General features: G+C 39.7%; 3 protein-coding genes across 3 annotated transcripts in view; 2 read left to right on the top strand and 1 right to left on the bottom strand.

The window, feature by feature from the left end:
* Window positions 1-10193: 10193 nt before the first annotated feature.
* Window positions 10194-18695, top strand: LOC306738324 (choline transporter-like protein 1; the record flags this gene model as incomplete). The annotated part of the gene is made up of 16 exons (XM_079220161.1): window positions 10194-10217; window positions 10486-10572; window positions 11462-11604; window positions 12577-12713; window positions 12880-12973; window positions 13318-13487; window positions 14041-14130; window positions 14283-14425; window positions 14650-14836; window positions 15840-16008; window positions 16147-16303; window positions 16437-16520; window positions 16637-16774; window positions 16894-17130; window positions 17927-18001; window positions 18205-18695. The coding sequence occupies 16 exons, from the start codon at window positions 10194-10196 to the stop codon at window positions 18226-18228; spliced, it is 1959 nt and encodes a 652-aa protein (XP_079076287.1). The 3' UTR covers window positions 18229-18695.
* Window positions 18696-23073: 4378 nt separating this feature from the next.
* Window positions 23074-39181, bottom strand: spock3 (SPARC (osteonectin), cwcv and kazal like domains proteoglycan 3). The gene is made up of 11 exons (XM_079220162.1): window positions 38931-39181; window positions 38647-38769; window positions 30628-30667; window positions 28830-28938; window positions 27932-28040; window positions 27686-27794; window positions 27310-27423; window positions 26971-27192; window positions 26161-26223; window positions 25893-26030; window positions 23074-25295 (listed from the first exon to the last, which is right to left on the bottom strand). Exons 2-11 carry the CDS (start codon window positions 38767-38769, stop codon window positions 25138-25140), a joined length of 1185 nt encoding a protein of 394 aa, XP_079076288.1. The 5' UTR covers window positions 38931-39181; the 3' UTR covers window positions 23074-25137.
* A 17901-nt stretch (window positions 39182-57082) lies between these two features.
* The window catches only part of ugt8 (UDP glycosyltransferase 8), a gene marked incomplete at both ends in the record, with an annotated part of 9950 nt that continues 558 nt past the window's right edge, over window positions 57083-66474 (top strand). The window contains 4 exons of the mRNA XM_079220029.1: window positions 57083-57913; window positions 61109-61251; window positions 65115-65191; window positions 66158-66377. Coding sequence (XP_079076155.1) covers window positions 57083-57913; window positions 61109-61251; window positions 65115-65191; window positions 66158-66377 — 1271 coding nt within the window. The remainder of the gene's footprint in view (window positions 57914-61108; window positions 61252-65114; window positions 65192-66157; window positions 66378-66474) is intronic.

Raw genomic sequence — 66474 nt, 5'->3', positions numbered from 1 at the left:
AGTTATGATAATCTAACATGGGATTATCTTTTCAAGCAAGGCTGTTCCAAACTTCACATCACAGCACGCCAACTACATTGAATGTTCTTGATCTGGAACCGTTTATTTTGCCTGAAGTGTCAAGAAGCTTCCAGGAATAAAGCCAAAAAAGCTGCCTGAAACATTATGATAATTACAAAGAATAATGTAGACGTCCCTGGTTAACTTTTTAACATATTGACAATGTGAACAGTAACTGAACCAGTTTGTCATATTTACACTGCAAATCTTCAATCCACCTTCATTATAATTGTGCAATAATGGTCTGAATAATTACTGGTGTTGGTTAACGGTCACTCTGTACACACTAAAATGAGAATGATGTAACTAAAGGGAGTTAACGTGCAAAGACAGTCAGTGTCCCTGAACAGCTGGGTGTCCACAAGCCAACATTATTATAGTGCATATTGTGGGTTCTATTACAAGAATCAAGCCCAGCTCTGTACTGTAATGCTCTGTTTGGTTCCCCTGTTATAGGTCACAATGTACAAAAGTAAAGGAACACAGAGATTCAACAAGCAGGATGTACTCAATTCAAGCTTATCATGATAGAAGAATAAAGAGATTGTACAGCAAGTGACTGAAAGCAAGATACTTCAAATCTACATTCAATACAATTTATCTCTCATTATTCACATTAAAGAGTCAATTTTTCCAACATATCTATCAGTTTCTTAAGCAGTAAAAGTATTATCAAAATTTGCAACAGGCACTTTTTTTCCGCCACTTTTTCACCTTTTGTTTCCTCAGGAGAAGAACCGGATGGTACCTACTGCCATCTTCACCTTCTGGCGTGAACCTGCTGCTGATTATTGGTTAAGTAAGATAGGGGTTACAAAAAGTGTCCCAAAGCAGTTGTTCCTTCAAACCAACAGCAGAGCTGACACCTCAATGCAATAAAGATTCCTTAATGCTTGATTAACAACATTTAGTTCTTGTAAATTCTCCAGTGATGACACAGAGGTTTACAATATAATCCGGTAGCTGTATATTCAGTGATTAAACACTGTGATAATCCCAAAAAATTTGTATAGATCCAGAAATTGCTTCGAGTGCAGTTATCCAGAAATGCAGTGTAAGTTGCCTTTTCATTCATCCACGGAAAGAAATGCGTAGTTGTTTGGGAAATATGAATCCATCTCTTTTCAAGTGACTTGACATCCGTTTAATTTTGTAAGCAGTCCTTAGTCTTAGCTTCTGCAAGCCATTTTCTGGACTCCAGTCAGGATCTCCGCTGTAAAACTGTCGGAAAAGCACCGAAGCCCCCAAAGGCAGGCAGAATGCCGGGGAGCAGTGAAAAGTCCAAAGACAACTTCCATCTTGATCACATTAGGGTTTTTGCTGACGCTGAATGCCAAAGAGCCGGGGTGGTGTGAGAGGGGCTGGGTTTTCTTTCCCCCACTCCACCCCTGCTCTCCTCCGTTCTATCCCTTTTCTCATCAGGTTCCCTCCCCGCTGGTTTTGACAGAGAGTCTGAGTCACATCCTTGGAGCCCCATCCCCCGTCTGACGACTCACCCAGCACACTGTACGCATTTATTCTCTCCACCCTCCTCCAATGTACTTTTACTCCTCACTATTTTAGAAACTTCCTCTCCCCTTCTTCTTTTGTCTCTTTCCTCTTCCCAGTGGACTTTCCTTGTTCTGCCTTAGCTTGCAATTCCACTAAATTGGCAAGTTTCCCACCAGTTGGTTTAGATTAGTAACAGGACAGGCTGCCTCGTAAGACGTTTGGCTGCGGGCCAAGAGCGATTGCTCTAATGTTTTGGCAGTTATTTCTGAGGCTGTTTTTTTGTCATCTCGTAACTCTACAAGTATTCTTAACCAAACACATTGGCCCTAATACAAATATATATATATATATATATATATATATATATATATATATATATATATATATATATTTATTATATGCTTTGAGAATGCCTTTTTCCAAATAATCTGTAAGAATATATATATATATATATATATATATATATATTCTTACAGATTATTTGGAAAAAGGCATTCTCAAAGCATATAATAATATATATATATATATATATATATATATATATATATATATATATATATATATATATATATATATATATATATATATATATATATAATAATGTAAAAAAAAACTTTTAAAAGTTGTGTGACACTGTTGTGGACACTGTTAAAGGTGCTGTCCACCTTATATCTTTGTGTTATAGTAAATCTTAGGGAAAAAAAAACACTTAAGGACCCAAATGCCAGTAGTTCATTTCCTAATATAGTCATTTGTCAGAGGCACTAAGCAGAGTGAAAAAAGACAAAGACAAGGATATTTACACTTGATGTCACTGAGAAAATTTAAGAAAAATGTTAATCGGCTAATTTTATCTCTAAATTGAGACAAGGGTTGTAAAAAAATAAAAATACTCCGGACTTCCATTTGCACATCTCCAGTCCAAAAATCCTCGGGCCCCAAACCCTCCTGATTTACATTAAATGTGTGCTTTATAAATACACCCTAACAACAGCATCTCTATCTAAGTTATGTCATCTAATTTTACAAATGCAAACTATGACAAAAGTTGTCAAGACTATTTGTTTTTAAATTGCATTTTGTTGCACAAAAGAAGCAATACGTCAAAGCAACAAGGGCAATGCGAGAACATGAATGAAGCCCTGTCCAACTATCTGCAACCCCGGCCTCTGGCCTCTGGGTCGTCCAGATGTGAGGTGAGGCTCTGGTCTGGATAAGTCTTTTCTTAGGGGCCTCGCTGGGAAATTGTACACTGCCGTCAATGTTGGCTCTCCAGGGACACAGATGGTCGTACTCAAGGGGAAGCATCCAAGTTCAGCAAGACTCCTCTGCAGCACGTCACATGATGCGCTCTGTGGTTACGCAGTGTAACGAAATGCAGATCTTTTCGGTCACAGTAGCTTCCATGTGGATATGGCTGGTGATTGAAGTGCAGAGGCCGACACAGAACATGACTCAGGCTATCCACTCATTACCTCCTGTGAATATCCAACACAGGCCTATAATTTAAAAAGCAAGGCCTCCGCCTGACAATCCTACCATCATGCACCACCACAGGGCAACTGGTCTACGTCACAACCTGATCCATCAGTGACACTGTGCAAGCACATGTTCAATCAACAGCATGTGTGAGACTAGATGCCCATCAGCAATGTCTGACAGGCACATCGGAGCTTTGAGAGAAATGCAACCATGCTAGCATGCTAATGTTTGGAGGATGAAATGCTGGCCATGTTCACTAGCTAAGTTTGTGGTAAGTGTGGTAAATATGCTAACATTTGACTAGGATTTCACAAAACAGTCTCAGATGATATAAACTGAAACATTGACATATTTTTTGTGAGTTCATCTGTGTGCAGTCTTGAGACTATACCCTCTATGCAAGGGTGATTTCAGAATAGTCATTGTTCCTACAAGCCAGACTGAGTCTCTCATCCCACATCACAGAGGACGAGCATGAGCATTCACACAGGCATGCGCCATCATTGCTCACATGGTTAAGAAAGACCTATTCATGATTCACCCTATAATACCCCTCTGTTCGACCCCTGGGCTTCTTAAATGGAGCAGTGAGGGTCCAAAGGAAACAGCCTCACATTCCTCACTGATATAGTTTATTATTGGAAAACTAAGCTAGTCTAAATCATGGGCATTGAAGAGCACCGAGTGTTTGCCCATTTAGGAAAATGTAGGTGACGCTTGTAGAAAAGAAATTCTCGCCCCCTTCAATAACTGAGTCATTCTGAGCACTTTACAAAGACTGCTTTGAGGAGATTTTATTTCACCCATTTAAAGGCTTCTTTAAATAACCATTTTCTACTATACTTGCCTGGTAGTTATGTAAAGTTGTAAAAACGGATCTTGGGATCATTTACACTAAAAAGAAAATTGAACAAAATGCCAGAATCTCATCTGAAGATCTAGAAACAACATCAACAAACCACACCAAGATCCTTGCAATGCCTTCCTCTCACTTGCTATGCCCTGTGGTTAACAAGTCCCTCTCAAACCCGACCGCCGTGCTGCTTTAAAGGACAGCATTTCAGGCCTCTGGCTTTGGCAATCGCAATATTATTGGATGAAACATTCCAAAACAGATTACATGCACTTTCTAAGGCAGTTGAGGGCTCCATTGCGGTCTAAATTAAAAAATGGCTTTTAATCATCTGGGTCTAAATGTAACAAGTCGTCGTGGGAGAAACTGAGGGGGCCTTGGCCCCTGATCGCGGGTTTTAGTGTGACTGTTACCGTGGGAACAGGAAGTCCAAGTTATTGAGGATACAAACCATAAAAAAAGGGCTAATATAATCTATCTAATCTTCTTGTGAGAGGAGTCTCTCTGTGTGTGTGACTGTTGTAAAATACTGTAATATGTTGTTTGGTTTGTCAAATAAAATGATAAAATTGTGTGTCATGGTGACACAGTCTCACACTGATAATCTCCCATCAATGTCCTGTGACTGTATAGTTCACAGCAGGTAAAACCACCAGCATCTTTCACTGGGGAGGAACATCATTGTCTGCCAATTATTTTGCACAAATTATGTACAAATCACACAATACCACACGCACAATTTCCTCTCTCTCTCTCTGACAACAGACCCGCCCCTCTTCTCCATGACGGGGACACTCTGAATCAAAACACGATCATGCGTCAGGACCGCTGGAGGCTTTTCCCTGCAGAGAAGACAACTGGCCGGATTCCTGAATAGATTTAATCCAGAGTTGCACAAATCTGTCCAAAATAGTCCAATTGTCCAAAAATGATAATACTTGCAGCTGTATTTTATGGTATGTTAATGATAAAATTATTTAAGAACATAACGCTCCTCAGCTGCCAACACAAATATAATCTAATTCTGTGGGGAACGCTGAATACGATACGAATACACCGTTATTCCAAACAAGACCTTGGCGATGCCACGACATGGGGACTTGAATATTCCACCCAAAAAATCCCCCTTCTGAAATAGTGACTCTATAAATGTGACCTCATCCTGAACAAGCAGGCAAAAACAAACAGTCCAACCTAGAAAGCTATCACAATGTTTTGTGTAATATGTGATGCGTAGATTGTGTAGTCTGTCCTCTATCAAGCGTATAATGGTGGAGAGGCGGTTGTGTGGCCCAGCTCATATGTTAACAATCTATCCACTTAATGTAGTTGTTCTGTTTCCTCCACACTGTCGTTTAACTCGTGAGTTCTGTCCGGTTTGTACACAAAGCATCTATTGCAAGAGAAATCCCGCCTGCGTTGCTCTTCCTGAGGTTTCTTCCATTTTGTTTCCACATTAAAAGGAATTTTTGGGGGGAGTTTTTCTTTATCTGAACCAAAGGTCGAAGGATAGAGGGAACCATGTGCTGTGCAGATTGCAAAGGCCTTTGAAACAAATTTGCGAGTTGTAATTTTTGGCGATATAAAGCAAAACATACTTGACTCTAGTTCAAAATTAAACTTTTCTCCCGAAAAAACGTCCTACTGGCTACATTTACATTCCGTTTCTTAAAAGGGTATATGTGAGTGAAGGATACACATTGTGTTGGTAAAGCAGTTGGCATTACTCAAACAATCTACCTGCATCTCAAACAGACAGCTCCATATGGATCAAGGCAGGGCTATTTGGCGACAACAGCTGGATTTCATCTGCGTACGTCTCAAACGAATGCCCAATAACCGTATCAGCACCTGCACCTGGGCACATTCTCACACGTCTGCAGCATTAAAATGTGTGCAGGAATGCACACAGCCAAGTGTTTCACAAGCTAATATTTTACATACATCTAATATACTTACATTGGTTTACCCAGCAGATGTTAAACTTTGCTTTTCTACTTTAATTTTTTTAAATGACTCACTTTGGATGATGCACTGTTATAAACAAATGTCAAGTGATTCACAAAGACTCTATTGTGAAACAGAAAATGGAGTTTATCACCACACTTTCTATCCCTCTTTGCAAAAACTAAAAGTGACCTTTTGAAATGCATCACATCCTCCAAAGGTTCACATTTTCTCACAGCTTGAATCTTGAAAGCACCTGGGGACAGAAAAACATAATATTTATCTTCTTGTCTTGTTCGTTATGAGGAATGACTCGTGAGCTCGGAAGACTTTGTGAGGGCCAGTATAGTGACGTACTACATTCCCCACCCAGTATTCTGTTGAACATATGCTGTGCTGGCATCAACTCTTCCAGTAGATCCAGGAAAATGTGTTGTCCTTGGACACCGTTGCTACAGCAGCATCAGCAGGAAATACTTGAGATGAAGAGTCAGGAGACGAGGGGCCTGTTTCATGAGGGGAGAGACCTCTGAACATTGATGAAATGTAACCGCCCAACATCTGCCCTTGTTCACCCACATGTTTACATAGTGTAGCGTTCATCATATGTTCTGGTACACAAAGTTCTCGTACTTATTTTTTCTTTTAATCCGTACTGATACAATAACAGCTGTTATCAGGTATGAGGAGAACATGCCTTTGTATCAGTCTTGCATTCAGTTTTGAGAAAAAGGGATTATTTGTAGTGGTAGGCTGCAGGATTGTTGCACTTGTCAGGGACACAACTGTACCTGCTTAGAGTGAAAAGTGGATCAGATTGCCACAGTTAAATATTTACCTTCCCTTCTGGTCTTCTACGCAATGCGGTGGAAACGTTTATAGTGCAATAAGGACAATAATACGCAAGGCACTTCTTCTTTAGCACACTGTTTGACATTCCAGCCCACTCAGAAAGTGCATAGGTCAGGGAACTTGCACTATGAGGAGAAGAAACCTCTTGAAAAGCAGCAGGCCGGGGGCACGCCTTCTTGAAATCGATGCTACAAAAAAACGACAGACTCAGGAGCCCCTAATGGCTGAAAAAAATGAAAGAGCATGTCAAACCAACTTCAAGTACAGTGCAAAGAATAAATCAAGTGTATCAAAGCCAAAAAGCTGCTGTTCCTGAGCCAGAAATAGTGATGCACAAGGTGTGTTTAGAAATATAAAGAGATGCTGAAAGAGACTGTTGATTCAACTCAGTGCCCGGATCTCTAACCTTTGCCTTTTGCATTGACTTGTGAATACGTGTGGCTCTGGAAAGCTTCTACCGCATACAGCGAGATTACGCAGCAAGTGAGGAGACCGTCCTTCAGCTTGAGTGCCTGCAGTCTCTCTGTGAGCCGGCATCCCCACCACAGACCGTAGAGCCCCACTGAAGGGGGCCTGAGCAAAGATGCAGTCCTGTAGTCCCCCAGCAGCAGGGCTTCCTGGTAGTGTCTCCAATGAATCAAACAATTAGCATGTGGTGGTAGAAAATGGTTGTAATAGCACACACTGCTGACAAAATGTCATATGTATCAACATGGGGGCACGTGAGATAAACTATTTGGCATTATGCATATTGTAAGTTTAGAATTGTATATGGGCCGAGCTTATTTTCGGCACAGCTATCTAACGTTAATGTAAGTGGCTTTTTGGTTCACGTTATTGCCCCTCTAACTGCCCAGGCTCCCTTCCACGTGTGAAACTGATTTAACAGCGAGCGTAAATGCGGCATCATGTAACGTCAGCAGGATAGGAAACTTAACACCTTTCAAAGTAAAAGTGTAGTTTTTCTAAAAGGAGAAGCAGACGTATCGCACAAGATGAGATAAGAATGAATTACGCCGACCAACTGTTATAGAAAGTCTCTCGACTTGAGCAAAGGCTGCACCTGAAGCTCGTTATGTTCCTTAATTAACGTCACTCACCTTTGCGGGTGAAATGGCAGCCGTAGGGTTGCACTCTGACTTTGGCAAAGTTCCTTGGATCCGGTTAATTTTTTGTCAATTCAGTTTTACTCGTCTTAATCATTTCATTTTGTCTGCCATTACGAGAGACAAGCGTGACCACACTATGAATTATCTTCGTCCTCAAATCTTCGCTGTACGCCTGCAGTACTTAATTAGTCCAGCAAGCGGCGCCAGATTTAAAACGTGTCACATAGAGGCGACATCTGAGCCGTTTAATGAGAGTCACGTCATCTCAATTCACTCCAATGGACCTTCTTTTTTTTTAATCATTTATAAACTTAACTCAGGTATGTTATTCATTTATTTATTTATTTATTGACATTTTAGATTTGTTTCCAGTGAGATGTTAATAAATGTACATAGTAACATTGTTGTCAACATTATTGCCGTTGATCTAGAAACAATATTTAGTTATATATCAACTATAAATAACTTATAATGCTGTTCTGAATGTATTAGTATTTGTTTATTCTGTGTGACTATTTAAAAGCAATTGTTTAGTGATGAAAAAGAACAGATCAATTAATTGATAATAGTAGCTCCTTGTCGTAATACAATCACAAAGATTTATCCCTACCAGATAGCCACCATAGGTCTTCCACACACTTCAAATGGGAGGGATGAACAGAGGGGTATCTTAGATAGATAGATAGATAGATAGATAGATAGATAGATAGATAGATAGATAGATACTTTATTCATTCATTGTTTGTCGTAGTAGCAGCTTACAGACACAAAAATAAAAATAACAGGGATGAGAGATGCTCAATATATACAGTAAAGCTCAATATGTACAACGCAACTGCAGAGTGTATTAATTTAGGAATTTAACTGTAAACAAAAGAGAAAGTGCAAAAATGGAAAATATGTGTAGTGTAGTGTATATGAAGTGTATATAAACATAAACATACACAGTGAGTAATAAACAACAAAAGCGTTGCAAGGGCTATTGATGTTGATTAATTCATTTACAGAGGATCTGGCCATTGGTGACTTTCTGTAAAGTCTTATTGGGCAAGAATGTTTAGCTGTAACAGTCCTTAACAGCAGAGCTGGATGAGTCTTTTGGAGAAAGTGCTCCGCTGTCCCTGCACTAGGTGGTGGAGAGGGTGGTCCGGGTTGTCCATTATGGACAATCATGTCTTCAGTGTCCTCCTCTCCACCAATTTTGCCACTAGATGCCACCAAATGTCACTCTGCTCCTTTTAACAATGGAACTTTAGCCTAACATATGTCAACAAGGTGGATAACTCTAGTTAACCTACTAGTCCTCAAATATTAGAATATTTGACTTTTTAATAAACAAAAAATGTATGTTGCTAAATACATATGTTTCTTTTCTATATGATTATTCTAAATCAATTAATTTATTAACTACTAATTAGAAGAAAAAAATGGAAATTCCGTCTCCGTATTTGTACCCATTTCCACCATTTTCTACGCAAACAAATTGTTCGCCAAGTACTTCCTCGAACTATCTCAAGTCTTTGTGAATCACGTGATAATCAAGCGTTTTGAATTTTCGTTGACGCGACTCTCCCTTTATACGGCTCTGGGCTACATAGCTCCAGACTCCAGACATCTATGCTGCTTTCACTGCACCTTGTAACCTTCTAAATCCTGCAGGGACTTGACTTTTGATGGGACAACAGTAATGATAATAATAATGACTAAGATAATAACCATAATAATAATAATAACATTAACAGTGTTTGCAATGCAATATTAGAGCTACGTATTCTAATAGAATAATACAACTATTAAAGCAGTTGGTGCAACCCAACACTTTGCATAATGATGCATACGGTGTCATAATATGTTTTTATTAATAGTATCCTGAGTTGTTATTTTGTGTTTTATTATACACCATCATTACACATCATCCTACCAGGTATTTAAGAGGAAACTGAGGAGATCTACAGGTTTCCACTGATCCAATTCACAATTACTGAGATGTTCTTTCAACAAAGCTCATATTTATTTGTGGTGTAGTTGTCAATGTTTCACACAGCTACGCAAGAGGCAAACACACACACACAACCACAAATGAAAGCACTGATGACAACAACAGCTGCTACTTGTTTTATCTCGACTACTGTGGTCGTTCTTAAATTATGATAGGATATTTCCGATAGCCCATGAAGGCATCATACTACATTTTACTTCTTCCGCGTTTACCTGCAGCGGGAGTCTCCCAAATGGGCGTTTGTTGCAGAATTGAACAGGTCACAAACAGAGCTGCATATTTGTGTAGGTAGGAAGAAAGAGACGTGAAAAGGAAAAGGGAAATGAGCTGAAAAAAGTTCAACCGAATAAAAAGGCACTTCAAGTTTTGTTTTCGTGAAAGTGAGCTGAAGTTGTTCACAATGGGATGTTGTAACAGCACCGAGGTAAGTCAGCTCCAATCTGATGGAAGTTATGTTACTGCTGTAAAACTTTAAAACTGTCGCGCTATTCGCAGAAGACTTTTGGGTCAACGTGGGGGGCGATAGCGTCACTTCTTCAGCAGCGGCGGCAGCTCGTTTTACAGCAACAACTCAGTGATTTGTCTGCTGCTGTAGGACGAGCAGAGAAGCTACTGCACCGCCACAGTCACAACAAAACAGAACTACGGACATCTCTAATCTTTCACTGTCCTTGTCATTTATGCCTTTGCAGAGCAAACGTGACTGGAAACCGCTGGAAGAGCGCAGCTGCACGGACATCCCATGGCTCATCATATTCCTGTTGTTTTGTATTGGGATGGTAAGTTTTTAGTTGAATGTGCCTTTACACGAGATCCAATTTAATACAACAGAAGTGCAATAAGTATTTTATTCATGAGGGTAAAAATATAGATATTCTTTTTTTGTTGAAACTTTTTAGGATCGGTGTTTATTCAATTGCTTGGTCATTTTGGAGACTGTTGTTTGTGCAGCTGTTGTATTGCATTGTAGAAGTATTTTTTTTTAGAATTTCTCAACCCCATTTATTTCAGTTAGGGTGATATTGTATTGCAATACAGTTCAACATCTCCAACAACTATGGACATCTTCCAAAAAAAGATCATGAAGTTGAATCAACACCTCTTTAAAACAGTCAGAACCAGAACAGAACCTTCACGAAGGTCAGATTTATTGCAGATCTGATTGAAGCACATAATAAAATGATTTATGCATGTCTGTCTATTACTTGCTTACATATACTGACTAATTGATGCTCGAAATAAATTTGGAGATCAGTACTAACCTTTGCATAGCAGCCATGAGCCATGTAATAAACTCAGGTTGGGCTGAAGCCAAGTGTTGATTCAACTTCACATGCTGTCGTCTGTGGTGTTGTTGAATTGCACGGTGTTACACTGAGAGGTGTTTATCCTATTCAATCCACCCCTAATATAAGACAATAAGTAATTCCTGTTATTATAACACAAATCAGTTCAACAGCACTACAATCTGCAATGACATCAAAACTGAATCAACACCTCTTCAAACTGTTTCAACAAAAACGGAATAATTTTAGCCTTTATGAAGGTACCAATGGCAGGAATGTTGCAGTGCTTTAGTTTTAGTTACTGTAGGTTTACGATAAAACTGGAACCAAAGTGCAGGTGACAAATTGGCAAATCAAATTCCTGTTTCTGTGTCGTCTGCAGGTGTGCATTTGTGCCTTTCCCATCGCCACAGGAGCCACCTCCAGGCTTCTCTCTGGATACGACAGTTATGGCAACACCTGTGGCAAGAATAACACCAAGATCGAGGGAGTGCCCCTCAGTGGCCGGGACATGAGGGGAAACAAGTTAGTCCGATTTGTTACAGATGACTCGACATGTAACGTCAATGTTTATTTACATCAAATGTATATTTGTCTTTTATTGAAGATGCATCGAATCCCGTCTGTGCTGAAAACATATTTTCCATTGCTCTGTTTTCGCCGACAGTGACAGAACATTTAGTTATAGATGCAATACTTAAAATGTGAGACCTCTTTTGCCCTCTGTGAGTGTTGGTGGCACAGAAGAAGGCGTTCAGCATTGCTTGTTTGCATGCAAGGATTGCATCATGTAATCCTAATCTAATTTGCTTCAAACAAGCGGTTACTGCATTTGTAAACACTTCTCTTTACTTCCCACTCTGGCTTATATAGTTGATACCGTTGAGCTGTCTGGACCAAGACAAACTTACATTCTCCTGAAAATGACATATTCTCTGTCCAGGAAAGTCACATGTTTGGTCTGTGTGAGACTGAATTTGCGTAAATTGAAGAGAATTGGATGTCATCTGTCAAAAGGTTAATGTATATTAAAACCAGGAACACAAAGTTACACTGACTCATGGTTGTATAGCATAGTTTAAGAACATATTTCCTTTTTTTATTTTTTTAAATAATTGGTCAATAAGAATGATTGGTACAATGTGTATTTTTATCACACAAATAGCATTGTTGCAAATAAATTCTCCTCTCCGTCTTTCATTGTATTCCTACTTCTGGGCTGTATCGTTCCATCAGCATGCAGCCTGTAGGCCCTGTTTTACTGGAACAATGGGTCATGCTTTATTGATGGGCTGATTGCTCATGGAGGCTTTGAATAAAAGGCGTTTCGGCTACAAAGACGGATCTGTGCAAGAGGGTAGCAAATGTCACCATCTTTTATTTTCTGCCCCGACAGAACCGTCCCCACTGGCATAGTGAGACAAATATACTGATATGGTGTTCAAGGGAAAATTGAACCACTTAATAATTATTATTTTTCTTTCTTCTTCCCATCAGGTATGTTTTCTTTTTAGACCCATGCAACCTTGACTTAATTAAAAGGAAGATCAAGTCCGTTGCCCTGTGTGTCTCCAAATGTCCCGCTTCCGAACTGAAGACTCACAATGATTTAAAGCAGTTTGCTCTGAATAACGGTGAGAAGAGTGACTGGTTTTTAGTTCACTTAATAATTACATGTGTTTATTAGACATGTTGGACTAATATGGGATATATATTGCATCCCAATATAATTACTTGCAGACATGTTTTGAATATTTTTAACAGCTAATCTCATTTTTTTTTTTTTTTTTCTGTTAACAGGATCTGATCTCTGCTCCTATGATATTTCTCCGACAAGATACACGAGCCATTCAGAGAGATCCACAAAATGTCCCAAACTCCCTGTTCCTCCAAGGTAATTAAGCACATATTTCTGGGGTTTAGTTTAGATAGTTGAAGAGGGGTAAGGATATGGGAAGAGGGATAACATCACTAGTGAGTTAAATCCTACATCATGAATACAGGAAGTCTACCATTCATTAAATCATTTTCTATTTGTTTTATTGTGTATTTCAGTGGTTAATTCCAACATGTCACACCACTGTGCACTGTAGCCTAACCTACATGAACACCTTCCAGGACCAAAAAGGAACAAAGAAATAGATGGATATAGTCTGCCATAGTCTGTATTCCACTGCTTCTAGGTTTATTCATACCAAATGGTTTAACACGTGTTCTTCTTTCTTTTCTTGTTCGCAGTAAGTCTCTCCCACTGCTCCGCCGCTGTGTTCCTGTGGATATCGGCTGCTATGCTGAATTTGCGCAGGCCTTCATTACATTTGTCAGTGACAACAGTGTACTGCGCCGGGTCATCGCTGGGGTGATGGCCAGCAAGGAGATCATAATGGGCCTTTGTGTGCTGGCTTTAGGTATAACACATCTGGAATTATTTAAGATATATAATTAATTGTTTTCATTCAATGATAAACTACTGTTTTCTTTTCTTCTGCTGCTCCCACTGCACAACCGTAATTACTCCATGAGGATTCAGTAGGAAGGGAACTTTCGGAAGCAAAAGCTATTTTTGTCATTAAAATAACAGGAAATGTCTGAGTGGTTACAGACATTGTATCCGCTGAAGTTTAGCCCACGGGCAGCATTAATTTGAGGTCTGCTCTAACTGCTCCCTGTGCTATAACAACAAGACAGAAGTGATCCCAAGTTTATCTCAATTATTTGATCTGTCTGGTGGTTCTATTAAATGTCGAGGCTGCACCATTCATAACAGCACAGAGTTTCCAGAGGGCCTTTCTCATTTCATTTTATTGCATAGTTAACCCTGTATTATTTATGTCTAAGATAAGCCAGTATTTTATCAAACCTTTCAATGAACAGATACCATCAAATCAGCACTTTTCTGTAGCTTGCTGTACCATTTCCCATGTTTGTAGTGTTTGATGTACTGTTCTTTTTTTTTCTCAGTTCTGTCCCTGATCATGATGGTCGTCATTCGTTACATCTCTAAAGTACTGGTGTGGATTCTGACGGTTCTGGTAATCATCGGCTCTATCGGTAACTTTCAGAAGCAGCATCCTTGCTGTCGCACCAACACACTTAATTCATTTTGTGTCTCTTAATTACATCATGTTGACACAAGACAACGCCACAGGATGTTTCCGTATTCAGGTGATACTTGAACTCTTTTCTGCTCTGATCTGTTGCAGGTGGGACAGGCGTCCTCTGGTGGCTCTATGCTGACCACAGGAAAGCCCTTGATAATAATATCTTATCAGTGTTTGGAAAAGAAGTGGCCTCCGACAATGTTAAGGCACTGCTTGTGTATGCAATTGTTGCTACAATTTTCACGGTATGTCTGAGTGTACAGGTGATACATTAATTTAGTGATACAGTATCCCATATGGCTAGTAACACAGGCTGTGGGATACAGACAGGGTTGAATACAGTTACATACATGCTTTTGTGCAACTATTTCCCAATAGGAAAGGTATATGTGTTTTAAATTTAATTTCTAAACTCTACAGCTCCGTTCATTGGCTTCACTCGATCACTAGTCTTTGTGTCACCCTCCAGCTGGTTCTCCTGCTTGTGATGTTCTTCATGAGGAAGCGCGTGGCTCTCACCATCTCCCTGTTCCACGTGGCCGGTAAGGTGTTCATCCACCTTCCTCTGCTGGCCCTGCAGCCTTTCTGGACCTTCATCTGCCTCATGCTCTTCTGGGCCTACTGGGTCACTGTGCTTCTCTCTCTCGGGATTTCAGGTGAGGACTTATTATCAATGCAGCACGCAGACACGTTTCTAGCATCAGATGTGTCAGTGGTAGCATTTCCCAAACAAGAAGACTATTAGGTTTGGTACTTGTGACATTTTGTCTTGTTTTTGTGGCATGAACAAACTCCCACATTTGGAATCTTGTGCTAGTCCCGTGATGTGGGAGGATGGAGCAAAAGAACAACTTCTCTCTTCATCTCCCACTTCTCTTTTCTACTGCAGATTTTTAATTCAGCAAAGTTTTATTCAAAACGGAAAGCCAGCACAAATACAGTCAAAACATCACATGTTCTGACTTGCATTTACTATGTTTCTCTGTTTTGGTAAGTATTCAAATGTAGGAAATTATATTATTGATTTAATTTCAATAGCAGTGAAATCTCTTAACAATGCATTAATGTATTTAAATGCGTGTTTTATTCTTTATGTATATATAATACTGCTATTGTAGATTCTGTACTGTTTTGCTGTTTTACTGTTTATTTAAATTGTTTTATTTTATTTTACAATGTTTTTCTTGCTGCTGTAATCCTGCAATTTCCCCACTGCGGGACTAATAAAGGATTATCTTATTTTATTAGCACTGAAATATATTGTATAGTGAAGCTTCCCAAAGCCATGTCTTTTGGTTACATTAGATACATTTCTTAACTTGTTTGACCTTCTTCCCCGCAGACGTGTGGCACATATTAGTAGCCGTGCAATGAGGAGATGTTGCTCAATGTAATTGTTAAAACAATCCGTGGAATACAAATACTATTTTGGGGTTTTAAATGGTATGTTTATTTGGATAATTTGGAAACTGTGTTCATAGTTTTGAGTTTATGAAGAACAGGTACAATGTATTGCACTTGTTTCTGGCAATGATGCTCAAAAATATCATGGATATATTGAGGCATGAACAGTACATTCAAACATTTTAGCCCTTGTGAAAATTATTCAATGACTCAAATGAACATGCAACCCAAACTCACGCTCGTATTCCTTCACAGGGACACCAGTAAAAAACAACCTGACTGGTGTTGTTGAATATGAAATGCAAGGGCCTCTTCAGTACTTGGTGTGGTATCACGCTGTGGGTCTCATCTGGATCAATGAGTTTATACTTGCCTTCCAGCAGATGACCATCGCCGGAGCTGTGGTCACCTACTACTTCACAAGGTATGAAGGAAGTAACAGAATGTCATTTGTATTTGACCACATGGAAGACTTTATTTGATCATGCTTTTTTTTTTTTAGGCTGTATAATTAAAAGCATGGCTTATTTCGCTCTCTCTATCTCTATCTGATTAACTTCAGGAATAAGTCCCAGTTGCCAGCAACTCCCATCCTCTCCTCCATGGCACGTACCATCCGCTACCATCTTGGGACTCTGGCCAAAGGCTCCTTCATCATCACACTTGTTAAGATCCCTCGTCTCATCCTAATGTATGTCCACAGCCAGCTCAAAGGAAAGGTGAGGCGTGAAATTAAGCAAAATGTTAAAAACTCAAAACCTCCATGATGGCTTCATGTTTGGCCTGTAAGTGAAAGTTGTCAATACTGTTAATACATACATTTTAATTCACTTTGTTCTTAATCTTTCATAGGAAAACGCTTGTGCTCGTTGCATGCTGAAAACTTGTGTCTGCTGTCTGTGGTGTCTAGAGAAGTGCCTCGCATACTTAAATCAAGTAAGTAATTTCAGATTCATGGAGGAAGGAAATCGAGTATACTGTATCGTGGAAATAAGGTTCCAAGTATTGACGGAAGTATTGACGGTGTACATGTCCGTGTCGCGTCATTGCAGAACGCTTACACTGCGACAGCCATCAACAGCACCAGCTTCTGCACCTCTGCTCGTGACGCGTTCCTGATCCTGGTGGAGAATGCCCTCCGAGTGGCCGCCATCAACACTGTGGGCGACTTTGTCCTCTTCTTGGGAAAGGTACCGCACAGAGACACATTCTGCTGCACTGTCCACTAGCAGGAATGTATTACGTGAGATACTCCTTCAAACCAAATTGCGCTTAATGTTTTTAACGAGTCTCATATCTACTCTCTCAGGTGCTTGTAGTTTCCTGTACAGCTTTCGCCGGCGTCCTGGCCCTGAACTACCAGAGGGACTACACTGTGTGGGTCCTGCCTCTCCTCATTGTCTGTCTGTTTGCCTTCTTGGTGGCTCACACTTTTCTTTCGGTCTTTGAGAATGTGGTCGACGTTCTCTTCCTTTGCTTCGCTGTGGACACAAAGTACAACGATGGCAGCCCTGGACACGAGTACTACATGGACAAGGCCTTAATGGTGAGAGAATAGTGTGGAAATGGTAACAACTAATGAAATAACACATATTTATTATATTTATTCACAGGGCATGTTTCTTCCCCAGTGAGTTTAAGAAGCAGAGACTATAGTCCATAATATTCTCCGATCTAATAACTCTGTTAATTGTCACAGAGGGACTGCATCACATATTCGTCATGGATTGCTTTGTTTCAGAAAGGAGTTTTTAAGCATCAAACTTAATGTAAAACCATTCACTCTAATGTCTGTCACAGTACTATTCATATGTTCTAGTTATTTTGCCGTCCTAATACCACCACTGACATTTGAAATCAGACTTGGAACATGGAGCCTTATGTCATTTTTAGGTGTTGACTATTCTCGAGGAGTTGACAAATCTGAAAAAGTTCTTGCATGAGTTCTTGCATTGTTTTGAGAGTTGGATGTTTTATATTGGTTTATTTTGACCCAGTGGTTTGTTTGAGGCTGGCATTTTCTTCTACTTTCTTCTACAGGCAGCATGACCATTTATTTACGATGAGAAACTGTCAATATTTCTAATCCAGAACTCCCAGTGTATCATTTACAGTGACCATGGGGAAAATGTTTAGCAAATTCATATAGGAATATTTGGACACTGACATTCTTAATGTTTTTGACAAATTAACTTGAAGATCCATTTTTGCCTCAAGCCCCAAAGCTTTTAAATTCTTGACCATAACATTTTAATTCTTACAACAATGAACAAGAAGCACATTCTTTGATTATAAAATGTAAGTAAAATAACTGTTCTATAACTCTGCATTTTCCTCCCCAGGAATTTGTTGAGAACAGTAAGAAAGTGGGTTTGTACAAGCCTGGTGATGGAGATGGACGGGAGATGAAGCCCATGGTGAGTGTTGTCTTCTCAACAGTACTAATGTATGGATGCTAGAAAGCAAATACAAAATATTCTTGAAAATGTGAAATGTTAAAAGAAATACAACTTGGTTAATGTCCCATTTAGCACAAGTAAATAAGATAAGGTTGTGTGTGATTCAAATGCTATGTGTTGTGTGGTTATGAAAGTGAGTAAATATATATTTTTTCTTGCAGGCACGTGGAGGGACTTCTGCTTGACCGAGTGCTAGAAAGACGCCAAAACCACTAAAAAGAATCCCTCAGAGCTTTGTAGCATTTCACTCCAGGGACATCCTAAATGCTCAATGCTCTTTATACTGACGCTACAGAGAGTTTCAACAAGAGCTGCATTGGGTGGTATTTATTTTTTTATTTTTGAGTAACAGTAATTGTAAATTTAAAGTTTGACACTAATAGCTGTAATATGGCAAACGCTTATTTGAGTGTGTTTTGTTACTAATAAGATGGGTTTGCTTCATTTTCTCTTCATTCCAGTTTTAAATAATATGAACGATTTTACATGGTTTAACATGTTTGGTTATCTTTGTTACATAATTATTGTTGGCTATAGTTTGAATGGTTTTGTGTACATTTTGAAATGAATGTCTAACTGTGTTTTGTCAAAAGCTGTTCAAGTTGTTTTATTACTTTTCAAATTTTATACTCAAATAAATTAAAACACAAAGTTGTGTGTTTTATCTTTTCTCCAAATCTATAAAACCCTCCATATGCCAGTGTCTCCTTTAGCCACCGGCCTATTGTAACCCACACGTCATGAATTGGAACATACAAATATTCTGTTTTAGATTTGCAGTTTTTTTTTCAATTGTGAAAACAAAATTATGAAAATAAGAATGTCTGTTAACAACCTACACATAAAAAACAAAATACAAAACATAAAAACTGTATAAAACCTCTAAACTATTTACATCACAACCAAATAAATAGCTCCCCCATACTGCACTGCTACACTGATAAATATATAACGTGAATACTGCACTGCTACACTGATAAATATATAACGTGAATATAGAATAATTTGTAGCATGCTGTAAATATAGAATATGAACTCAAAAGCACTCGGAAAACACAAAATTGTATTCTCAATATTCATACCATAACAGTATATAATTATACACAATGACTTCAACAAAAGGTGGTCTGAACATAGTTACTATATTGTACTGTAAACAAAATACAGCATATTACGATTACAGTCCTCTCTCTCTCTCTCTCTCTCATTCATATTCATATATATATATATATGTATATATAGATATATATATATATATATATATATATCTATATCTATATCTATATCTATATATATATATATATATATATATATATATATATATATATATATATATATATATATATATATAGGTATAGATATAGATATATAGATATAGTTGGGCACACCAAAAAGCAAAGCTGAATCCTATTTCTGGTGATCAAGCTCTGCTCTAAGTGATCTAATTGGTTGCAGTTGTTTGCACAGGTGCGTTCTTGGTGCAGGTGAGAACTGAGTGATATTTCACTATCAGTGGTTAAAAAAACACTCAACGGCTTTTAGTTTTAAATGTCAAATGTAGATAACAGCATGTAGTTATTTGCAAAAAGTGTTTCTAAAATATTGCACTGTCACTGTCCAGTCCCTAAATCTCAGGGTCTGCTGACACAAAGTATAAAAGGTGATGTGCAAGAGACAAATAATTCATTTGATAAATATACAGATGGAAAGCAGCACTTGTGCTGCATCAAAATAGTCAAAATTCATGGAAAGGATTTTCCAATTGTTGTGGGAAAAAGTACAATTAACCCAAACTGCAGCCCAAGTTCCTGAGGAGATTTCAGATTGTGTTAACAAACCCAAACCCAAAATTGAAAGTTTTCATTGACAGTATTCCTCTAATGCATCAAAGGTAACAAACATTACTTGAGAAAGACTGTTATACAAGGGAGCTGTGGGGTCTGACATTAACCACCTGAGGGCAGCAAATCCTGTTAAATAAATGGCATCTCCATTGCAAATCCATTTAAATGTCATGCCCTTCAAATATAATGAGAACAAAATGACATTTCAGCCTCATACCAGAAATAACAAGTTTAGAATTCTCTGAATCCACTTAAGGAGAATACATTATGTTGCCATTTTGATTCCATGTCCCTTTTTTGGAAGTTATTCGACATCTCATGACCTAATTCAGATTTTGATTCAGAAAAGATGAAATCTAAATAAAGTAGTTGGTACGCTGGATGAACATTTATAAACTGAGTTTATAAATGTAGATGAAATATGTCTTATCTTTACAACCAAATAGCCTCCAAATATACTCTGCATTTAATATCTGTATTTTTGCAGGTATCTCAAACATAGATTTTCCAACATATTTTGAATGTTAGCTCAATGCAATTTGAGAATTTTAGAAGTATTCTAATTCTAAAGTTAGAATTAGAACACAACCAGAATGTTTCCCCTTGACTGTTTAATAATAATTTGACCTATTATCAAAAAGCATAATTGTTTCGTAAATCATTAAAGTGACACTAGCATGTGTATGATCTCCATGGAGGGAGAGAGACCTGGCACAAAGTTGATTCCCCATGAGTGTATCCACAATCTACAAGATGTAGAGATTACTGCCTCATCCCCTCCCGGTTCTTTCCAATCCAACATTGACCAGGCAAGAATCAAGCCACTAAGCAGTTAAAGGTTATTGATGTGAAAGCTCTCGCTGCACACCGCTGTCGGCCTTCATAAAATGCAGGAATCCAGAGGAAAACAGCTCGATGGCTGGTAGTGAGTCACACCTAAGTGATTTCTGCAGTAATTACCGAAGTAACCATTCCTGGAAGCCCTTTGTCATTGGATGGAAAGACAGGAAAACACGTTGTGCTGGAGGCCGCCTCAGCTGGAAGCCTGAATGGGATTGTTTTTGTTTTTATTTTACTGTAATTGTAATTGTATCATGAACAAAGCAGGCAGCCTTGGACATGAGTGTGAGTTAATGGCTGGAGTTTATCGACCCAACTCAACCCCTGTTCGCTTCTTCAAGCCACGTCTTCAAAAGCTTATTTTTCATATATTTTGAAATATAACTACATCAGTTTCTTGCACTTTATTGTAAAATTGTAGCTTCTCAGAATACATATTAAATAAATCTCAAATACATGCTTTTTCTTAGCTCTTTTTAATATTTGAAACTCTTTATTTCAGCATATTCTAAAGTATATGTGCATTTTATTTATTTACTTTGCATGTCAGATACTGTATGTCATCTTATAGTCTTCTCAGCAAAGGCAGTGTATGAAATAATCATTTTCTTCTTGAAAGCAGCATTTATGCTCGGATTCAGCTGTTAAATAGTTTACAACCGTTAAACCCGTTCTGCCTCATCCTGTATGGATGTGTATTGTATGCTGACTCAGGCGTTGTAACACGAGCCTGCTAAGTGTCTGTGTGTGTCTGTGTCAGAGAGTGTATTGACCAAACAGTGACTTCACCATTAAGGTGAGCCACACTGCCTCTTCAGCTGCTCAGCTCAGACCTTTTCAGTGGTGCTTACATACACAAACCAGACTTCCACGATGAAAAGAGCTCACAATGCTGCTGTAGACAGACAAACAGAGAGTAAACCTCTTACAGAGGATCGAATGACGCACCATAGTAAGAGTAAAAAGAACAAGGCCAAACACATCATGTTTAATTTAATTTTTCATTTCTCAAGTTGGGACGAGTGATATGGTCGAAATAGGGTAACGATTGTATTTTATTATTATTTTTGAAATATTGAATACCAGTATATGATTTGGCAAATGTATACAAAAGCAAAACTCAATTATTTAAACTCAAACTAAGGTTCAGAGACTATTCTTGAGCAAAAAACTCTATAAGTGCTCAGGAAATTGAAAAACTGAATCTGCTGATGAAGATCATGTGATCACTTCAAAAGCTCAAAACTAGCCACTATGAACCTTGTCGTTAAATCGTTTCACACTGAACTGACATGTTTCTATGCCTATCAATATGATCATATCAATATATGAGGCCTAATAACACAAACACAGTGGGTGATCACACCTCATACAGCAACAATACCTCATCACGCAGCAGAGTGTGGAAGTGATAAAAGAACCTGCGTCACAGGTTATTGCTTATCCAAGAAACCCGATTTCCAAACATCATAAGTGCTTCCTGCAATTTGAAGCTTTTCCCATCAGCGCTCAGTCATACCGTCTCCTCATAAACTGGCAAATTACTTTTTATTGTTGGACGGCCTCCAACAACAGGCTCCGCTGTGTGGAAATTAGCCACAGAGATGGTATCTCTCCACTTTCTATGGTCAGCACATAAAGACAGAGGAAATGTGTGTGAAATGAACATTGGATATTTACCCAGTGACTTCCTGCGTCCTGCGTACACTGGGCTGTGTAAAAGCAATTATAATGCTTACAGCAAAAAAAAGAAGAAAAAAAGAAAATAAACTTTTCTAGGCCAATGAATGTGCCTTTTTCCTGTATTGATTCCCTAAGTGTTTGTGTTTTGCTCTACATGTGCTATGTGTGCTTGTATGTGCTCTGTGCATGCATACATGTATGCTGTGGGTGTGACAGGGGCTTATAAAATATTCACCTGTTCTTCACATACATAATGCAGTAATGTTCCTGCAGACATAACTCAAACAAACAGAGTTGGTCACTCCTGACTGTCAGCTTGCTCTGTTTTAAAATTAGTAATGTAAATATATTTTCAGCTTCCCTTTATTGCAGGTGTTGTGTTATTTCATGACCCCTCTAAACAACAGTTCTGCACCTTTAAATTGTTGGTTAACTTGTGATGCTTGTGTTTTCTCAGTTCCCGTATTCTCATATATTTAAGCATACTCAACCTTTATAGCACAAACCTCAGACAGCTTGCATGTCTTTTCCTGAATATAAGCAGATAAATGCAGAAACGAAACAATTCACATAGAACAGAAACTTTGGAAACAAATAAACAAGAATTTGCTGTATATATTCATGTCCGTCCTCCAAGTAGCACTCAGTCAAGCAAACATTGGTCAATATAGCTTTTATTTCAGCAAATTATACATACACTGTAAAAAAATGCATCTGTATCATAACCTTGAAACATATCAGAGCTGTGATGATAATGTGTGATTGGTTGAGAGTGGCTACAGTGTCTGAGGTCATTAAAATGATTTGCATGTCATCACACTCATGAAACAGCACACTTTAAGACTGAAACATTTTCCTAAAGTGGATTGAAATTCCAAGTTAAAAGGAATGAAGGGAGCAAAAAACCAAACTATTGGACAGTTAGATGGCACTTTTCAGGTCTTAACATGGAATTTCAACAGATGATGCCCGAAGGCAGATTAATAATTGAAAATGAACATAGGAGCTAATCTAATCCCAGGTCTGCATAAACAGTCACAGGACTTGTCAAGAATACACACATCTGGGATCAGTTTCAGTTCTCAACCCTGACGGATATACACTATAAGTAGTTAGAACAAATCAGGTACAAATCAAGCTTTTAAAACAAAGTAAAAGCAAAACACTGTAAGATAATCATCTGTCTTTCATATAAAGCTCTCTAAACCAAAGCTTCCTATGGCCAGTGTACTAATATATAAAACATTTTCAAATCCAGCAGAATCTAAGTGTTCTTTATGCCTTAACTGCTAACTTCATCTGTGCTTCTTTACATTCTAGCGATCCTATGGAACAAATCAAAAGATCTGAAATATGACCTATGTTACATCATCGCGAGAGAGACCCAAAACACAAGCCATATCAAAACCCAAATAGTATCAGGGCTGGACAGTGAAGCCCAGCGAGCTTCTGCCAGTCCATTAAGCATGCTTCTTACACTATCCCCACCATCTGTCCTTATCGGTGAAAGGCACACCTCACCCTTTATCCCCTGCCAGACATTTCTAACAGGTTTTCGTGGCTCTGTGGTTTTATTACCTTGCAAGAGAGTTATTCTGTTAAACAGTGTGCTCAACTAACGTAAAATGTAAAACATCAACTCCACTTCTGAGCTGTGGTGAGGTTTCGTTTTAGCTCACTGACGTATTAAAGGACAGTAAACTTTGTTATTTCTTTTTTTTATCCCACAGACTTGTGTCTCAAGCAGTTTATAACTAAGTGCAGTTTCATCTGTACACGCTTGAGGGACCATTTTCCCCTCAAGCTCCATTATGTTTTGAGTTCCACAAAGGTTTAGCCTCTGGTTCTACAGACTGAAACAACATCACGCAGTATTAGACATGCTACGACAAATCTGTTTCATCATCTGTATTCATCCAACAATGGATTAGAAAAATAGATAACAATAACATTTCCCCCCCTACCACCACCGGCCAAGCAGTAATTTGTCTTTTCTTTGTTGCTGAGTCTTTGAGATGATTTGACTTGATTTGTGTCTCTGTGAAAACAGATAGCATGTCGGTTCTGATTGTTATCCAACTCACGCTGTGTTTTTTGTTTTTTTGCCTTAATTCTCCTAATGAAGCATGTCTAACTGTTATCTTGTTTTTCCACACAGTTACAGTCACGATTACAAATCAAGATCAAAAGAAACCTAAAGAGTGCAATATTCTCTTATCTACATCATCAACATCCCACCTATACACAGGAACATTTGATAAGGAGTAAAAGGGGAGGTGGGGTTGGGAGGAAGAGGATGATGGAACGAAGAAGGGGAAATCTCTTTAACATTGCGCCTCAGGCATCAACAGACTTAGGCATCAGAGTGCTGCACAAGGACAGGAACACTATAAGACATGGACTGTCCAAAGAAGGGAGAGGTCTTTGCACATGTGACCAAATCCAGAACATTGGATTGGTTGTGGATTAGTCCTGGTCATATTCTCTGGTTGGCTGACACACAAGTGTCATTAACCAATCATATTTTATACTGAGAGAGGACGAGAAATCATAAACGCTTGCCAGGAAATGTTTTTTTTTTTTTTTTTAACTTATGAACAAACAATACACAGAGAGTAGTCCATAGGCTGTTAGTACGATTAAGTATCTGCCTGGGGAGTCACCTAGAAACGTGCAGTTTGACCAAACAAACAGTTTTCACTTTTTTTTCTTTTCTTTAAAAAAAAATTACGACAGATACTCGTCGTTGTCGTCGTCATCATCCTCATCTTCGTCGTCATCATCGTCCATCCCAGCCTGGTCGTTGAGATCAAAGGAATCTTCATCATCATCGGTGAACAGCGAGTCTCCGCTGCCAAGGTCTCCAGAGGACTCCAGAATCACGCCTGAAAATGTATCAAATCTTACAATTAAAGGAGTTGTTTTTTTGGGAAATAAGTAGTAGATAGTTATCACAGAAGATTGATCTGCACAGTCTATATAAGCTTAACATAAAGCAACCTAGCCTGGCAATGTCATGGACAAGGACAATGCTGCAGGAAGTTACCCACCCAAGAAGTGCATGAACCCAGTTAAAGCAGAACTTGTGATTTTTACAACATTTTCTGTCAGTCAAGAAATTTGTCAGTTAGAGGTGTTGGTCGGTGGATTTTGTTCCCTTTACAAAAAAAACATGCTTCCTGTTTCCAGTCATTTTGCCAAGATAAACTAACTTGCTGCTGGCGGCAGCTGCAAATTGAATGGACAGATATGAGAGTGGTAATCTTGTCATCTAACTCTTGGCAAGCAAGCGAATATGAACCTGTCAATCAGTTTTATGTTACAAATACATTGTGGTTACTGACAGATTTCATGCAATACAAAAAAGGGAAATCAAGTGTTTACACACATCTATTAATTATTCCCTCCATAATGTCTCAACTGCAAATAACACTGGATCTCTTTGTTTTCTTACACTGAAACATGACCAACTATTTGCCTACCGCAGTTTGCAGGGCCATGAGTGCGAGAGCTGGCCACCTCGTTGCCATAGCGATCTGCACACCAGCACTGGCCGCTGCTGCTGTGACACTGGTGGGACCTGTAGTAACCTTCCTCATCACAGGACGGCAGGTATTGACCTACCAGCCAAAACACACAGACACACACAATGAATTTGGGTAACACACTGTTTGTGAGTGTGAGTGTGTGAGTGTGAGTGTGTGCGTGTGTGCTTGTGTGTGTGTGTGTGTGCTTGTGTGTGTGTCTCACCAAGCAGTTTCTTCCCCGCTTGCTTCTTGTTGATACTGGACAGCTCTGCTTTACAAGGGGAATCTGAAAGGCAGAGACACAGAAGGCTGGTAACAAACTGCAGAAGTCTGCTTTTCTCAGGGTGCATCTGTTTGAGTGAACTTTGCTTCCTTTGTGTACTTTTTGCTTTCGTCGTGATTTTTTTTATCCTTGTCTTTGCTTTTACAAGTGCAGCTCCGTTGACTCGACCATACAGTTTCGTTATCACCAAAAACTAAAACTATATTCGTCCTTGGTCTAATCCAATAGTATTCTAATGCAGTGTTTTGTCCTATATTGGGTTCAATACATTATTGGATAATAATGTATTTTGTACATCAAAGAAGACTATGCCAATCTGTTAGTTAAGACATTTGAGAAAACTTCCGGTTCATAACAACTTGGATCTAGATTTTAGAGGTTTGAGCATCATGTCTATGAGTTACCAGAACAATGTGCAATGAACCAAAGTCACTGCTGAGCTTGGGAAGGAACAACAAAGTATGAAGGGTAATGGAACAGGTTGAAAACAAGGCACCAGTTAAAAACTGAAACCACTATGCTGAGAGATCAAAGTGAAAGTGCATGTTGATACCACTCCCTTATTGCTGTGTATGAGCACAGCTACACTAAGAAGAAGTAAGAACACTATACAAATAAGACCTAATTGTTGTATGAAATCAGAGCTTCACTTCTAATGTCTTATATCATAAGATGCAGAGAGAGAGGAATAACATATCCAGGTGTGAATGCATTTCAGGTGTTGCATGTCAGTGCATGAAGATACCGTACCTGTGTACCTCTGGAAGCACGTGCACCACTCAGAGCTGGTTATAACTTTGTCTGCATGTGTATCGCATGATTTGAAGAATGCGTTAGAGCACGGCTCGTTCCTGTCCAGATAGAGGCTCTTGATCTCTGATTGGTCCAGCTGGACATCAAAGTTTGTGTCCAGTCGGGAGAACATCCAGCCCAGAGGGTCCTTACAAATAGGTGACACCCCAACCTCGAACTCTGCGAGGAAAAAGGTAAAAAATGAGAGAGATGCAGCCAGGTATCCAGTGTACAAATGAATTATGCATTGTTGCGTATGTTATTGTTTCTCTGCTTTGTTTATGCCACATCACTCACTGTCTTTCTCTGGCTTCTGGATCTTGACTCTCTTGTTGTTGCCATTCTCATGCAGCACCCTGAACCAGTCTCTCAGCCGATTCACCACCTCCTTCAGGTCCGACTCACTGCAAACTAAGGAACAACAACACTAATGATTAATGGTGATAAAGTGACGCTTTATTGTCCCCCTAGTCCCTTCTGGAAGTGAGAAGGCAGGGTCAGCTACAGCACAGCTTGTTGGGATTCAGTGTCACTTCATCAGGGCAGACGGTTAAGCTTGTCAAGAAAGGGTTATAAAAGGGCTTGGAAGACTTTTTAATTGAAGATAATTTACTGTTTCTCCTGCAAAGTATCCTAGCTTACAGTGTGCAGTCATGTGTGCAGAACTGTGTACCTTTCTTCTCTGCAGAGCTCTGCTCGGGCTGGGAGGGGCAAGGACACATGCCAGAACACTTCACAGCAATCTTCTTTCCTGTGATGCATGCCTGGTAGTCTAACTTACACTGAGCGGGAGCGACAGAGACAGATGGGACAAGACAGAAGAGGAAGTGAGATCAGGATGTGTGTCTCATCAAGAGTAAATGAAGAAAAAAAAGTCCTCATATGTCTCTTTCGGGAGAGAGATTGTGTGTGCGGTTACCTTGGTGGAGTAGGAGTGGCCGTCAGTTCCACAAACAGGAGAGGGGTGGACCACAGGGCAGGGTTTGCACTTTGACCCTGGACTCTGGTACAAACTGGCATCTTTAAAACTAGAGAGGAGATACAAAATACTTATCTTACACATATAAGCACGCAAAATCTGACCGTATGTATATGAACATAGAATTCAAACGATGTATCATTGTGCAGTTCATATTTCCCGCTTTATCCAAAACTAATATTGTCTAAGCATTTCACATCCATGGTGTATGTTGTTTTTCTTACATCAATTTCAGAAAGGAGACATGGATTTGGATTTAGATGTGATTATTTTCTCATTTGCTGACACTGTGCAGCGGTAATTGTGTTCCTGCTAAGAATGGGAAATGAGGTCAGTATGGCGTTACTGTCCTCTGTCCAGTCTGTAGTGTCCCAGACAGACAGACACACACACACACACACACACACACACACACACACACACACACACACACACACACACACACACACACACACACACACACGTACAAAGCCCATTCATATCACTTGGCAGAACTTTGTGTTCGTTGTAAGGCAGTGCCATTGCTGGGGTAATTGGACTAAACAGTAATGTCGCACAACAGTCACAAGAGAGCCGGGCAACCAGTGGACAAGCTGGAAAAATAGAAAGCCAGCCACTCTTCTGGTGTTGTTGCTTATCATGCTGCATAAATAAGTGAGCAGAGAAGTAGTACAGAGATTTGAATTGCTCTTAATCCCCTGTCATTTGTGTTTCATCTATGGCACATCTGAATGCAAATTTAAAGGACAGCTCTGAGACTTAGGCCTGTTTAAAAGAGCAAGTGTGTGTGTGTGTGTGTGTGTGAGAGTGTGTGTTGTGAGAGTGTGTGTGTTCTTACCTAACTCTCCTCTGGCTGACACAAGTGGCAGTCTTGTAATCCTCAGCCACACACACCTTGTGGCGACTGCACTTGATCTTAAGACAGGGGTCTTTGTCTGGATCAAGGCCTAGGAAACACAAAACAGAGATATGGAACTCTTTTCAGTGTGAGATGTGTCTGCAACCCAAACACAGCCTCTCTATTGAAAGTGAGACTAAAGACTAAGCTCATGAACAGAGTTACATTTTCCTTTTGTTGTCTAAAATCTTAGATCAATGATTCCTAGTCAATGATTCCTAATTTGTATTTGTACAGAGCCAAGCTGTGAGGATAAATGTGTGTGTGTGTGTGTGTGTGTGTGTGTGTGTGTGTGTGTGTGTGTGTGTGTGTGAGATATCATTCTAGCCTCTTCACTTACTGGCAATGTCTCTCACGCTGAACTGAAAGCCATAATACCATTAAGTATCCTTACGACTAAAAACAGATGGAACTGGTAATAGGCTACTTCTGACCTCACAACAGCCTGCACCTAGCGCTAGCGTCAGTCTTAGTGTGCTCTTGCTGAGATCCTAAAACTGATCTGGTATCAGATCTCACAGCTGAGTGCCATATCTGGCTTTGAGAGCTGATTTTAGATCTGAGTCTGTGGCTGAGGGTGCGATCTTTGCTGGTAAAGAGTAAGACAGGCTTGCTGTTTCTGACTGCTTGTCAGCCTTCAGCGTAACAACTATGGCGCAAGATCTAAGGCCCACTGCTGATCTCAGAACAGTTTGAGAATGACCTCTGCTCTAAAGAACCTTACTGTAATCCCTGGGAAGCTTTAGCAGATTATCCTGCCTCCATCCTCCAACGCAGCATCTAATGCTTTTGTTTCCTTGACATGTCTGTATGTGTGTGTGTGTGTGTCTGTATGTTTAGGGATACAGTGATAAGTGAGAGTGAAAATGTTCATGTAATGCCTGGGTGTATGAGTTTATGGCCATCATTAACTCAATGAGAAATGAGATAATCATATACAAATACATAAATGTACAGGATAGTTTAGAAATAACACACACATATAACAATACCAATAGGTAAATTAGTGTGAATGTAAAGGTCTAATAAATGTTTTCACAAAAAAGTACATGAGATATTCACCGTCCTTTCCTTACTGCTACTAATTCTTATTACACACACAGTAACAGTAATTAGTCGCAGCATATTTCCAGCAAGAAAATGTTTTTTACGGTCTAAATGAACAGGAACAGATGCAATTCAACTCAGAAACATGAAGGTTTAGGATCAATCTAACGCGTAATCTGAAATGTAGCACGGTGTGGTGAAGATAGTTACCTTTACCAAGGTTATGTTGTTGCTCTCAATTTGTTTGTTTGGCGTGGCCAATGACATTTTTGATAACAACTCAATAATAACTTTCACCATAGCGTTATTTTTCATTTAGTCTTCATGTTACATAATTGGGTGACCTTGAATAAATGTCATTCATTAGAGTTTTGATATGCCATATTGTTTTCCTATAATTGGCTGCCAAATCATGCCAGCATGACCTATGACCTTGATGTAAACTGCCATGCCTCTTAAGTAGTTGTGCAATTGCAACGAAATGATGCCATGCACATACTGACTTTGAGCAATCCTGCAGCATTTGCTGGCAGTTTGCCAATGAGTGTCGTTACAGTAACATAAAAAATGTAACCCAATTTAAAGATTTTTTTTTGCTGTGGATAAGGTATCAGTTGTTTATGTCCTTTTTAGTATTTTTTTTGTTTGAACACAAGCCAACAGCACAACCACTCACTGCTCTCACACCCACCTTGGTCGAAGGGCTTGGATGGAGTCCATGTTCCAGGCTCCTGAAAAAGGGTAAAACAAAATAATAAAAATACTGTTCAAGTGACATCTAGAATGAATTATTCATGACAAATACAAGACTATTAAGCAGTCATACAAACCTCCACTTCCTTTAGGAGAAAGCATTACAGAGAGAGAGAGAATAAGGAATTCATTTTGATTAGGTTTGTTTTATTGAGTGAAACATTTGCATAATGAATTAAACTGATGAAAATCTAGGAAACACACACCAACACACCATGATGTACACACATGGAGCATGCATTTATTTAGTTGAGAAAATATTGATGTTATGGCGACAGCTCTAAAAAAGAGCCCAAGAGTGTTTGTGTGTGCTGCTTATAATGACCTTAACATCGCCTCATGAAATTGTGTTTATATACCATATGTGGCACTACTATAGAGAGAGGATGTCACACCAAATAGGCTGCACATTTTAAAGATCTGAAAGGAATATAAACATCTTTTTGTTTAGGTCGGTTTTGGTTTAGGTCATGAAAATGAAATTTTAAGTGGATTGCAATTGACGGACTATGACAGGCTTTTAATTCAAAATTAAGGTTAGGTATGAGGTTTTCAGTGAAGTAAAATGGGGGCCATCGTAATTATAATAACCCAACAAAAATGTTTGCAGAGCAGAATATTTATTTTTATAATAAGCATGTGATCAACATATACAAAATTCCTGTTAAAATGTAAAGTGTTGTAATGTTCAATGAATCCATTGACTCTAAGCTTTGCTAAAATGCCATTACAGATTGGAGCGTACATATAAAGTCCAATAAGAAGGACATTTAATTAAACACTGAATTGCACTTAAAAAATACAGACTCTTCCTGGGAAAATGTGATAGTTAAAAAGTTAAAGGGAATACTTATAAAGAACATATATATGCATATAAAGAAACTACCGCAAAAAAAACCTAATAATAATTCCAACATACAAAGTGTTTTACTCTTGGTTTGAAAATGACCTTTTTTTTCAAAACCTTCCTCGATATAATCAAATGGCTCCAACTGTTTCCCGTGGATGTGTTTCAGCAGTCTGAAGAAGGATTGCGTGGCGGTGAGTGATTTGCCTGCTTTTAATAGAAGGACAAGTAGGAGACACACCCAGGGGTGCTGGCTCGTGATGCAAATGTAAAGGAGCTTAAGAAATAGTGAGCTGTGTGCCGTTTTACTCAGTCCAAGTTCAGAGATCTCATTACTCTCAGCTCCTTCTCTGGGGCATTCTTTCAAACCCAACACTGCACTTCTCTCTCTCATCTGTCACAATGATTACCTGTTCTGCACACTTGTGTGTGTGTCTGTGTGTATTTGTGTGTGTGTGACTCATGCCAAAACAAATAGCAACAGAGGGAAATAGGGGAAAAAATCCCTCAGGGTGGCCGAGCGTAATAACAGCTTAGAACATTTGCACATTTCAATGTTGTGCAAATCTTCACCAATAGAATGTGCCAAATACAATTAAAGAGTGGAATTCCGACTTGTGACCTAAACAGCAGTGAGTGAGGGTTCTTTCCCAAAGCTCTTACTTCTTCTGCCTTCCATTTTCCTTTGGTGCACATTTCTATGGACACAATTAGCTCTCATGTAGAGCAGATTCATTGTACCATTGTTATGTTCTACATGTAGCATTTACCAAGGAGATGATAAAGACAGCAGAGAGTGGGCCATGACACAGGGAGGCCATAGAAGCATTCATAAAGCGGTTATGACTTTTGATGCATTAAGAAACTAAAGAATAATTAAGCCAAGTGCTGTAGAAAAGGGCCCTTGTTTCCCTTTTGTAAATCTAAATCTAAATGAATTTAATAGACACTATTGCAAGGTACATTTTCAGTGACAGCTGCAGTTGTGGTACAGAGACAAGTTCAAGGTTTCAGTATTTGCAGGGCAATACGTGATTGAGGGAGTTTGTGTAGGTTAAAGGATGATTGTCTGTGAGGAGTTCCTGAGTTGCTAGATATGTGTTATAAAGGTGCAGTACGACAGCTGGCTTTGTGGTTCTGTACTACTTCTGTGTCTTTGGTATAAATGTTTTATTTTAGTCTTTAAAGTGTTCCCTGGGTTTTCTGCCTTGACAAGTTAGCAGTAATGTATGAAAGGTTCAATGCTTGTTGAAATGTGGTGGAATAGATTATCTTCCTGCAGTACAACATTGCAGTTAGGGTTCGGTTTAGGTTTTTTTAACAGGCTGAACATTTTGTTTCAGGAAGCTTAAATACGTTCATACCTTAGACTTTGTGAGATGCTGTTTCAGTGATGTTTCCTGCATTGCCCCCCCATTGCAGAAACTACGAAATGTTTTTCTTCTGCAACTATTAACTGTTGTTAAACCCAAAGCAACGATTGAGATTTTCTCTTCGGATGTCAGTGCAGTTGAATTGTGTATGTGTCTGCGTGTGGAGTGCATGTATGACGCCAACTCTTATACTTTGACCATGACCTTAGTTATTTTTCAAAAGTCGGGAAGTCTCCCTCAGTATCACTTCCCTGTGCTGCAGGTGAACAGGGTCAACTCTTGCTTTTCTCAGCTCTTTTTCCTCCCGCTTGATTCATTGGTCCCTTTATGAGCCTCTGCATCTTCGCCACAGACTCTTCATTACTCATTCACTTTTCCCTCTTCCACTTCTAAAAAGGTCCATGTTATGTCAAGATAAAGTTCAATAGTGGCCACTTGCTCTGTCTGTTTCTTATATTTAGAATTATGCACAGTAGCCTACACACTGAAAGGTTAACAGACGTAAAGGCAAATAGAGAGGTACTTTTGTTTCTGTTCCCCTCTAGCACTGCAGACCATTGAGACTGAATAATGAGAACATTGCATTATGGGGGCCAAGCCCTCTAGACCAGTCAAGACAACAAAAGTGCTTGCGGTCTGATTCCTTAATGGAATCAACAGAAGCATGCAAGAACACACACGCGGAAATACACAAAAACACACACACACGTTTGCATGTCCACACGCACGCATAAAGGAATACATTTATCACCACAACACTGACTGAAGTGCCATAATCTGTCAGCACTGCAAAACATCAAATAACTGGAAGAATGCCATTTACTGTGCAGGCAACCAACCACCCACTTTCCAAAAAACACAGAAAACTCAAAATTCAACAATAGAACTAATGGCCTCCTGAGTGTACGCTAAAAATAGCAACTTTTCAATTTATCGCTCCATCTCTTTCCACCTCTTTTCCTCTCTCTCCCTTGCAGTTATAGCAGTCTCTCTCTCGTCCTGTGTGCACACACACAGACACACATACACACACACACACATACACGCACGCACGCACACACACACACACACACACACACACACACACACACACACACACACACACACACACACACACACAGACACACACAGACAACAATAGTGTTTACTCTGTTGGCTAACATCCTAATTAGCTTGTGTGCATTCTGATACTATTATAGAAACAAGTCTATCGATAACAATATGTTTCTTCTGACAACCACTTTTCTCACTTTTTCCCTTACTTTAGGTTTTCACACATCATTGCTACTAATTGTGTCCTAATGACTTCCTTACCTCCCTTGTCTCGTTGCTGCCTAACATCTAACAGGAGGAATATGTGCATGTTTTCACTGTACTGGCTCTGCTAGTCTTGCTCAAGCTTGTCGCATGCACGCACAAACACACACACAAATACACACTGAGGTGCTTTGAAGTGGAAAAGGCCTGAAGCTCTGTACCTTCCCTACATCATTCACCCAAACAACACAGGACAGACACACACAGTAAAAACACACAAAGAGAGAGAGAGAGAGAGAAAGGAGGAGAAGTGAGGCGAAGAGGAAAAGGTGTATTCTGCTCTAATGAGCCTGGTCAAAACTATTTACTCCGACACTGCACAATTAAGCATCATGCTCTTCATCACACACCCTTCATTTTGTATTTCCTCACATTGTTCAACATTTTTTTTACTCTGTAAGGCAAGGCCCAGAAAGGGGAACAGAGTGTCTAAAGAACTCGTGATGGCACCAGTGAAGCAAAGAGAGCCCCGAGCCTCTCCAGACATCTTACCGGATGAACAGTAAGTCAGTGGCCGAGACTCTATCTAGTGCAGGAGACCCACTTATGGCTCTTGCTGAGAGATGAAAGCAAAAGTGTGAAGTGCATGCCTCACATGTAAAATGTAAATCACAGTCAAGCAAAGTTTGGCATAGAGTACCAGTATGTGAGATTTGCATTTCTGAGAGAAAAACAAAGTGTGTGACAACTGTGCATATGTTATCGTAGGAATAAGAGGGCACCAACAGCTAAAGAGTTTAATTCCAAACTAAAACCCCCAAACTACCGTCATGATAATTAATCACATTATAGATTAGTCTTGAGGTCAGTCAGCAACCAGATTTGGTTAACTAGCTCTTTTTAAAGTTATTTTGAGTTATATTTAGCTGGCCTACTAGTGATATAATAAATTGTGTTACACCATTAAAATGTAAGGAATACCTTAGCTAGAGGAGACTGTCGCAACAAAAATAAGCTGCTGGGAAACATTTGTAGCTCTGTCCAATCAAAAGCAATGTAAACAGTTTCTGTAACTTCACAAGTTGTGATATAACTTCCAAAAAGAGTGTGACAGGTCTGACCTTTTTTTTTTTAGGACAATACCAGATGTTAGCGGGGCACTTGTTCCTGTGACAAAAATACCCAATGGGAATTGGAATTATTGCAGAAGATAAGCTCTTAGACAAACATACATTATGATACTTGCACTTTCTGTTCAGCAAGATAATCTTCACAGATGAATACCACTTTTATGATTTTGATTTATGAAGTGTAAATGCAATCGTCAGAATTAAAAAGCCGTTGTTCAGTTAAAGAACTACACCACAGTCACAGGCTGTAAAGGCTGAGTAGTCGGCGTGATATCGTTTTGACGTTTCATTAGCCTCTTGTTAGCAGCCGCCTTTTTAAGACACTTATATATTTCAAAATACCCAAGAGGGATGTCTACTGACACATTTTATTTCAGAACTTTAAAATCTCTTAAGCTTGTGTTAACCACAAACCCTATTTCAGGCATATGACCAAAAACCCATTGACTTCGAGATGAGGGAACCAAAAGTGCAAATATGCTGACTCATTTTCGTGTTCCGGGGCTCACTCCTGCATCACTCTATGTCGGGATGACTTTGTTTATGCATACATGAATAAATATGTTTCAGGGTTAGTTGGATTTATACAATTCAAAGTGAGAAGGAAATATTTGATTAAGCTAACCTAACTGAAGTGATTTTGGTGATTGGCATGAACCTAGCATGGATAAATATTTAATTAAAATTAATTTATATGTAGAAACTAGATTCTGTGGTGCAACCTGTGTTGGAAACTGTGACGTTGAGCCCCTGCCACCAGCTCCAGTTATTACAAAGTTAATGTTTAGAGTTTAATCAAGCATGTTAATCAATCCACTCCCTGAAAATATATTTTTATATAGGCTATTAATCTCTGAAGTACAGTTAACATGATCTTTATGTTCACTATATGTACCATCTAGACTAGAGCAAAAGAAAATATAATTACAATAGATATCTGTACAGGGTTTATGACCTGCATATACCACTGAAAACATATTGGTGATCTAATTGGTAACAAACAAACAAAGATAAAGGTAAATAAGCTTAGCTTAGCCAAGACTAACTGTCACTGCCTCTTAGTTATTTAGTTGAAAACTATACTTTTGTACCAGTATTGATGAAGTTCTGTGTGAAAGAATGCAAAATCACACAGTGACGCACATACAATCTGGGACATATCACGAAACAGGAAATAACAGGCTTGCACTATACACAGAGCACATACAGCTTTTGTGCACCACCTCTGTCTCTAATACCTGAAACCTCAAGGTTAGAACACAGTTGTGAATGCACAGAGAGCCTTCAGTCCACCGCCATACACTTCACTCTTTCATCGTTCCTTTCCACTCTTATTATCCCGTCCCTCCCTCTCAGTCTTTTTATTTCTGTTCGGAATAGGTAAGGTTCATTTTCCTTGTAGTGCCATTGGGGGTATATATAGACCTTTGTTTGAATTAACACAATCACCAAGCTCTGTCTCTCAGAATTCTAATCATCTTCCATAGCCAGCACATGGCCAATCACATTTTCTCTCTAGCATTCGGTCCCAACACCGTATTTACATAATCCAAATCCTGCTCAATAGTTGGACCTGGTGAGTCACATGTGTCCACCTTAGCCGCTGGGTTCACACACTTACAGTAAGTGTGGTAGGGAGGCCAAATGAAAGATGGAAAAAACCTGGAACAAAGTGCACATAGAACATGTCTAAAAGAGACAGCACCTGCCCTCAATCTTTGGAAATTAAAGAGAACGTTGCTCCTGCTTGTTTCTATCCACCTGACAAGGAATATAAAGGGCTCTAATTCAGAAAAACATAATGCATGCATGTGTGCAGCATGGTGAAGCTAGTGTGCATGACAAGTGTATTTTCTCTGGTGCATTATGTAAACCCTCTTGTTTTTGCATAGCTCCTGAGCAAAATAATGTTTCTCATAACGTATGTGTGCATAGTATGTGCACAAATGTTTCATTGTGTGCGTGTGTGTGTGTGTGTGTGTGTGTGTGTGTGTGTGCGTGTGTGTTTGTGCTTGAGTGAGTGAGTGAGTGAGCGAGTGACTAAGTGCAAGAGCAAGCATGTACAAATCACTGCTGTTGTGTGGACTCATTTACTGTAATCTGTGGTTAGAGGCAAGATATCCTTCTAATAAAGACAATCCACTTGAAACCTGCAGTGCGATGCATTGTAATAAGGAATGACTTGAACATTCCTTTTACATTACATTCTATTCATTTTAGTTCTGTAATTTGTGACATTACTTCATATGAATGTAGAGATTCCCACAGTCGTTTATCTGTAATCTACAGCTAATAACATAATTTAACATGAAGCCTAAATGTGTGTTTCATCACTCAAAAAAAAAAGCATTTGTCTTCACATACGTAAGGTGATGTCTAATAAATATAAGTATTCCATGTGACAGCGGAAAGAATAAATATAGTAATTATTTGCAGCAAGCTGGCCAAAGATATTTATCAGACCAGTGAAGATCTGGGGTTTCACTCTGAAATATTGTAATGAGTTGAAGGACAGGCATCGATAGGTTATTAATCTTTTCATAATTAATATTTTTAAACTGCACTTGTTTGACTACTTTATGTAACACATATGACATGAACAAACCAGAGCCACAATACACAATGTACAATAAACTAATTCTAGCCTGTAATAAATTGCCATTTTATTTCACTTTCCTGCGTCATGGAACAATAAATGCAATCACACAATATTATTTAAAAAAAACCCAAAAGGTCCACATTAGAATAAGTGAAATAAGCATCTGCCTGATTTGGCAAAAGCAAATGCTCGATCCAGTTATAAACAACAGCCACTGTGTATTTGAAATAAGCTCTAATAAATACATAGGTGTATTAACAAACAAGGTAATGTTATGGAGTAAGGCAAGGTGCCATCCGGCAGCAAACGCTGTTGTTTGGGATCCTTGGAAGGGGCCGAGTCTGGTGAGTTGCCACTACCTTGAGGCAGGTGTCTATTACTGGAAACAAAAAACACATCCAGGCCTCGCTGCTGCGGACTCCCCCCCTCCCTAACCCTGCCCGTAATTAGGCCCCTTTCTGGGACTCAGTAACTCCCCTTGGACAGCTAGGCTGTGCACATTTGTGCTTCGCAGAGGCCTTGGCTATTTTTGCTAAACGGGGACACACGCTCACAGGAGAGAACCATCCCAGTACGGCCAGTGTATTCACTGTCTCAGTGGCGGACGTGGGCTCGGACACAACGAGAAAACGAGGAGCGCATGATCACAAACCAATGAGCTAAAATGAGAAACGGGTGGTGTGTGGGGGGGTGTAAACGAGATGATGAGAAGAAACGGCGTGAATAATATAAGCCCAGAAATATGACTTACATCTCTGAATTTATCCCATCTCCCAGCGAGCCACTTATCATCCAAAAAATTGCCGCTGTCGGAGCGAGCGGAGACGTGTCCGAGGGCGACAGCACACAGACACAGCACGGCGACGCTCAGCATCTGCGGACACACAACAACAGCACGAAGAGAAGGACATCAGAACAGGCTGGAGGACACCGCAATCGCGTTGAAAACAGAGGCTGCTCAATCTGCATCACCTCCACGGTGAATGATGATCGTCAACACTGGATATAATGACGCGGAGGTGCGTGTTCTCCTACCTTGTCGCATCAGCTGCTATCCAGACTGTATGTGCTCGCTGCCGTTTTCTGTCACTAGTAATAACAGCTCTCTCTCTCTCTCTCTCTCTCTCTCTCTCTCTCTCTCTCTCTCTCTCTCTCTCTCTCTCTCTCTCTCTCTCTCTCTCCGCACCGGCTGTCTGTGCGCAGCAGAAAACGGGAACGCGCAGGGCACCGTGTGCGCGGGCCCGGCGCTCTGTCCCTCTTTTCTTTTTTCTTCTTCTCTGCCTCTCCTCAGTGCGGATGAAACAGTCATGATGGCTCACTGTGGGCTGCTATCAGGCCGCCGCGAAAGTGTCTTCCAGTGATGACCTCTTATGAAAAACACCTTGTGCAATGCTGTGATAAAGTAGTTGGTTCATATCAGGGCAAAACATGGGCAATGATTTACTGATAGCATTTAAAACAACAACAAACAAAAACAGCCATAATGTAAGACCAGTAACTATAATGTTAATAATACGAATACAAAGATAGGAGTTTCCTTTCCCAAAAACTACTTAATGTACTGTATACCCGATCTGTTTGTGTCCTTTACTTGGCCCATGTTTCTGCTTTGTTACAGCCATCACATGGGAGGCGCTCAGGCTTGTTCATACAGTAGTGACTCGTGAGTTCCACTCACATTCCTGGCAGAGGTTTTCTCAGGACTGTAAATTGATGCTAGATAACACTGTCTCCATAATAAATGCACGTAAATGGTCCACTCCGGGTGATTCATGGAGGCGAGTGGACCCGCCCTCTGTCAGTGCAGTGTAGTCCTTTCTAGGACATTGCAAAGCCCCAAAACATTCTCCCTCAGAGTTGGTATGTTGGTATGTATATGTTTCAGGCTAACACCGAACACATTCTACAACAGGATATCACAACGACAGCCGCAGTTTTGCCACAACGGCAAACAGACAAACAGATGGGTGATGAATTGAAGGAAAAAAACAACTTAGTGAGGTGTTAAGCCACCAGAACACCTTCAATATGGCTTCTACAAGTGTCTGAACTCTACAGGAAGATACTCTCTTATCTGTTGTTAGATCTTTGTCTAACATGTCATGTCAATATTTTCCATAGATTTTCAACTACACTGGTGACTGTAAAGGCCACAGCATATGATTCACATTGAACAAGTGAACAAGATAAAGAGGAGGACAGAGAAGTGAATGCTGTGGGAATAAAAGAGCAAAAACCTTGCAAACATGGAGAGGGCGAGGACGTTAGAGTATATTAATATTATTTCCAGGCTCTTCACAGAGGAGTCTGATGGTCAGGTGGGTCAAGGCATTATTATGCACAGTTGCTGTAGAAACCAACCTTGACCTCAGCTTCACATCTTCATCTTCATAAGAGGCTGTGAAAAAAAAGTGTGTGTGGGCATGTGGAAAAGATGACAGGGTGCAGCTATTTGAAAGTCAAATTAGAACATGAAGCATGCATGACTGCATCAGAGAGACGCACGTGTATCGCGGGTCCTGCGTAACTGAGATGCTAAGTGGTCAACTGCATTAGCACACACATGTACAGACTACAGCATTTGTTTGGGATGTTTTTCTGTGTTCACTCCAACAGGAAGTGAGCAACATATAAACAGGAAACTGGTGGTAGAGAAGCCATTGTGGTTGGAGGCGCCTCGTCTTTAAAGCACACTTTGTTCTCTCTGATCAACACAAACAGGTGATCTAATCTTGGTTATGACAAGATAGTCGTGAAGATGGCGGTGTGCAGGACTGTGGTTGACACGGCCATTCTTTAGGGCGTACTGTTAGCTTGTGCTTTATGAAATTTGTGCGGATGGAAGCAGTAAAAGAGGTGTTTTGTGTGTGTGTGTGTGTGTGTGTGTGTGTGTGTGTGTGTGTGTGTGTGTGTGTGTGTGTGTGTGTGTGTGAGTGTGTGTGTGTGTGTGTCTTCCAGCCCAGGGGTTCATACATTATTCAGTCTCAGACATTAAAGATGTAGATGTGGTCAGAGACATATGCAGAAGAGACACACGGGACACTCACATTGACACACAACCACACTCGCACACACACACACACACACACACACACACACACACACACACACACACACACACACACACACACACACACACACACACACACACACACACGCACGCCACACAGAAGACTTCTGTCCCTGAAACTCTTTATAGATTTTTCATTCCACTGTCATTTAAATTTTTTCCTCTCTCCTGTGAGTAAACTTGCGATCACACATTGTTGACTCAATCTCTACACGATGAGAGAGTAGAGGTGGAGAAAGGAAGGAGTTGAAGAAAAATAGATAAAAAAGTGTGAGCGCCTATGTGTGTGTATTTGGACAGGATAGGCATGGAACGTGTCTCAAGGAGCTGAGATTTCACAGCCCAGTGATTCTGTTGCTGTGCACCTGATCACGGAGACGGTGGGAGGGAGGACATGAGAGGAGAGAGGGAGGTGAGCTGAGGGGGTGTCGGGTAGAAGGGAGTGGAACATTCATAGAGCGAGAATTAGGGTTTACATTTTTTTTACAGGAAATCCCATCATTGCAGTTTAGTATGAGAGTGCTACTCTGTACTTTACAATATAATATGATCATTTGTATATATATATATAGGCGGACATAGTATTTAATTATGTGATTGCTGAACATCTGGTTCAAACTATATGGCACTATAACAGCCCCCAACTCTTCTGATGTTTCCCACATGAGTTTAGAACCTGGCTGCACCCAGTCACCCACAAGAGCATTAGTGAGGCTGGGCATTGATGTTGGGCCATGGGGCCTATAAGGTCGATATTCTAGTTCATTCCAATAAGGTGGTTGTTGGGGTTGTGTTCATGGCTCTGTAAAGCACAGTCAAATATACATCTTTAATATACAATTTTTGAATGAACATCACTTTGTGCAATGGGCATCGTTATGTTGGAACCGTAAAAGGCCCAAAATGTTATTACAATGTTGTCCAAAATATTATCTGCACTTTTCATAGAAGACATTTTAACTTCCACAGATAAACCCAGGTTGAACTAACAATGGTTCTGTTCTATTAAGTGTAAGCCAGCATGTTCTATACCAAACACTTGAACTAGCCACCATCAATGTTAGAAATCAATGTTATAATTAATACCCAGTTAATCACCTGTTTCATGGCAGTGTCTGCCATGAAACTGCTAATGAATTCAACCATGATTAATTGTGTTAGTTGTACATGTTCCTTTCCTATGGTGACATGTGAAAATCATCTGGGAAAAATGGGCCCTGTATGTTGTCAGTAGTAAGATTTTACTTAATTGGAGCAAAGAGGCCTTGTTCGCTCAGATTATGACTCTCTCTCTCTCTTTTTCTCTCTCTCTCTCTTTCAATGCAGCTACATTTTATATTTTTTAATGGCATGGGTGTCAATCAAACAGTATTGCAAGCGTTACATTACAATGTTAGAAATAATAGAGTTTTATAATAATAATCTCCCTCTCTCAGTCTGCTTCCATCATGATGTGAAGAAAGGTACCGAGAGAAAGACTCGGGTGTGTCTAAATCTTTAATTGGATTTCTTGTAATCTTCTGTTCTTCAGTGAAATGAAACATTTGGCTTGTGTGAAGATCTTCTGTCTGACTTTTTCGACAACTTTGTATGTGTGGGTGTGCACACATTGATGTGTAGGTGTGTGTGAGTGAATTTGTTTTGAACACGGCGGTTTATGTGTGTGTGTGTGTTCTGTGAGAGAGAGCACGAGAAGGGTGTGGGGGGTGAGTGCGTTATCTTGCAAAGCAGACGTTTTGGAGCATAGCTGTGACTATAAGGTCAGTGTGAGTCCTGTGTTTCAGCCCCAGGATGAAGAGCTAATAGCAGAATAATGACAGAGAGGGAAACTGCAAACTGGAGATAAGGCAGGCAGAAACAAAATGGCCATCGCTGAGAGGGCTGATTACAGAGCCAGCGAGCGAGCATAGGAGAGGAAAAGAAGCTAAATAAAGAGAGCGAGCGAGTGATGGAGAGGGGGCTGGGAGACAAGGCAGGATGAGCAATATGTGGATGGGTGGATGTTCTGACCCCTGGACTTAAGCAAATTGCATTTGAATTACTCGCAGTGAATTTTGAGAAGGTGACCCTGCCTTTTCTGTCACCCAGAAAGCAACCAAAAAGTATGAAACATCCCAAAAGAAAGACATAGCCCTATGTAATACCCATACGGCTGCACTTTTGTGCTATCTACATGCATCCAGCTCAACTTTTCCATTTCAGTGTGCATTCACATTTTCCCACAACCAGAAATGTATCTACAGTCCCAAGTTTCAAGTCAGGGGACCAAACAGGATGTCTTTGATCTGTAGCTTGGAGAGCCAGAGTCACATGAAACATGTTAAAGGCAGCACATATACACATACTCTTTGTATTCATGTGCAGGGAATACACATGCATACAATTAGGAAAAGTATAGGAAATGTGCCGAGGAGAATCTAATCATGTCACTGAATATTATGAATCAACTGATGGCAACATACTGCAGATTCTTTTGGTTCTGGTGTTTGCTCTCCCCCTTGTGGCGATTATCACACATTACACCAAACAGAAAAGCATTGTGACCGTGAAGCACACTTCTATTACATTTCTTTTTTTGCAATTACTAAGACAAAAAACAGTATGTGTGGCACAATTACTGAAACAACTAACTCATGGAGCCGGTTTATGTCATGTCTATTAACCAGGTATTATGAACCAAATGCACACTGTCTGCACACTTTTGGCCAATAATTTACACACGGTTACCTTCATTAGACATCAATTATCAATCACTTGCACCCAGAATGCACCTGTAAACACACCTGTAACCAAGTAGATCACCCATAAACCAGAGCTTGAACACTAAAAAGGATTCAGGTTGGCTCTTTAGTCTGCACAACAATAGAGGCCAAAGGAGAAAAGGGGAGAGGACTGTAAGTACAATGTAATGCATTTTGTTTACAGTACCATACAGCTACTCTGTATCTGATCAGTATTATTATATACTTTTATGAGTGTGTTACTATTGAGAATAAACAAAGTTTCCCCATTGCATTTATGTTCAGTCTCTATTTACAGCATGCTATAAATGACTAGATAAGTATGTTATCCATCAGTTTACAGTTGCCATGTGGAACGAGCTATTTATTTGGTGTTTGTAAAGTTGTGATGCAAAAATCTAATATAGTTATGCTTGAAGTGTTTACTTTTGCAAGAGATGTAAAATATGTTGTATTTGTAGTTTGTTATGTAGATGTTTTTGGTTTTCACACAACAAAAAGTGTTTAAATGTAAATGTAAACTGTCGCTCTAAATCAAATGAATGTATACCACATTAAAAAGCTAGATTTACTCCGATTTAGATTTGAATGTATCCCTCTTGCTTTCCCTCTCCGGGCAGGTCAGAGTGAAGGGTAAGCTGCAATGCAGTTTCTGCAGAAGAGTAGTCTCTCTGGCCATAATTATTTTCACTTTTAAAATATACACTCTGCATGAGTAATGTCACAAATTTGGAGAAAAATATGTCCCCGTGTGGGACATTCAATTACATTGCAATCTAATACAACGACCCTGGAATGAATACATTATGAGTTGTATAATGTTCACACTGCATTATGTTGATGTATTTTTGTCAGGCAATACTTACACACATGCTAACACCACTAATTACAGCCTCAAACATTTCCGGACAGGGTGTCAGCAAAACTGACCATTTAATTGACAAAGGCTGGATTTATCACATGGCTGTTGTAATGGATTGCATTACACCTCATTAACTGCTAACATTCATTGCTTCTGGATGGCTCTTACAACACTGACAGTGTTTAACACACAGTAGACATTCCAGACCACCCTCCCATTCGTTACAATTTTTTTTCTCATTTGCTTACAAAAAATAAAACTGAGAATAAAGCGGTAGGGCACGAGGAACCTGGACAGACTGACAAAGGATACAAGCAACCAAAGCATGAAGCCTGACAAAGGAAAGCACACACAGTATACAAGGGACTAATTCACTAATGAAACACAGGTCAGTGAACACAGGAGGGAAGAAGACAAAGGCCGGAAGTAAAACAAAACAGGACACATCAAAATAAAAACATAAACCAAACCACATGGGACCATGACAGCTTTATACTGCATTCTTTCTCCACTGAACAAGCGATGAAGGATTTCACCCGAACACAGATATACTCAGAACTCAGAGGCGGCATCTTTCTAGACCGGGTGAGGACTGACAGAGTTGTCGAGCAGTTTCACACAGATGGTTTAGATATTTGTAATTATGCAAGTAATTGCAATCAGCTGTGAATGAATGTTTGCCTTTTGTTTGACACAGTTTATCTCATAAAGTGTTGGGTCTTTCTATAGGATCTGTGTTAACTGTTTGGAAAAAAAGTCTTAACAATGTGTGAAACCATAAAGAGTTAACTCATTTGCAAGACACATATTCTGCTGTGCTAAGGAGGAAATGATGAAGATAAAGTGGAGTTTCATCTAGCATGTCAAAAGCTGTTAATTCATGGAATCTCTTTGCATAATTGCAGGGAAATAGTTTCAGATAGCTCCAACAATTGGCTTTCATGCTAACTCAGAATAGCTATTCTGGTTTCAGGGTCAATTCACAGAGTCCTCTGAAGCGAGTACCCTCATTTCTACAGTACTCATGAAGTGAAAAGTCACTTAATTAGATTATTCTCTGTCTTACATAGTGATTTAAACATATTCACAAATGTCCCAATTGTTTCAAGAACTGTTTTCTGACAGATGTACGGTGCTCCTCAGGACTGCAAACCAAGCACTGTTTGCACTCAGATAGTGTTGAAGACATTTTAATTGATGTATTCAGTCAAACCTTTGTGACTTTTCAGAACTAACAAATGTACTTTTAATTTCCTCACTGATAGGCCAGTTGCACTTGGGTAATTTCATTAGTTTATGAAAGTGTGTTCTTCAGCTGTGCAAACGTCACACCTGAGTAGACAACTGTACAAATCAACATCACTGTTTACACGTATACTTGTTTTCACAAACTGTACAAAATAAATAAATCAATAACTTTCTAACTATTCTATTGCACAACATGCTGTGTTGCTATATACGTTTCAGTCATCCCTTAACAGGTTTTTTGTTTCATCCTTAAGTAAATAGACCAAAGATAACATAATTCCCATTAAAATCCATGACAACTCGACACATGATTCATCACTAAGATTCAGTGAAGACTTTTGATGAGACACCTGATTGTCTGACATTATCAACACTGCACCTCCAACCTGATCCTGCATGTTTACACACCACATCCAAGGGATCAGACACATCTTCATGAGGGATTAAGGCCAGCTCTGAAACAAATAGAAAATATCTCTGGATTACTGAAACATCCTCATTACTCCGGACACATGTCATCCAGTTGCTCCATTGAGAAGGCTGCTCACATTCTCCCATGTCAACCTCTTTTCCTCCAAAAGAATGGTCAGCTGTGTTTGCTAGAGCCCATGTGCAACCTTGTCCGGCCCTGCAGACCTCCAGTTGTTCTTCAGCACAAACGCCATTATTCATATTCTGCCTCCATCACGTGATTCCCTGTGCTGCCCAGGCCATCATCTCACACAGTCGTGACGACTGAGACTTCTGGCGACCCAACTGAGAAATGACCTTCCTAGTCTGTGCAGAACAGCAACATCCCTCCTTGCCTTCTGCCAGAGAAAACTCATCTTCCATATCTTATCACAAATACGCCCTCTGACTGAATGCTACACTCGCTACAGCTCGGGATGAAATATTCTCTATAAAATCCCCTTAGGTATTTCTTCTCAAGGCACTCAGTCCATACTGTCCAGTCATTAGCCAGTTTAGACACCCAGCTAAAAATACTGCAGTCTAATACAGTTTAATATCATGTCTAACCCATTAATATCAATGAGAGTAAAAGATAGAAGCACATCTCAGTATAATGCAACACAATTCAACCTGCAGCACAAACTGCAGAATCCAAAATGATCATAGAGTTCAATCAACTGTTCCCTAAAACAGTCCAATCAACAACATTATAACTTTACAGAGGTCGGTTTTTATTTCAGAACTGTTGTACTAGAGAGCATTAGTTTTACCTGGTTGTATCTAAACTGGCAACTGGGTTTTAAAAATGTTATTTTTCACCCTTTTCTTAGTACATATTGGTACTTTATGGTAAATATGTATACAATGAAGGAAAAATTTAATTACTTGAAATTAAATGAGAAAAAAAATCAGCTATTGTGAATAAAATGTGTGACATGATCTATGTTTTTTTTATGTATTTCATTTATTTATGTGTTTTAATTTAAAAACTGTCAGCCATCAGGGCAAAACACATGCTGCACTGACACAGAACTTTGCTCCGTTCACCTTTTATAGAATCATACACTTCAGTAAATGGTGATCAGAAATAAGGTATTCACATAATGTACAATCTGTCTCTTATTGTGGTTAACTCAAGGGTGGCACATAGATATCTTAGAGTATTTTTGTTGTCTGTGAAGTCACTTGGCTGCATAAACCCAAATGACAACAAAAACATCCAATAATTGAAATTGAAATGTTCTGTATTGTATAATCTACTCTAGATCTGATTGCAATCTGACAGCTTTATTTGTCACTCTGATAACACACTGTTTGACTGCCCTGCAGGGTTCTAAACAGCATTATCACGATTATAATCAAGTTCATCTCCATGAAAATGACAACTCTTATCATGTAACATAGGCAGCTACTGCAGATTAATGTTTAGATTAAAATTTGATGCATGATGGAACGCTACCATCAGATACAGACACATGTACTGCACATATCCTCTCATGCTCTCACAGGAATATTAATCTCCTCCAAAAATTCCAACAAAACGATCTTACAAATATATCTAAGTAAATGTTACAGTTAGAGCTGGCTTTTGCTTACTTATCTTGTATTACTAATGTGTGTCCACTAGAGGGAAGAGCAGAACGCTTATAGAAGCAGAGTCCTCTAAAATATACTTCTCAAAATGGAAACAAATATTCAAAGTTATTGAGTCCCGCTGTTAATTTATTTTAATTGTTGTTGTGTTGCTCCCCAAATTTGTTTCCTTATAGACAAACACAAACTGTATTTATTTATTCAGTAGGTTTATGAATCACACACACACACACACACACACACACACACACACACACACACACACACACACACACACACACACACACACACACACACACACACACACACAGACACCGTGACCACCACACTTCTCCATGGGAGAGTACTGTCATGTTCTGTATATTGGGTGTCCCAGGGTGATTAACTATTGATAGGGAGCTCAGGTAACACACCTGATATCTGGGGACAAGGAGAAAGGACGGGAGGGGGCAGGGAGTAAGATAATATAAGAAGAAGGGGGGGGCAAAAAAGAGAGAGTGAAGCACAGATAAATAGTGCAATTGGGCAAAGTAGGAAAGAGACACATGGTGAGAGAGAGAGTATAAAGGCCCAAGCCAGTGAACAGACAAATGGCAAGTAGCAGGCCCTTTTTGGATGGGCTGGGCGGATACTCAGGCCCAGTAGCCAATAGCAGAGTGGCATATTGTGATGAGTCAGGGCATAGCTGAGGAAATAAGATGCCTAGAGGCATGAATACCAGTGTGTGTGTGTGTGTGTGTGTGTGTGTGTGTGTGTGTGTGTGTGTGTGTGCGACTGACGAGTAAACAAATGGACCACTGTTAGACAACAAACATCCATTTGTCTTAAACTACAAACTTCATCGTTCTATTCTCCAACCCAGATCCCCAAAGTTATCCGAATGTGCATTCCAATTCAAAGATTTGTTTGAACATGTGCGTGTTTACCATGTAAACAGTCCTACCTTTGTGTGACAGTTAAGTCCCTTTGTCAGCACATATACAATGGACTCAACACTTGAATCCGTCTCCGCCTTTTTTTGTGTGCCTGATAAGCATCTGTCCTCTCTTGACTGTTTTACGGTTTGGAGCTAACCCAAGCACATTTCCCAAGCCTCTGCTTCAGAACTTTTCTCTCCTGTACATTATACCTACAGCACAGGGTGTGTATATGTCTATTGTGCTATAGCAAATGAAAATAAATGTGTATGGCTGAATCGATCTATAACACAGCCTTCACAATCCTCAGCTGTTATTGTTTGAACAACTAATGGCATTTTTGTCGAACTACAAAATACAACACACACACACGCACACACACACACACACACACACACACACACACACACACACACACACACACACACACACACACACACACACTTGTACAGATAGGGGACTAGTGCAGATGGTGTAATAATGTGGCTCAGCACAACAGTTTGCTGTGGAAAGCTAATTATCTGGCTGATTATAAAGATATATTGCAAAGGATTTTCGCCAATATGGTTTTAGTAGAACAGAGAGCTGAATTCCAGCACCATCAGGAACTTTATCTTCCAGCCTTCTGTCATCAATCTTTTACAAGCACAAATGCACACACAGACAGATAGATAGACAGTGTTATGCTAGTAAAAACATAATATTTGACATGCCTTAAGGACACGGAACCATCTCTCTTATTTATTACTTACAGTTTCTATTGAATGCTTATCTACACCTCTACTTGGGGAGAGGTTATATATAATAGGCGGCCAACTTTCCAATAAGGCACCATTTATAAAGAGATTATTATGTGTAACTAGAGGCTTTGTTCATGGTTGATAAATCATTTACTTATGCTTTATATATTTAAAAGAATAACTTTCGGGTTGCCAGGTTCTGAAAAATTATTGTGAGTGGTTGGACCACTTGACCACTTACTTGCAGAATCTATTCATTGACACAATGTACAACTGGAGACTTGATGGATTCAAAACCCTATGTTATACACTTTTTAATAACATTTACAGCTATATACTAAATTATTTATCAGAAGTGTTTGACATAGAATAAAACAATAAAAACATAATAAAAACAATAGTGCAATAAAAGATAAATATGGTGAATAAAAAACAGATAACAGAATACTTTAGAGCAAGTATATATTTTTTTAAAGTGGCAAATGTATTTTAATAAGAGAAGAAAAGATGTGCAGGGGTGTTTGAAATTGTCCTGGTGATGTGAGAGTTAGAGTCAGTTCGTGGGCGTCCCGGGCTTTGTTGATGAGGCCAATAGTAGTAGTTTATAACTAGGGTTGGGTACCGAGAACCGATGCCAGTATGGCACCGGTTCCAACACGTCCGGTACCTACCGGACCGAAAAGCAACGCAGATTTCGGTGCTTCTTTCCGGTGCCTGAGCCGATTTAAATACTTTTTTTTACACTACTCTGTAAAGTTGCACGGTATATAGATACTAAAAAGGTAGCGCGGTGCCCGCACGCTAAACACGATTATTAAAATAGCGCGGATCAGAGCACACTCGCTGCTCTGCTCTCTGTCTGCCTGCATGCAGAGCGGGTCTCGAGGGGGCGGGGCTTCCAGCGCTCACACACACACACACACACACACACACACACACACACACACACACACACACACACACACACACACACAGCGCGCGCACACAGATCGCTGCAGATAGTTTGAAGCATATTTTGTATGTATTTATTTATTTATATCTATAGAATACTTTAAACAGTTAATAATATTGTTCAATTTGAAGAAAAAAAATTGCCTTGGCAATAAAAAAGTATCGGTTCAGGCATCTTTTAGGCACCGGTATCATTTTAAAAGTATCGGTTTAGCACCGGTATCGGAAAAAACCCAAACGATACCCATCCCTATTTATAACTGATCCATAAAGCATTCGTATATACGTTATTAACCATTTATACAACAAGTATTTGACCTGAATCAATCAAGCAATCAATTAGTGATTGGCATCATTTGTATTTAAATTGATAAATAATTATATCAATCAATTACAAATGGAATATATTATCTGGTTCCTGTCTCTCAAATGTGGAGGTTTGCTTCTTTTCGCTGATATTAAACTGAATATCTTTGAGTTTTAAAACTCCAAACCAAACAAGCAATGTAAAGATGTGACCATGGGCAATTGTGACAGGTGCAGAGATTTTGCAAGCTCCATAATGAATCAATTAATCTCCCAAAAATAATTAGACAGGTTAACCCACAAAGAAAAAAAAAAGGTTATTGCAGCTGTACAATTACAACCAACATAAATAAAAGGTGCCTTGGTACAAAGCAGTGGAATATGAATATTTAGCCTATTGCAACAACAATACAACTTACCGAGACATTCACATAGCTACATAAGGCGCTTCCATTGGTTAGTTCTATTACTTCACACCTTTTCGTGCCTTTTTACTCATTCATTCGCTTACAGATTCAGGGGCACTACTCTATTCAGGGGCACTATTCTTCTTCTTCTCCAGAAAAAGAGTAGATTCAATCATCTCAAAAGTCAATGTTCAGCGCCGCCACCTCAGGCGAACAAGAGAACTACACTGCCTTCTAATACGTAACATACCTAACATACATAATACATAACAGTACCCTGGCATCCACACGTACGATGCAAACGTTGTGACCTTCATATGCATACAATTACACATTCTTCAAAATAATATCCCTTATTAATTATCATATTTCATGCATTGTAATTTACACAAACAATAATTTATATAGATGTGTTTATATAGAAGTCCAAATGTGACAAACAAAGTTTAAAAAACCCTTCACCTCCTTTATCAATCCAAACTAACCTTTGGCCTCAAGCCGACATCATCCCAACTGTTGGCAGTAACAACACAGATTCAGTCACCTGCCAGACGCTGATTACTCCGCACCCTTATTGTGCTTTACTCAACCAACTACAGTGTTCTCCCCTCTGCCGCTCCCTTCGTCTCCATCTCGCTTCACCTCTAGCCCCGCCTCCCACCGCCCCCTTTGAGTGGCACTGGGAGCTCAATGGTGTTCCTTCTGCCCGTCTATGATACCCGGGTATCCATTTTACTTTACTGACACTTTTCTCTTGCCACTGTTTTTTGTGTGTTATACTTCTCCGACTATTTTAATTGAGTTTAAGAACATTTGCAAAACTGCAGCTTCACTCCCACCCCATCTCTCTCCCGAGCAACGTTCAAGCCACAAGGTAAGATCAACGCCGGGGAGCCGAACAGGTGCAGCGTCTCCTCAGCCTGCAACGCGACTTTACGACACTTCTTCTTTTTTTGTTCTTCCGTTCTTCTCTTCCACGCTTAAAGTTGCGACGAGAATATTTCGTACTTGTAGAAGTTGACAGGTGTTCAACTTTACGGTGTTGTTTTGCTGTTTGTTTGTTTGTTTTACCGAAAGCCCAAGGTGCGACACGAGGGTCGAAACCTCCTGAGATGCAGGTGTAGGTTGCTGCGTTCAGGTCCTCCGCGAATTACCCGTCCCGGGGCTGACTAGCTCTATTTCATTGTCTTGATGCATTTGGGAATTCACTAATGATCTGGTATTATGTACATCTTCGCAATTGTAATCTTACTCTTAGTTGTACTTTGATATTTCGCATAATATAAATAAATAATAAAAATCTAAAAGCTAATTTCCTTTTCTGGATTATCAGGTTTTAGATGTATTTGTGAGACCCATGTGATTTTACACCTATGGCACATGTACTGAGATATTTCCGTGGCTGTATAAACCCCAGAAAAGACAACAAAGTCAAGAAACACAGACACCTTGCCATGCTGACAAGGCATTTTACAAGTTATCATAAGAGTTTTGTTTGTGATGTAACCTTTTCTACACTTTATGATTCAGTTACAACTGTTAGGAGGCAACAGCCTAATGGTAAATCCCTAATGTGCAGCAGGTTATCCCATTTGACCTGAGCACTAGAGTTGTGCTACACTCAAAAACCTATGTGGCCAGAATGCAGTGCTTATCTTTTGTTTGTTTGTTCTGCCTGTAGCACCCAACACGGTCACCTGATGTTTAAACAGATAAAAAGACAAATATGCCAACACCAGCATGACTTGGATGTTCATGAATTGATTAATTTGCCTCCTCCATTCTCAGTGGTGTTGCTTGAACACTAAAACTGTGTGTGTGTGTGTGTGTGTGTGTGTGTGTGTGTGTGTGTGTGTCATGAGGTGTGCCTTTACCCAGAGGGACACTTTATTATGAGATTTAAAAGGATAAACTCATCTAGACTGAGATAGGCTGCGATACTTAAGTATAAACATTGTCAATTCTAATTTCATAATACATTTCATTCCACTCTGGGTGGAATATATTTTAAGGAGATTTCACAACCAGTCACCAGTGCTTCTTTATGGTTATGAAGTACTGTTGATAGGTACCTTGCTGCTGGGTCTCAACCCCTTGCGTTATGTCTATTAGCTATAATAAATGTTGATTCTTGGTAAGGCAGAGCCTGTCAGACCTGTTTTTTTGTGTCGGTGGTTCTTGTCGGATGTAATGTGAGATTATTAAAGAGAGAGGAAAGAGTACAGTTAGTCAGCAGCAGTGGCATTTAAATAAAAGTGGCACAGATGAGAAAGGAGATACGTGAGGGAATGGGATTGAATAGTTTGATCAGTTACATTGAAAACTGTATTTGACTGACTGAGGTCATTTGGGTAATTGATTAAGGCTGAAAGCCCATTTTGCCATATTTGCATAGTCTATAAGTATAAGGAGTCGCCCTCTCAGATAATATTTACAAGTAGGCGTTTATCCATATCCAATGTACACTTTATAACAAATGCTGATATTGCTTAAAGATATAAAGGCATGCAGAAAGACTATGTTGTCATTATAAACAGCTCCGCATGTGCCTTGGCATGGGAAAGTCAAGTGTTTATTCTTCCCACTTTAACTTAGTTTTCACCAAAATGAAAGATCTAAAGGCTTTTGACCTTAGCTTAACTTATCTACAAAGTGCTCTGGGCTTCACCTTCCATGTTAGACATTTAAGGACATAGTTGTTCTTTGACAGATATCACAATATTATCCTTAACTGTTCGTAGACTTTGAGCTAATGGGCCATTTCACACATGCATGCACTGGGATGTGTGGAAATAAAGTCACCAGGCCAATTCATGTTTTGGCATCTTAGATTTCATTCTCATATTCATTATTAGATTTCATTATCACATTTCATTATGATCATTATTGCACAACACATTTAATGATTTCATTACACTTTACAGCTTTTGGAAGGTTACAAAACTGTCTCATATCTGACCTCAAGTGAACTGTATGTCTGAACCCATTTGGTCAGTGTTTTTCTTTCATTGTTTTTGTAATAATTAAAGCCTTAGTAACCTGGTCTTGGTAATCATGGTCTTCAAGGGACCCCACTTGGATTGTTTTTCTCTGTTAGTTATGCTGCATTGGAAAGATATATGGCAAAAACCGCTTGGACTGACTTTTGTCTGACTTCATATCAGTTCTTGGAAGACACTTCTCCCCTCTCAACAGGGTGCATTGAGCTAATGAACCCCCACTGTGGAAGCAGCAAGGCGGCTAGTCCCGCTGTGCTAAATCAAGAAAATTTTAGTCCAGATTATGGTATTAGTGAGTGATAATCACTGTATAATTACCTTCTTGTGCCAGTCTTAATAGATGAAATGAGCTTCATGCTATAATTGGTGTGGTTTTTAATAACACACAACTGAAAGCTGCAATTAATTTGAGATGTTAGCAGAGATATGGTCAGAGTTTCCAATTATTTCCAATTTCTTTTTTATTATTGAGGCTTAAGTGGTAGTCTGTGTTGCACAGTAAACTCATCTGTGAGGTAGTTTGAAGTGTCGTTATAAAGCAGGCCAGTATGGTAAAAGAAACAGACCTATATCGCAATAGGACACATGTTTGGATAATCATATAAAATAATCAAATTGATGTTCAGTGCAATTACTTGTGTACCATGGTTATACATTACATTGGAAATAATGATTTACATGTGTAGAAAGAAACATACTATTTTGTTTCGGTTCAGTAACAAATATGGTGATAATCACAAAGTCAAAATTGATAATTATGATCATGTAATCACAATATGACTCACTCAATGTCAATGTTAATTATGAATCATATACCTCTTTGTGATGAAGAGGAGAAGAGTAAGAAGAGTAAGGGGAACAAACTGTTAAAATATAGTGGACGCAGAGTATTGGGTAAAACTTATGACCTGCAAAAGTATGAATATATTTTGCAGGTCACTTTGCACAAGCAAATATTCATATTTGAATGAATAGACTACTCACTAGTAAATTCCTTACAAACTTTAAAATATGTTTATTTGCTGTTTTAATGTTTGTGTCTTATTCATCTCCACTTCATCTTTACCTGATGATTTTGTGTCCTTTTAATCCTTTTAATTCAGATAACTTCCTCAACCCTCCTGTGTGCAGAGTAACCCGACTCCATCGTGAATTGTAATTTAAGTAATGACGCATCACAGTTCGCGGTAGACAGCGGCTGGTTTCTATAGTTACTGTCAACAGTCTGGGCTGAGAAGTGTTTGTAACAATATCCTCAGGACAATGCTAAGGAGAAGGGTGGCCACCTTGAGTCCTCGTCCTACCAGGCCCTAGTTGTTTGCGGAGATAAACTCTTCATATTGTGGACAGGTGCCCGATGCACTCTATAATCCTGTTAAGATGCTATCAGGAGGTGGAGGAAACAATGTGGGCCGAGCCATTTGATATAGATTCTGACATATCGTAAAAAGATATTCATCATCTGATGATAAAGGCTGATGTGAGAGGTATCTTTATGGGTCTGACAGGAGAAAATGCTCACAGTTCAGGATGGACGGGGGCTGCAGGCTCTTGCAGAACACACTGGACAAGAGACAGGTTACGCGCTGTCCAGGTTTCTAGTCTGAAACATACAGACGTAGAATCAAATCCACACCTACAGGCAGTTTAAAAAGTCCCATTTCCTTAATTTTCTGTCTTTAGTCTGTGGAAAGAAATCCATGCAAAAGCAAGCACCTATAAACTCCACACAAGGAACACTCAATTTAGATTTAAACCAATGACCTCCCCCATCATATTTATTTTATTAGGTGTAGCGCATTTTAAGGCTGATCACATTCAATGCAATTGTGCAAGATGCTTGTAAAGCCCTTGTACATCTGTAAATCTGCTTCTTTCGGCGGCATCTGAAGTCATGAACTGATAATCTGGAACAGCAGATTTGAATACCGGTAGATGTATGATATCTCCAATGCCCTAAAAAGAAAGATTTGAAAGGAGATAGTGGACTAATATGTCAATATAAATTATGTATGTGTGTTATGTCTGTAGTGAATCATTTACACAACTTATTTTACAACACCAACGTCATGGGCCAAAGTTACAATGACACTTTTGCTCATGGAGTTTCATTGAAATATTTCCCCCCCAATGGTCGACACATTTCTTTAGGTGTAACACCCAGTGAAAGGGGCACATGGCTTAGTCATTGTAGATTGAGAAAATCCTGGATAATTCATGTCTCTCCATAAAGAGGTTCTCCAGTGTCGATGATTAATCCAAGTGAGAGGAAGAGTGTAGGCATATAGGGCACAGGCTATGACATGGGGGCACGATAATGGCTCTTTGTGTTTGTGTTGGTGAAGAGAGTGGCCAGAGGTTTAGAATGACGTTGGTGCTACCCACACTGTAGAGTGAGCAGGGATGAGGGGTGGGGAAAGGGGGGATCCTACAGAGAAAGAGAGGCAAAGGTCGTTTAGGAAAGGTAAACTATTTAGGATCAAACAAATGTACCCACACGGATACTGAGAAGTTGTAATCTCTCAATATTACTGAATTGAACCCCAATTGAGGATGAGGACAATATTTCGTTAGTATCCAGTATTGAAGTTTGATGCACATATTGTAGGATTTTCTCCTATCTTGGTGACTGATAAATGGTGAGCCAGAATGAGGTGCAAGATGACAAACTATACAAAGCTGTTTCGGCACCTTTCTGACCTGTGATTCTGTATTGAAGATGTAAGCTAAAATAGCATTTGGCCCCATTTGCTGAAATAATTCTCTGTATTAATTGTATGATACAATTTAAAACTCAAAAATAATCTCGATGTTTCTACCTGATGAGCAGCATTGATATTATTTGTATTAAGTTGGCAAAATTGAAGTTGTTATGTTTTTTTCCCTCTATAATTTCAGCCATGCTACTACCCTCGACACTACTACTTCTCCTTGGCCTCCTCCCTTGGAGTCCCAATGCATCATGGGCCGCTAAAGTGATCGTGGTCCCACCCATCATGTTTGAATCCCACCTGTACATCTTCAAGACGCTGGCCACGGCTCTGCAACAGGAGGGCCATGAGACCCATTTTCTAATTTCAGAGGGCCGTGGGGTGCCCCCCTCCCCTAACTACCACTTGCAGCGCTACCCAGGGATCTTTAACAGCACCACGGCTGACAATTTCCTCCAGTCCAAAGTCAGCAACATCTTCTCAGGCCGCCTGACGTTTCTGGAACTGTTTGACATTCTTGACCACTACTCCCAGAACTGTGACGCCGTTGTCGGCAGTGTTGAGGTGATGACCCGCCTCAAGGAGGCCAAGTTTGACCTGCTGCTGGTGGACCCTAATGAGATGTGTGGTTTTGTGATCGCTCATATCTTGGGTGTGAAATATGCCGTGTTCAGCACAGGCCTGTGGTACCCTGCAGAGGCGGGCGCCCCGGCCCCGCTTTCATACGTACCTGAATTCAACTCATTGCTCACAGACCACATGTCTCTGGTCCAGAGGATCGCCAACACAGCTGTTTACCTGGTGCAGCGCTTCGGAGTCCGCTATATTGCATTGCCCAAGTATGACCGGATTATGAAGAAACATGGAGTGAAGCCTCAAGTGGCCATGGCGGACTTGGTGCAGGGCAGCCAGCTGTGGATGCTATGCACTGACATGGCTCTGGAGTTCCCCAGGCCCACCCTGCCACATGTGGTGTACATAGGAGGCATCCTCACCAAGCCCCCCAACCCACTGCCACAGGTCAGTACTGTGAGACACACATGCACCTGGCAAGCACATGGTGAGATTGGCAAAGGCAGACAACATGGTTTTGTGTGGTGGTTGTGTGCTCTCATGAACAAGAGGGCTTATTTCACTTTGAGTTCATGTTATATCACATCATCAATGGCAAATCAAGTAAGACGCTTTTGAAGGATAAAATAACGAGACAGCAATGTCTGTTTTTGGCAAATCCATCAACATAAAGGTACTTCAAACATCATATAACATCTAATGTGGTCATAAATCAGTTTTACCTTTCCCACAATGGCCTAATATACCCAGAGAAAAGGTGAACGATGGTTATCCCAGTAATAACCATATGATGGCAAATTCTGATATCATCAGCAAATTAATATCATCTCACTTTATTTAGCAAACTGTATATTGTAATATCGCCAAGCACTACTATTTGGTCAGTGGTTTTAGTGCTTGTAGGGATCACTATGGCTTCTCTGGCATTCATGACAAAAGTACTGCAATACAATGGCTAACTAATGGCAAAAGAGTTTGACGATAATATTATGCAAAATACGGTTTTCGTACAGAATGGGGAGCCATATTGTTATGCTTCAGCATTTACAAATGTGTTTTTTTTATTCGACCATTAGCAGGAGTCCACTTATACACTATGGACATTTCGGGCTCTGCCTTTTTTCAGTATGTGTGTGTTGTGTGCGCCCAAAAGGATTTCCAGGGATTTACTATTAAAGCCACAGGAGGAGCTTGTTCTTTACCTTGTTTTTCTTATTGTGCATACATCTTTCAATTTTTAATCAGCAGTTGCTATTAATTGTGATTAATGTGACAAAAAGAGCTTTTGGGGAGAAACGTAGTGGTAGCTCTTATCTCTTACATCCCATTGAAAAGGAAATTTAGGTTTATGGTTTGAATGAAGTTCCCACTTTTCTCACTCATGAAGCTTTGTCTGATGAAGTTCATTGTCAGTTTACAAACAGAAACTACACCTACACTCTTGGTATTATCTCCCTTCTCCTGTCTTAAAAGTCAGACTGAGATTCAGTCTTTTTTGGTATCTATCCTTGCATGCCCCCATTGTCTCCCCTTATCATTGGTAACTGCTATTATCAATCCCACTACAAAGCGATCCTTCATAGACGATGCTGGGGTGAGAATGGGTTTGGGTTGAATGGAAGCGGTGGATTTTGAGCAGAGAGGGAGGGGAGTCATGGAGAGCAGAGGCGGGCGGTGACGGGGGGTTAGTCCGGCGTTCGGTGGCCGAGAGCGCGCGGGCCATCGGTATCCACTGCGGGGGGTTTTGGAATGCCACTCCGGCCAATCGGGAAATAGGAAGCATTGTGCTGTGTTGTGTGGAGGGAGTTATAATGGAAGCGGAGGGAGAACGAGGCCATTGTTCCTGGCAGAGCTCTGGAGACACTAAGACTCTTTTAAGGGGTCACTGTGGCTGCGTTGTAGGGACACAGAGCCCAGTCTGTCCCTGATGTTGCCCCGTGCCAGGGCCAGCCTTAGCTGCCGCAGCTGGACCGTGAGCCTCCCTCCCTCTCCTTGTCCTCCAGTTTGATCCCTCCAACATGGCTGCTCCCTGATCACCCACTGTCAGACCATACGTCTTCTCTTCCCAGAGGCTGGTTTATGCAGTAATGTGGTTAGCTCCTTTTGAGGAAAACCTAGAATAGGAATAGGGCCCGAGGAGGAGGAGGATGTAATTTCTTCTGCAGAAAATAGTTGGAAAAAATAAAATAGTTCTCAGTGAGGTTTGTGGATTACCAAAAGTATCTGGGCTGATTCTAGTGAGTCACGCTGTAGTTGAGCTTTCTTTGAGCGCTGATAAAGAAATTCCTTTCAACATTATATTAAGTTGGCATCAGACACTCCGATATCTCTTCACTTTACAAATGACAAATTGAACTGTCTAGTGGATAGATAGCCCCGAGGGGACAGGAGGAAATACTTTGCCGTGATTTAGTGTCCTTAAAGGACTCCAAAGGACTTTGTTAATGTGTAGGATGGACAACATGCATCTGATAAAACGCTTCTCAATTGACTTTTGTATAGTTTTATGGTATTTTGTAAATGGTAATCAGCAGTGCTGCGAGTTCAAGACACGTTTCCCCACAGAAACAATCAAATATATTTTATAGCTGTCCCCACAATAGACTTTGTATATTGGTATGGTTGTATATTAATTGATTTATCAACGTAATGCACGTGCAGTTTGTGTGAGTGCTTGGAGAAAAATGGTGATCTCTTCCACAAATATGCTACTTATCTTTTATAATGAAGTTATTACTATACAATTAGGAATATAGGTTGACCAAAAATACCAGGGATTTTATTGGTATGCTCTCTAGTCTATTATCTGAATGTAAGGACTTTGGAACCATTGGTGCCTTGCAGATGCTGTGTGATGAAATAAGGCTATGTAGATGTAAAATTATTAGGAAATGATATGGGTCCATTATGATGAGTTACTTTAAGGACTATCAACGTTCATTAACATTGTAATATGAAATGAGGATATATAATGCAACAAATTGCACCAAATTGCAAAAAGCAAGGTCAGCATATCCTGAGTTGCAGTTCTGAGGCATTAACTTAAATATATTAAACAGCCTCATGCATTAGACATTGTCTGTCTGGCTTGATTAACTTCTACTGCAAACATTTCTTCTGTATGTTCTTATAGAAATAATGTTACCAGCTGCAATATGATAACTAGAGATTGCACTATGGTTCATAGTCTGGGAGGTTCCCACCTACCTTGCTTTTAAGTGTTCTATATCATTCTTTGCAAAGTCCATTTATGTTCATGCCATCTCATATTTATCTGTTAACCTGTAAATAATAATGAACACGTGAAATAAACCAAAACTTGAAAAAGTGATAAAGACCACAAAAACAATATTCAAAGTTGATCTTTTATTGATGTGAGATATTTATATTTAATGCATTAAAAATAATCTGAGCTGGAGCTCAGCTGTTACATCGCAATGATCACATTGTATCTCCAGTTTTGGCCATTTAAATTCTTGCAAAATACACATGAATGAATCAATTATGAAATAAGGGACTGCTGGTATAAACAGGAAGAAAACACTTGGCATAGTAGTGTTAGCATTGTATCATTATTAACCTTTTTTCATGGACAAAGAAACTAATTGTCTCTCTCATTGTCTTTCTATTATATCTCCACAGGATTTTGAGGCGTGGGTGAATGACACAGCGGAGCATGGCTTTGTAGTCGTGTCGTTTGGAGCGGGGGTCAAGTACCTTTCCCATGACATTGCTCACAAACTGGCAGGAGCCCTCGCCAGGCTGCCCCAGCGTGTCGTCTGGAGGTAAAGTATCTGTTTGGTCACTCATCCTGGACACAGCTGTCACTGGGACAACATGTGAAACCAGATTTTCTAGTGAGTTTTAAGTTTCTGACTCCACTCAGCACATGGCTCTGGGTGGCAGAAATGTAATTCATTGTTTTACATGGACTCCATAATCAGCAACTACTTCTGTTCATTGCCACATCGTAAAACAAAGGCAACATGTTGTTCCCCTGTGACAGTCTCTTCAGACCGAAGTCCATATTCCCACCTCACAGTTGCTTCACAGTATTATCTGAGGTCGTCTAGTAGAGAAAGCAGCATTTAGTATTCAAACCTGAACTCTCAGATACTTTGTTCTCCTCTCAGGAAAATTTGACAGTATCCAACGAGGAAGGCTTCACGTTTTAATGATGGAAAGACCTTAGTATTTGATTCAATTCAGCAAAGTCACAAACATGGTGAAACACACGGTTCAGTGTCTCACAAACATGCAGACAAATACCTCCATGCTCATGTTATGTGGTAGGTGCTACTGTTAGCTACAGCGGCTTGACAACATGACATTGTGGGTCACTTTGCTGCAGCCAAATATGTCTGTGATGGGGAAAATAAAACTCTTCAGGTCAGGATGAAATATTAACAAGAGGTCCTTCACAGAATTATAGAAGACGATAGTGCTTGCCCAGCGCGAAAGATCACATTCAAATCTTATTTTTTGTAATCATTTACACAGAATGATTCACTAACCTGAGCAGGAGAACACACAATATAAGAGGGGGATTAAGGAGGGATGAATATGAGAACAGCAAGGGGTTTAACATTCCATCCATGAACCTGTTAATCCTTAACTCTTATCTTGGAATATTTTAGAGTTTGTGATTCATTGACCACATTCACATTGTTTCTGTGTCATTTTTATCCCATAGATGACTAAGGAATAGGACATTCAAGTAGACTGGCTCGAGGTTGCATAATCTTTATGAGACAATGGAATTTGTTTATATAGGTCAATCTATTCTGCAACTGTCCAACTGGTGCTTTACAAACATAGACCACAGGAGCAAAGCCTTGATGCTCGTACATGCCCGCGGCTCCCAAACCGGACTCCTTTATAGGTATATGGTGTAGCTGGGCTAATGTTTGACCAGGCACCTGTGTGCAGATGTTGTACAAACACACTGCACAATTTACAATGAGGCCATAACTGACCGCATGGTCAATATAATAATTAGGTCAGCCTGGTCCAGACTGTTTTAACATGTTTGTAGTTTTATTAGGAATATAGTAATTTGATTCCAGTTAGTTTTTAAGAAAAAAAGAATTCTTTCATTTCAGCTCTAGTTTTTAGCATTATCCTAAGTAATGCCGCTCTGAAGTGTATGATTTTATTGGCTCAATGCAGATGGTTCACTGAAATTAGAATCTTGTTGACAATGGGTCCTCTTTTTTTTTTCAGATAATACATTGTAACCATTACTTTTTTTAAAGATAATATGCAAATCAATGCAGTAGTTTACTAAAATTATATTTATAGAACCCACACATGACAAGTAATCAACTGCAAAAAGTGTATGTATGCATGTTCAAAGTAAACAATTAATTGACAGTGTGAGGATATCAGTGAGAATGCTAAGAAATATTAAGTCTGTAAGATCTTAGGGTAACTTTTGATAGCTACTTTTCCTTTGAGCAGCATACAATAAATATCATCAACGTTTGTTTTTATCAACCAAGAATCATAAAAAAAAATACAGGTTCAATTGTAATGACATACATGCTTTATATTACCACCATTGGACTACTGTTGCTCTTTTAATCCATTTAAACTCCCACTCAGTCTCAAAATTGTAATTTAACTGAATCTAGGAGATCCTGTCGTACCACTCCACGTTTATCATCACTGTGCTGTTCACCCATTATATTTAGAATACATTTAAACATTTTATGAATTACCTACAATGCCATCCATGGTCTGGCATCAGATGATTTTAAAGTTGATGTATTGTAAAGGATACAGAGATGCCACAGATTGACTTTAGAAATAGGTAGTGAGTCTGTTGAGCAACTAGACTATCCATCAATCTCTGGAGAGCTAAGAGCGAGAAAAGTCAAGCTCAGGTTGAGTGTGACCCCTTTTAGATAACCAAAGCTAAATAGACACCCGCTTGAATTGTTCCCATAGTATTTATATGTATTTAGTGAAGCCTCATGCGGACATTTTGACCCCTCATGCCGTCAATAACACAGGAGTACTTCAACTATGTGACTGCTTTTCTTCCTTGGTTGTCTGCACCTGGGGTAAAACAAGAAGTCTACTGTGGCATGCTCGGAGCAGAGTTCAACAACAGAAATTCACTATGTGATATATTGTGTGGGGTTGGAAACACATCGAGCTGAAACTGGGCAGAATCCTTGGTTTGAGCAAAACATGGGCAAAGCGTACTTTGTTTTGTAATGAGGAGTGCTGAAGCAATAATGTGTGATAATTTGTAATTTTACTGTATACAATGACAAAGTCGAATCTCAAGTACTGACAATGATGCTCCCCATGTTGGTGATGTAATAGCCTCAAAACTTTGTATGTGACATTGAATGGTCATCTGGCTTCTTCGTGGCCCTTCCAAATGGAAAAAGGAAGAGGGCTGATGAGAGGGACAGGGACCATGCCAAATGAATCGTGTCATTGATAATTTGCTGTGTGAATGTAGGCTTTGATTGGAAGGACAGTGAATTGGGGCTTTGTTGAAGAGAGAAAAAGAGATGATGGGTGAGGGAGAGAAGGAGACAGAGATGGGGGTCGTAATGTAGCATGCATATGTGTTGTGTGCTGGATTTGTTGGAAAATGCTTCCGCACACACAACCACACACACCAACAGACATACACACAATGCTGTACACATTCACCACCCCCCGTAGAAGACAAAGGGTCCAAATCTAAATGTCTGGGTGAACAAGCGAGGCCCTTCTGCTTTTTGCTTTTTGTTTTGGAAAAAATAAATCAACATTGAATTCCCCCTTGTTCACTTTCTGCATAATGTAAATGACAGACTCAAATAATTTATCTAGCCTTCTGTATACATTATCTATTGTATTCCCTATTCATACTATACATCCTCTGCCCTCACTATGCATGTCCCTCATGCCAAGAAGAGGTATCACCATTAAAAGATCAACATAAAGTACCTTTACAAAGTAAAACATAGTATGTATCTAGTAGAAATATAAATACAGTCCACAAAACACAAAAGTGAGGAATAAAATGCACAAGCTAGCCCAACATTATTGAGAGTTTAGTGGTGACCATGAGGCTGTCAGGCAACCAGCGGAGACTCCTAAAAGTTAATGACCTCGGACAGGAAATAGTCTGGTCCATAACCCCCTGTAAAACTGTAAAATGTCATTGTTATACTTCTGTTTTTGTGCAGATTAAACACATGATTTATAGCGTGTTGATTGGTGAGTTGTGCTGTTGTGTAGTTGTGTTACCTTTGGACAGATCCAGGCTTGCTGTTTCCCACTCCACCAGTCTGTGTGCTCGGCAAACTGCTTCATATTTATATGACTTAAGAGTCATGTTTACTTGAGAGTGGTATCATTCTTCTCTTTTCACTCTTGGCAAGAGAGCAAATAAGTGTATTATCTAGAATGTCAAAGTGTTATTTTAGCAAAACACTCATTAACTTAGATATACTCCTCCAACAAAGGTATTTAAAGAGTAGATATAACATTTGCACATATCTGACAAATATTAACTGAATATTAAATACTGTGTGATTAGTGACGCAGAGGTTTTCTCTTTGTTCATACACTATGATGACATCATAATCTACTAAAAGGTGAGCTAAACTATCTTATCATTATTTACTTTTTCCTTCCTTAGATTCTCTGGAGTTCCGCCCAGTAACCTTGGCAACAATACCAAGCTTGTTGATTGGATGCCGCAGAATGACCTATTAGGTGAGTACATTTGGAGGACACCACACACTGTAGTGTGCTCTTCATCTTCTATTGCACCATTTAAATTGAAATGTGTTTGTCTGGTTCAAGGCACATTTTAACACAACTTATTATTGGCATTTTTACACAAGAAGGGTCCAATTGATGGTATGGTGGACTTTTGTTTTGTGTGTGTGGGATCCTCCCATACCTACTAGTGTGAAAGCCACATGTGCCATGTTTATGCATGTCAGGATTTAGCAAGACAACAACATTCAGCTAGCATTGTGTTCTGCAGTGGTGTAATAGCACAATGATTAGCCAACCTGGAACATACAGACGTTATGCCTGTCTGGCCTTCTGGTTGCTCAGTAAAAGTGATTTTAGATAGAGAGTTCACCACAAAACCATAACACATATATTTACTATTACTCCATTGCACAAAAGTGCATTTATGTTGCTGGCCAAATGACAAATTCAACTTTTATTTTATTGAATAAATCTCCATCTCCTTCCAAATATACTAACATATGTGGGCTTGTCTTACTGAAGCATGTCCTCCAACTGTCTTTATCTTTTAAGAGGAAAGAAACTGATTATAATTGAAGTCTGTGATTATCTTTTGATCCGAACGTTACCCAACTTTCAAACTTCAGTAAATCATACTGTGCATGTCTCCCCTCATAAAAATACTGACTGGTGTATTTTGTTAATTATACTGTTGAACACACACACACACACGCACACACACACACACACACACACACACACACACACACACACACACACACACACCGTCTGTTTTCCTCTAACGGTCCCATATTCACAAAGTGGGGAGCAACAGTGAAATACTGCTGCGTGAAGCAGTTATGGGATGTACTGTATACACTCTAAATATTACAGCAAAATAAGCACCCTGTCAAAAAATGACGAATGAACACAACACCTAACATGCAAAATAACACCCCCGTCCCTCCTGTCATCTAGGCCATGCCAACACAAGGGCCTTCCTGAGCCACGGTGGCCTGAACAGCATATACGAGGCCATGTATCACGGGGTGCCGGTGGTAGGTGTGCCCCTGTTTGGAGACCACTATGACACCATGACTCGTGTGGCAGCCAAAGGTATGGGTATCATGCTACACTGGAAGTACATGACCGAAGAAGACCTCTACACAGCCCTGACCAGCGTCATCAAAGACACAAGGTTAGATTTCTAACCTGTCACACATGAAAGCTTTGTACATTAGTGTAGTTGTTCATCAGTGCCATCTGGTGAACATATCTGGAATCACCACTCTGTG

This window comes from Taurulus bubalis (genome assembly GCF_910589615.1).
Source record: "Taurulus bubalis genome assembly, chromosome: 6".
Classification (NCBI taxonomy): Eukaryota; Metazoa; Chordata; class Actinopteri; order Perciformes; family Cottidae; genus Taurulus; species Taurulus bubalis.
The sequence above is the reverse complement of the archived record's forward strand: the minus strand, read 5'-3'. Positions and strand labels throughout refer to the sequence as shown.

Excerpts from the sequence above, each read along its gene's own strand:
- spock3 (XM_079220162.1), bottom strand. The coding sequence starts at position 38,769 with ATGCTGAGCGTCGCCGTGCTGTGTCTGTGTGCTGTCGCCCTCGGACAC. Across the intron at positions 28,041-28,829 it reads GTCAGCCAGAGGAGAGTTAG|TTTTAAAGATGCCAGTTTGT; the intron begins GTAAGAACACAC and ends TCTCCTCTCTAG. Across the intron at positions 25,296-25,892 it reads TCATGGCCCTGCAAACTGCG|GCGTGATTCTGGAGTCCTCT; the intron begins GTAGGCAAATAG and ends ATACATTTTCAG.